Source organism: Theropithecus gelada, chromosome 7a, assembly GCF_003255815.1.
Source record: "Theropithecus gelada isolate Dixy chromosome 7a, Tgel_1.0, whole genome shotgun sequence".
NCBI lineage: Eukaryota > Metazoa > Chordata > Mammalia > Primates > Cercopithecidae > Theropithecus > Theropithecus gelada.
The window spans coordinates 56714504-56771232 of NC_037674.1; the positions used below are offsets into that span (position 1 = coordinate 56714504).

Here is a 56729-nt window from a genome sequence, read left to right on the forward strand (position 1 = left end):
TTTTTTTTTTTTTTTTTTTTTTTTTTTTTCTGTGACAGGGTCTCACTCTGTTGCACAGGCTGGAGTACAGTGGCACAATCTTGGCTCATTGCAACCTCCACCTCCCAAGTTCAAGAGATTCTTGTGCCTCAGTCTCCCAAGCAGCTAAGATTACAGGCATGTGACATCACACCTCAGCTAATTTTTGTATTTTTGGTAGAGATGGGGTTTCACCATGTTAGCCAGGCTGGTCTCGAACTCCTGGCCTCAAGTGATCTGCCCATCTCGGCCTCCCAAAGTTTTGGGATTAAAGGCATGAGCCATCACAACCAGCTGATTAATGCGTGTTTGTAGATTGATTGAAGGTGAGGAAATCAATCAAAAGACAATGCTGGATTTGCCCATTGAAGGTACTACTGCATGCATCTCCCTGGCCTGCACATATCGGTGATGTATCACAAAAAACACAGGAACAAGCGGGTCCTTAATTTCCAAATTCAACTTAATTTGTAAGTCTTAATTTCCAAATGTAACTTTGATTTTGTTGGATTTTTTTTTTTTTTTTTGAAATAGACTCTTGCTCTGTCACCCAGGTTGGAGTGCAGTAGCACGATCTCAGTTCACTGCAGCCTCTGCCGTCCGGGTTCAAGTGATTCTCCTGCCTCAGCCTCCCGAGTAGCTGGAATTACAGGTGCCTGCCACCACTTCCGGCTAAATTTTGTATTTTTAGTAGAGGTAGAGTTTCACCATGTTGGGCAGGCTGGTCTTGAACTCCGGACCTCAGGTGATCCGCCCATCTTGGCCTCCCAAAGTGCCGGGATTATAGGCATGAGCCACCATGCCCAGTGGGAAGAGTATTTTGTAATTTATAAATAAACTGCATTTACACTGTACTGAAGCCTTATTTTTAAAAAATTATTTTGAAATAATTATAGATTTATAGGAGGTTGCAAGGAAATGTACAGAGAAGTTCCATTCATCCTTCTCTCTCCTTCACCTCCTTTACAACACCTTACACAGCCAAAAAATTTACATTGGTGTAGTCAAAGAAATCAAAGAAGCCAAGAAATTGCACCTTAGCCTGGGCGACAGAGAGACACCAGAGAGACACTCTATCTAAAAAAAAAAAAAAAAAAAAAAAAAAGCACTCTTCCAACTTCCTCTTTCTTTCCTTTGTATCCTCTGGCCATGGTGATGTGAACTTACTTTCAGCCAAAAGGAAACCATAATTTTGTTCACAGACATGTATTGTGGAAGTAGCATCAACAATGTCAAATGACAAGATGACACAGCTGAAAAGTAATTTCCAGTCTGAAAGTGTCCTTTGGCTTTGGAGCTAATGTGTCACTGGGAACCCGACAAGTACAAGTCCAGTGGAAAGGCAGAGGCAGGAGCCGGGGCCCTTTATGCGAGGGCTAGTCTCCTGAAGGTTATTCCAATGAGGACCCAGACATCATGAAGCAGTTATGACCTTGACTGCTGCCCTAGATCACAAGGTGATGCCTAGGTTTTAGAAACAGGCTTCATGGGCAGAACAAGAAAGAAGTTGACCTGATGACGCAGAAACCGAGCTGAGCCTGCAGGTGGAGGTAAAGAGGTCACAGCAGTGAGCAGACAGCTGGCAGTCTGGTAGCTGGGCAGGCTCACTTGGCCACTTTTTTTTAGAGACAGCATCTCTCTGTCACCCAGGCTGGATTGCAGTGGTGCAAGCATAGCTTACTGCAGCCTCATGCTCCTGGACTCAAGCAATCCTCCCGCCTCAGCTTCCTGGGTAGCTGGGACTACAGGTGTGCACCACCAGGCCCGGTTAATTCTTTTATCTTTTTGTAAAGATGGAGCCCAACTTTGTTGCCCAGACTGGTCTCCTACTCCTGGCTTCAAGCAGTCCTTCCACCTCATCTTCCTAAAGTGCTGGGATTACAAGCATGAGCTGCTAAGGTAGGCCTTCCACTTCTTAATGTGTAAGCAGTTGTTCAGGGTGTTCAAGGATTACCGCACACATCTGAAGACTCCAGACCCGGCGCGGTGGCTCATGCCTGTAATCCCAGCACTTTGGGAAGCCGAGGCGGGCAGATCACTTGACATCAGGAGTTCGAGACCAGCCTGGCTAACATAACAAAACCCTGTCTCTACTAAAAAAAAAAAAAAAAAATTAACCAGGCTTGGTGGCACACACCTGTTATCCCAGCTACTTGGGAGACTGTGGCATGAAAATCGCTTGAACTCAGCAGGCAGAGGTTGTAGTGAGCCGAGATCGAGCCACTGCACCCCAGCCTGGGCAACAGAGCAAGACTCTATCTAAAAAAAAAAAAACAACAACACCTAAATAAATAAATAAATAAAGGCCTCTGATTTAGGTGCTCACCCAAGCTGGGCTTAGCCTTGAAGAATGAGGCTGCGGCATTGTACAACTGTCCTAAGAATAAAAAATGAGACCTGCGTGTGCTGTTCTTCCTCCACTAAGTGGTCATTATTGATCTCAGCAATGCAGCATTCATTGGTCCCATGAGGCCATTGCAAGTTTCTGACCTTCATTTAGTACTAGAGTGGATTATAAGCCACTCAGGCCTACATGTATACCCACTGACCCATTCACCCTGACCTGAGAATTTATGATAGAAAAATTACTCAATAGAGGGAAAAGCAAAATGCACAAAATTCCTCATTTCCACTTAATTATGTGATATGGTAATGCTTCAAAATTAAACTATAGATATTCCGTTCTCATTATTCCATCCTTCCCTGCCCACCCTCTATTCAGGCAGCAGGAATAGCCTCCATATACGGTGCTGCTAGGGGACAGGGGAAAGAACCTCCAGCAAGCTTGTCCAACCTGAATGCATGTGGCCCAGGACAGCTTCGAATGTGGCCCAACACAAATTTACAAACATTCTTAAAACATTATGTGGGATTTTTTCAATTCTTTTTTAGCTCATTAGCTATCGTTAGTGTTATGTGTTTTATGTATGGCCCAAAACAATTCTTCCAATGTGGCCCAGGGAAACCAAAAGATTGGACACCCCGGGCCTAAAACAAACAAGTTGATTATTAATAAAATGTTACATGAATTACTTAAAAAATGTAGAGAAACAAGAAGCTATTTTGCAAAATCCAGCCTTTATTGAAAGTTAAAAAGGATTTTCAGCCATGTGTGGTGGCTCCCACCTGTAATCCTAGCACTTTGGGAGGCCGAGGCGGGTGGATCACCTGAAATCAGGAGTTCGTGACCAGCCTGGCCAATGTGGTGAAACCCCATCTCTACTAGAAATACAAAAATTAGCTGGGCATGGTGGCGGGTACCTACCTGTAACCCCAGCTACTGGGGAAGCTGTGGCAGGAGAATCACTTGAACCTGGGAGGCGGAGGTTGCAGTGAGCCGAGATTGTGCCACTGCACTCCAGCCTGTGTGACAAAGCAAGACTCCATCTCAAAAAAAAAAAAAAAAAAAAAAAAAAAAATAATTTTGTAGGCATTCTAGGATCTGAACTTCAAAACTAAAAAGCCAAGCTAGGAGGACTGAGTGGAGGTTTTACTCCCCACTGAGTAAAAAAGACTTCCCCGTGACCTCATGGTGAGCTTCCATCCAAAAAGGCAGCGAGACTTTGACTGCAGACAGGAAGACATTCAGAATAGGCCGGGGTGGAAGATGGATGCTCATAGATGCTGCGGCCATCTCACGAAATGCTAGCCCTGGGTACAGTGGCAGATATAGTCCCAAAATATGTGTGGGTGTTGCAGGCCAGTCAGGCTGTGTCTCCTTTTCTCAAGCACAGCAAAGCAATTCAGCCCCCAGGCAGAAGGTCAACCAGGTCAGGTTGGGGCTGAGGAGGCAGCAAGAGTCCCCCAGCACCCAAGGAGATGCAGAAATGCTGACACAGCTGGAGGCTGGAAAAGGTGTGAGGTCACAGCAAGGATGACCCAGGGAACATGGGCCCTTGTGACCAAAGATGGGGACCATAGACATCAGTGCCAAGAGCAGCTCCCAGTGTCCAATTCCATGCATGTCAAGCCTCAGCACCACAGGTGCTGGTGAGGACAGGAGACAGTACAAGTGAGAGGAGATAACCCCTAGGGCCCCTGGAAATTAGAGCTCCTTGGGAAAGATGGAAAGCGGAAGCTCAATGAGGAGAGTCTCACATGTGGCTCTTGACCCAAAAGATGCTATCATAACTTTTAAAGGAGAATTGAGTGAAAGAATAAGAGTTTTCTACCCTCCGTGGAACTAAGTGGAGTTCAGTCTCAGAATAGTCACACACCAAAGAGGTGCAGCTATAAATTGTTTTTGTTCTTTTTTTTTTTAAAGACAGAGTCTCGCTCCGTTGCTAGGCTGGAGTGCAGTGGAACAATCTCAGCTCGCAGCAACCTCCACCTCCTGGGTTCAAGCGATTCTTTTGCCTCAGCCTCTTGAGTAGCTGGGACTACAGGTGCACGCCACCAAGCCCAGCTAATTTTTGTATTTTTAGTAGAGACGGGTTTTCACCATGTTGGCCAGGATGGTCTCGATCTCTTGACCTCATGATCTGCCCACCTTGGCCTCCCAAAGTGCTGGAATTACAGGTGTGAGAGGCTGTAAATTCTTAACGGGCTGCAATGAGAAACCAGGAGCTGTTTGGCAGCTGTTAAAAGGTATCAATATGACAAAGATGGAGCAATGTGCCTCAATGCGTGAGGATAGGCGAGGTGAGCCGAGGAGTGACACCTGGTTTCTGGGATTTTCTTAGAAGAGTTATCCTAGGCTCAGGGAATGTCTCTAGGTAAAAGGGTGAGGACGTTTTAAACCGACTGTTGTCATTCATTCTTGCCAAGCTGCCCACAGTGAACTGACTACTGGATACTCCCTCAGAATCTGTTGTCCAGCCTTTGGGAAAATCTCATGGTCACGTATTTGACCGCCAAGCCAAAGCAAAGGATGCAGGCCCTTGGAGCCCAGGGAGCCGTGCCCAGTTAGAGGTGCCTTTTCCAGGATGTCAGGAAGGTGAGCCAGGACTTACATGCCTGCTTCTCCTCCTATCTCTCCGCATCGCCAGGACCACATTCAGATTCATAGTGTGGGCAGTGGGTGGAGGGCTGCCAGGAAACATGGTGCAAGTGCACGCTTCACAACACCTCATGCCAGAGGCTGACAGAAAAGGGCATCCCTCCTGAGGGGGGTGAGTGAGGGGTGGGGGTGAGAGACAACGAGAGAGAGAGAAACAGAGAGGGAGAGTGTGTGAGAGACAGAGTGTGTGTGTGTCTGAGAGACAGAAAGAGTGTGAGAGAATGTGTGTGTGCATTCGTTGGGGGAGAGAGTGTGTGAATGTATCTGTGTGTGTGTGTGAATGTGTGTGTGAGGAACTGTGTGTGTACGTGGGGGGGAGAGAGAGTGTGTGAATGGTTATGGGAGTATGAGTGTGTGAATGTGTATCAGTGTGTCTGTGTGTGTGTGAGAGCATGTGTGAGTGTGTGGGGGGAGTGTGTGCGTGAGTGTGTGTGAATATGTGAAGGGAGAGTGCGAGTGTGTATGTGTGAGTGTGTGGGAGTGTGTGTAAATGTGTGAGGGAGAGTGTGCGTGAGTGTGTATGTGGGAGTGTGTGTGAATGTGTGAGGAACAGTGTGTGAGTGCGTGTGTGAGCATGCGTGAGTATGTGAGTGTGTGTGGGAGTGTCTGTGTGAGTATGTGGGAATGTGTGAGGGAGTGTGTGTGTGTGTGTGTGTATAAGTGTGTGAGCGTGTGTGAGTGTGTGAGGGAGAGATAGTGTGTGAGAGGGTGTGCATGTGCACGGCAGCGGGCTCTGGGTTTGGGAAGCAGAGGTTCTTCTCCTCTGGCTTCTGCACTGGCCCCCTCTCCTCCAAACACAGCCCCGGCAAATGAGCGGCTCCGCATCTACCCGAGCCTGCTTGCCTGGTGGGAAGGAAAGAACAGGAGCATCCTTTTGCTGTATTTCACGCACATTGTGCTTGCAGCTCGGCCCTGTGGGTCCTGGATGTACCACAGGGACAGCAGCACCTCGCCATGGGTCCCCAGTGCTCTCACCCAAGCCCTCGCCCTTCCTCTTCACTAGCCAAGCCTTCCAGGGACTTTGGATTGTCTCCAGAGTTCCAACATTCAAATATTTTCACTCATTGTTCAGTTTGGCCTCAGCCTGTGTTTCCAGCCTCATAACTCCTTCTCCAATGTCATGTTTCCAATCAAATCTGACTGCTTATTGCTATCTTAGTCTGTTCAGGCTGTCACAACAAAATGCCACAGGCTGGGTGGCTTAAACAACAGACACTTATTTCCTCACAGTTCTGGAGGCTGGAAGTCCTGGATCAAGGTGCCCGCCTGGCTGGTTAGTGTGGAGCCTCTTGTCCGGGCTTGGGGCCAGCCTATGTTGTACTGTGTCCTCACACGGCCTTTCTTCTGTGCACGCACAGGGAGAGATCCATCTCTGCTGTCTCTTCCTTTTTTTACGAGGACACTTATCCTACCAGATCAGAGCCCCGCCCTTACCACCTCATTTCCCTCCATTATCTCCCTAAAGGCTTTCTCTCCAGTGTAGTCACATGGGTATTAGGGCTTCAGCCTGTGAATATGAGACTCACAATTCAGTCCATGGCACTGTTTCAACACATTTTTCTTTCCCTGCCTCTGCTCACCCCAGGCCTCCATCTGGGCCACTCCCTCTCCCCCGATCCCCACCCTCTAGCAGCAGAAATCCACCCGATTCGCATCAGTTCCCTGACACTCCTGCCCGAGGGGCTGTCTCCCTTTATTTACCGTCCATCGCACTTGGAACCTCTACGGATGTGTGTTTTCTGCCTTGAGTACTGGGACTGGTGGATTTACATTTTCTCCCTTCTGAGACCGGGAGCTACCTGGAGGAAAAATGCATGCTTTGCTACATTTTTAGCCATCCCAGCGTCTGACATTCGTTGCTCAATAAATAGTTGCTGACTTTAATTTTAAAAATATGGAGCCACGCTATCACTGAGAACATTTATTCAAAAGAATGAATATATCATCCATTCCATTAGCCATTCCTTAAATAAGTCTTTCCAAGATGCTGTGTTGGAATATGTCTCTGACCCACTGTCTTAGTTTCCTGTGTCTATTGTAAGAAATTGCCACAAACAGAATGGCTTAAAACAGCACACACTTATTATCTGACAGTTCTAGAGGTCAGAAGTTTAAAACCAGTCTCACTGGGCTAACATCAAGATATCGGCAAGGCTAGTTCCTTCTGGAGACTCTGAAGGGAGAATCTGTTGCTTTCCTTTCTCAGCTTCTACAGGGCTACATTCCTTGGCTTGTGACCTCACCTTGAATAATTGCAACCTCTCACTTCCACTGTCTCATCTTCTACTCACTACAATCCTCCTGCCTTCCCCTTATAAGGATTTTTGTGGTTCCTCTGGGTTCACCCAGATAATCCAGGATAATATCTCATCTCAAGATCTTTAACTAAATCACATCTACCAAGTCTCTTTTGCTGTGTAAGGTAACATATCCACAGATTCCTGGGATTAGGATGTGGACATCTTTGGGGGGCATTGTTGAGTTTACTACACCTAACAGGAAACCATGCCTTTTTCAGTTGAAAGTGCTGTGATTATCAGAAAATCAGTTACATTATAGTAGGGTTTGTCCTCAGGTTTGCCATACAATAGGCTGAGTAGGAGTGAATAAAAGTCCCAGACAGAGGTAGGAACCTTGAACTTGAGCCCCCAGTGTGTTGTCTACTCTACATTTTTGAACTCTAGTGTTTCCAAGTATAAAATACGGCAACAAACTACTGCTGTAAAGACGTAGGGAGTCAATGCTTGTGGAAGACACTGCATATACCTGAGAATCTGCTTCCTGTCATTCGGAAACCCTCTCCTTTCCTTCAACCTTGGTGTTTAAAACATATCCTCCTCTCTTTTACCTACAACACCTACAAGTGTTGAATTTGATCGAGATTAAGTAGGCTTCCTAATGGAAGCAATTTTTCCTCCCCTGGCAGACTTAAATGAGGGCCCCTTGAATTCAAAATGCAAATGGCTCACATTTGAACTTTGCATGCAGCACAACTCAAGCATGCCTGGCTTCCCTTTCATTGTCATGATTGGTAGAAACTCCTGTTACACATACATACACACACGCACACACACGCCTTTACTACTAGCTCCATTCCAGGGCATTTGAAGCCTGCCTATAGAACTTCCTACTAATCAGCAAACATTAAGTGACCCCCAGTGAGGACAAGATCCCAGACAGACCACAAAGGCTGCTGAGGGAGAAGAGAAGTGGCACTCGCCAACCTGGTACCCCACCATTCTCTCGGCAGCCTCTAAGCGCCAATCCTGTCCCTTCTAGCTCATCCTCCACATTGTGGCACACAAAGTATCTACTTAAAAATGGAAGTCGGATTGACCCGTATCTCATAAAACCCTTTGTGACTCCTTTGTACAAGAGTCTATGCTCTTCTGAATGACATTCCTTTAAGGCCCTACCCATCTCTCCAGCTTCATTGCCAGTTACTCCCTTTTTCACTCCCCAGACTTCACTCAGCTATTCCTGCAGGCACCACAGTGTCTCTGGCCTTCATGCGTCTGAACATGCAGCAACTCTGCTTCTGATGCCCAGAAAACTCAGTCGAGACATGACCCCTCCAGGAAGCCTTCAACAACACCCAAACTGGGTGAGACATTTCTCCTCCATACATGGTGTCATTGCCACTTTGCACTGAAACAGCCGTTGAATATTTGTCACTGGAGAATCCCCTTAAGGGCAGTGTGGTGTCCAATTCATCTCTGTATCTCCACAGTCTCATTCAGTGCTTAGCACTCTGTAGGAGAACTGGATTTAAATGAATTCAAGCAATTTGCATTCCTGCCAAAGTTAAGCTGATGTTAACATCAGCTTGTCTGGACAGCAGCTGATAGATCCTATGGTTGATAAAAATCTCCCTGGCCAGCAGCTAAACTGTTAAGCCAGCAAGCTCAGAACTTCAGAAACTACCAGAAAGGGGAAATGTGATGGAAGCTGGTATTCGTCACTCACCACCGACATTTGTTGTCCAGCCAAACGCGTTTCTTAATTAATGGTGTTGTAAAATATTCAAGGGGGAAAAAAAAAACAAATTAATGTGATGTTCTCTGATTCCCAAATCCCTGCCAACCATCATCTGTAACATATTGCCATCTTGGCATCTGAAGAGAATCCCTCCTCTTCCCCCAACCCTCTTGAATTGTGGGGGCAAATTCAACAACCCGGTTTGAGGCAATCATGCTGATGAGGCACACATTGATGTCACTCGTCTTGGGAGGGTACACACACAGGACAGTTACCATCTGCCTGAAGGCTGGTACATAATCCAAGAGAGCTGTTTTATTTATTTTTTCATTTCCTCTATTCCCTGCCTTGAAATAGTTTTGCAACTCAGGAAGAAAAACAAAGAGCAGAAAAATTTTCCTACCAAATTTTGGACTCAACTGATGTACATAGCAATTAGCAACCAATAATGTATTCTAATAAATGTACAACAACAACAGCTATCACTTGTTGACACTAGCTATAATTTGGCCTTCATAGTGTCTCAGTGAGGTAAGAACTATGGTCCACATTTTACAGATATAGGAGCTGAAGTTCATCTTAACCAACTTTACCAAATGGCTAGTAAGTGACAGAGCCATGATATGAACTCACTTCAGCTTTGACTTCAACATTTATGCTCTTAGCTACTGTATTCAGTGTTTGCATCTCCTTACTCTGCCCCTTGATCCATTAGTTCTCTGATTCATATAATTCTAGCATCCAGAAGTCCTTGATATAACCGCATTTCTAACTGCTCACAGCATTTCTGTTAAAGCAGAGAGTTCATTGCCTCCCAAAGCAGCTTGTTCCAGATCTGCTCAGCAAAAATTCTGAGCCAGGTCTTTCCCAGGCTAAATTTAAATCCATTATTGCTCTACCTACTTACTGGTACTAGTTCTGACCCCTGGAACTGCACAAAATCATTCTTCCACAAGATGGCTCTTGATGTGTATAAAGAAAGTATCCCTAGGCTTGGGCTGTACCAGGATTCAGGACTGAGCCTAGGGGTTAGAAAAAAAGCCAGTGCAGAAGCTGAATTTTGAGGAAAGACTAATTGTGAGTATATTGATGGTACCCAGCATTGCTGCTTTTCCACATAAAATCTTGCTTGAACCAACATCTAAATTCTCCATCAGTCAAATTTTTCTTAAATGAAGCAGAACTTGAGCTTTTTTCTCCTCTTGGGACTAGGATAGGAGTGGCTACTCTCATTATGGTGGCCCAAAGACACACTGAGTGATCAGGCAGGGCTCTAACACGGTGAGAAGCTACAACAGAGGTTCAATGGAGACAGTCACTGGGTGCGCCCATCCCCTCCCTGCATCCAGAGTGTGCCTCCTGGAAACACAGTGGCCAGGCCTAACCATGGATTCCAAACCCTGCTCCTAACCTGCAACGCTAGGTTCCCCATATTGAAAGTGATGCTTGTGTTTTGGCTTTTCCATCCCCTGCTCCTTTCTCCTCTTCTCTTGCTACTGCATTTTGTGGAAAAGAGTTTAAGACAGAGGACAGCAAACCTCATGCAAAGAACCAGAGAGTAAATATTTTACACTTTGTGGGCCACACAATCTCTGATGCAACTACTCAACTGGAAAGCAGCCATAGCTGTAGATGTAGGTGAATAGATGCGGAGGTGTTCCAGTGAAACTTTGTTTATGGACACAAGTTTGAATTTTATATGATTTTAATTTGTCACAAATTGATTACTTTTTGATTTTTTAAAACCATGTAAAAAATTTAGGAGCATGCTTACCTTGACAGCCATACAATAACAGACAAAAAGCCACAGTTTTTAGACCCTTGGTCTAGAATGTTTACTGAATCTGAGTGACAGACCCTGGACTATAGGATCTCCCAAAGGCATTGACTCCTGGACTGTAAATCTGGGCCTTATGAGACTTACATCTTTGATGATTTTTCTGGAAATAATGTGTATCCTGGCCCTGCGTGGTTTCTTCCCCAGCAGCTCCACTCCACTACTCATGGCTGTGCCAAGCTTAGCGGCAATCACTTCATCACATCCATTTGTGTCTTCACTTTGTGGTGTCATTCCTTGGAAGGCTTGGCCTGTACGTGAGGAATATTTGACAACTGCCTTGAGTTTTGACTCACTACTGCAGAAGGATAAATGCTTGAAAATTGATTTCCTGGGGAAAGAAACATGACTAAGAGGAAACCTGAAGGTTTAGGAACAATAGCACCTTAACGGGAAATGAGGCACTTGGAGAGGCCGGCATGAACCAAGAGTTAGTATGAACCATTGAGTTGGACCAGTTGAGGGGAAAGTAGTTTTTCCATGAGCTAAAACTAGTATTTTCCAACCATAAAAACATTTCTTAAACTCAGCTTCTAAGAACCTTACTATTATTATTATTATTTTGGTGCTACATGAGAGGGAGAGGGTTTTTTGTTTGTTTGTTTGTTTTTTGGAAAAATGAGAACTACTTTTAAATATTTTAAGTTATTTGCAGCAAGTTGTTTTCTTAATCTGGAAATGGGAGTTTTGCATTCTGCTAAATATTGTTCTTTCTTTAAATCCTTTGTTTTTCTTAGGAAAGTCCCAGGGCTCTTGTTCCCGTTTGTATGTTGGCTTGCTCCCCAAATCTTCTCAGTTGAACTCTGTTTTTCTCCATTTTATGGGCTGCCTGGGAAAAGGAAGACTACATGGTTGGAGTGTAAATAATGGAGATCTGAGTCAGAAGATAGAAGCTGTCACTAACCAGCATGTCAATAGACTCTTTGCCACTGTTACATGCCCAAGAATAGGTATATATTTCCCCAATGTCCATTGTATTGGAGGCACTGTGGCATGAAGGTGGGGTGAGAGGTATAAAGCAAATACAAGTGGCAAGTCTTACTGTTAACAAAAAATTGTCCAAGGTATTATGCCAGTTATGTTCTGACCCATGTGTCTGCAGAAGGAATGAGACAATCTCCCAAGTTGTCAGCAAAATGACCACATAAACCAGAAGTTAGCTCCATCATAAACATATATTAATTCACAGATTATGGGAAATGTTGAAAAGCTCACAGAACATATATCCATTTACAATGCAGAATGCATTCAAATAATTAAATTTTAAAAGTAATACTTTCATGATTATATAATAAATATTAAAATACAGAAGCACAAAAAGACAATAATGAATTTAAAATTATTCATTGCTCAAAAAATTAAACACAGAATTACTGTAAAATCCAGAAATTCTACTTTGGGGTATATACCCCTTAGAATTAAAAGCAGGGACTCAAAGAGATATTTATAGACCTATGTTCATAGCAGCATTATTCACAATAACCAAAAAGTAGAAACAAACCAAGTGTTGACAGATGAATGGATAAACATGTTGTGTGTAATATTATTCAGGCTTAAAAAGGAATGAAATTTTGACATATGCTGCAACATGGGTAAACCTTGAAGACATTATTCTAAGTGAATAAGCCAGATACGAAAGGACAAATATTGTACAATTTTACATGTATGTGGTACCTAGAGTAATCAAACTCACAGAGACAGAAAGTACATTGGTAGTTGCCAGGGACTGGGGAAAGAGGGAATGGTGAGTTATTGTTTAATGGGTATGTCATTTCACTTTGGAAAAATGAAGATATTCTGGGCATGTATGGTGGTGACAGTTGCATAGCCATGTGAATGCACTTAATACCACTGAACTGTGCAGTTAAAATGGTTAAAATGGCAAATTTTATGTTATCCATATTTTACCACAATTAAAAATTCTTCACTAACAAAAGAAGCACAAAACCTACAATCCAAAAACTTACAATCCAAAAACTACAAAATGCTGTTAAAAGAAATATAAAACCTAAATAAGTGGAAACACATCCCATGTTCATGGATCAGAAAACTTAAGATGGCAATACTCTCCACATTGTTAAGCTGCCAATACTCCACAAATTGATCTACAGATTAAGTGCAATTCCACTTTTAAGAATATATCCAAGAGAAATGCAAACATGTATCTTCACAAATACTTGTACAAGAACTTATAACAGCCAAAACTGGAAACAACCCAAGTGTCCACCAACCAAAGAACTGATAAATTAAATGTGAATGTTTATACAATGTAATATTCAATCATAAAAGGAATGATGTACTGATGCAAGCTACAACATGGATAAAACTTGAAAACATTATAAGAGAAAGAAGCCAGTCGCAAAAAGCCACATATTATATGATTCTATTTACATAAAATATATAGTATAGACAAACCTATAGAGACAGAAAGATTAGCTCTTGCCTTGGGCTGGGGATGGGGGGTGAGAAATGGGGAGTGACTGCTAATGGGTACAGGGTTTCTTTTGGGGTGATAAAAATGCTCTAAAGTTGACTATGGCGATGGTTGCACAGCTTTGTAAATATACTAAAATCATTGAATTGCATACTTTGGATGAATTGTATGGTATGTGAATTATCTTAAAAGACAATTACAAAAGAAATATCTGTATCATTGTTAGCATTTTGGTATATGTGTTCATATCCTTTTTTTTCTTCAAATGTTTATAGATTATTAAATAGAATTAAGATTGTAATGTTTTATAGTCTATATTTTTATTTAGCTATATAGTTCCATGCCATTAGTATTGTGTGGAATTATTTTATTTTATTTTATTTCATTTTATGGATGGACTGTCAATTATTTAAACAATATCCTATAGTGGGACTTTTGTTTTCAACTACTTGCACTTTTAAATAACATCATGATTAACATCCTTGCAGGTGAATTTCTTAGTCATCCATAATTATTCCTTGGAATAAATTCTGGAATCAGATATTATGGTCAAATTACATGCATATTTAATGGCTTTTGAAATGTATTACCAAACTGCTCTCCAAAAATCACGTACCTGGCATATGAAAAGATGCTCAGTATTATTAGTCGTTAGAAAAATGCAAATCAAAATCATAATGAGATCCCACTTCACACCCACTAAGATGGCTATAGTAAGAAAGACAGACAATATGTAAGGTGGAGGTTGCAGTGAACTGAGATCACACCACTGCACTCCAGCCTGGGTGACAGAGTGAGACCCTATCTCAAAAAAAAAGACAATAATACATGTTGGGAAAAATGAGGAAAAATTCGAACTATTGTACGTTTTGACAGTTTCTTTAAAGTTTAAACATAGTTACAAAATGACCCAGTAATTCCATTCCTAGGTATATCCCCAAGGGAATTGAAAACATATACACAAAAACTAATAGATGAAAGTTCATATAAACATTATTTATCATAGCCAGAAAGTGGAAACAACTCAGATGTCCACCAACTAATGAACGAAATGTGGTCTATTCATACAATGAAATATTGTTCAGCCATAAGCAGTAATGAAGTGCTGATGCATGCTACAGCATGGATGAACCTTGAAAACATTATGCTGAGTGAAAGAATCCAGACACAAAAGGCCACATTGTACAGGTTTCACTTACATACAATGTTCAGGACATGTAGATCTATAGAGATGGAAAGTATAGTCTGGGTGCGGTGGCTCTCGACTGTAATCCCAGCACTTTGGGAGGCCAAGGCGGGAGGATCGCTTGAGCCCAGGAGTTCGAGACCAGCCTGGGCAAGAGGGAGAGACCTTGTCTCTACAAAAATTTAAAAATTAGCCAAGGGTGGTGGTGTGCACCTATAGTCCCAGCTGCTTGGGAGGCTAAAGTGAGAAGATGGCTTAAGTTCAGGAATTTAAGGTGGCAATGAGTTATGATAAGGCCACTGTACTCCGGCTTGCATGACAAAGCTAGACCGTGTCTCTATTTTTTAAAAAACTAAAAGTATATTACTAGCTGCATCAGGGACTAGAGGAAGGAAGAAATGGGAGTGACTGCTAAGAAGTACCGGAGTTTTTTCAGGGGTAATGAAAATGTCTGGAATTAGATTGTGGTGATGATCTGTAACTGGAATTAGATGAAAATGATCTGGAATTAAATTGTGGTGATGAGCACAATTTTATGAATACTAAAGCCACTGAGCTGTATACTTTAAAAGGGTAAATTTGTGGTATGTAAATTACACTTTGCTTAAGAAAAAAAAAAACTATAGCTCTATTTACTCCCCAAAAAAGCGAAGTTTGAGTGTGACTACTTCCTTCTAGCTGGCGTATTTTTTATTTTTCCTAATTTGATAAGCAAAAAAATGTCTTTTCTTAGATGTTTTAACTTGCATTTCTTTGATAATCAATGAAATTGCACTGCTTTTTATGTTTATCAGCTATTTGCATTTTATCTTCATGAATTGCTTGTTCATAGCTTCTGCCCATTTGTTTTGGGGTTTTCATTCTTTCTTTTATTATTTCACAAGATTTTTTTTTTTTTTTGAGACGGAGTCTGGCTCTGTCACCCAGGCTGGAGTGCAGTGGCCGGATCTCAGCTCACTGCAAGCTCCGCCTCCCGGGTTTACGCCATTCTCCTGCCTCAGCCTCCCGAGTAGCTGGGACTACAGGCGCATGCCACCTCGCCCGGCTAGTTTTTTGTATTTTTTAGTAGAGACGGGGTTTCACCGGGTTAGCCAGGGTGGTCTCCATCTCCTGACCTCGTGATCCACCCATCTCGGCCTCCCAAAGTGCTGGGATTACAGGCTTGAGCCACCGCGCCTGGCCTTCACAAGACTTTTTATATTAAAGTTTTTAATTTGTAATCTTTTACCATATAGTCACCTAATTTACCTTTTCATTTATTCCTTCAACCAGTATTTATGGATACTTAAGTGTCACTAAGTGAGCCTTTTGACTTAGTGTTGATAAGAATATTTATGTTGTCCTTACAACCCTTTTTCTGCGTTCTGCCTGTTCATATACTTAGAAAAGACATCAGTACATTTTTTCAACCTAATTTTCTCTTAGGATTTTTTTGGTTTTCCTGTTTACATGCAGCTTCTGAATTTGTATGGAATGCTTTTGCTGAAGGATGTGAGAAGTGCAGCGTCCATCACAAGGGGCCCTGCAAGGCTGGGGTCTCTGCCCCTCCAACCCAGATCCCTAGATGCTCGGGACACCATTCCTGCTGACTTCCTGACACTACTATGCCTGGCTAATTCCCAGTCTTGGATACTTTTTCATCCTCCTTCCATGTCCTTTCTCTGCTCTCAAAAGCCTTCAGAAATGCTAGAGATCGGGTAGGGGTGCCAGCCTCAGTCCATTTTGCTTCCCAACTCACTGTCTTACAATAGAGAACATTTATTACCTGTCAATCCCTGGGCTAAGTTCTTTTTGATGCACCAGGTCTACTTAAACCTCAGTCAGTCCTACATGTCTGTTTTACACATGGGGAAACTGAGGATTAGGAGATTTAAGTAGTTGTCCAACAATGCACAGAAATCTCTCTCCAGCCCCTGCCCTTCCAGATATTGCTGTGAATGTGGAAAGAAAAGGAACCTAGAGAGAAGCCTCTCCCCAACTCTGAGATGCAGTGGCATGTATCATCCACTCAGTGGGCAAGTCCATACTGAAATCCTGCCCTGTGCAGGCCCTGGGTATGGGTGCTGTGGGCAGAGAGGAGTAATAATCCAAGACCCCTATCTTCAGAGATGTGACATCTGGTTAGCTCCCTAGAGAATACACCTCACACCATTTTGCCTGCCTGCTTTCTTCTCTCTCTCTTTTTCTTTCTTTCTTTCTTCCTTTCTTTCTTTCTTTCTTCCTTTCTTTCTTTCTTTCTTCCTTTCTTTCTTTCTTTCTTTCTTTCTTTCTTTCTTTCTTTCTTTCTTTCTTTCTTTCTCTTTCTTTCTTTCTTTCTTTCTTTCTTTCTTTCTTTCTTTCTTTCTTTCTTTCTTTCTCTCCTCTTTATTTCTTCTTTTTCTTCTCTTTCTTTTTCTTTTTCCCTTCCTTCCTTCCTTCCTTTCTCTCCTCTTTATTTCTTCTTTTTCTTCTCTTCCTTTTTTTTTCCTTCCTTCCTTCCTTCCTTCCTTCCTTCCTTCCTTTTCTTTCTTTCTTTCTTTCTTTCTTTCTTTCTTTCTTTCTTTCTTTCTTTCTTTCTTTCTTTCTTTCTTTCTTTCTTTCTTTCTTTCTTTCTCTCTCTCTCTCTCTCTCTCTCTCTCTCTTTCCCCTGCCTGCCTGCCTGACTACTTGCCTGCCTTCCTTCCTTTCTTCCTTTGTTTTCTGAGATAGCGTCTCACTCTATTGCCTAGGCAGGAGTGAAGTGGCATGATCACTGCTCACTGCAGCCTTGACCTGCTGAACTCAAGCAATCCTCCCACCTCAGCCTCCCAAGTAGCTAAGACTACAGGTATGCACCACTATGCCTGGCTAATTTTTTCTTTTTTCTATAGCAACCGTAATGTGGTTTGGCTCTGTGTCCTCACCCAAATCTCATCTTGAATTGTAATCTCCATGTGTCGAGGGAGGGACCTGGTGGGAGGTGACTGGATCATGGGGGTGGTTTCCCCCATGCTGTTCTTGTGATAGTGAGGGAGTTCTCATGAGATCTGATGGTTTAAAAGTGGCAGTTTCCCATGCATGTGCTCTCTCTCTCCTGCCACCATGTAAGACATGTCTTGCTTCCCTTTCACCTTCCACCACGATTGTAAGCTTCCTGAGGCCTCCCCAGCCAAGAGGAACTGTGAGGCAATTAAAACCTTTTCTTGTATAAATTACCCAATCTCAGGTAGTATCTTTAGAGCAGTGTGAAAACAGACTAATACAAACGGGGTCTCACTGTGTTGCCCAGGCTGCTCTTGAACTCCTGGGCTCAAGTAATTCTCCCGCCTCAGCCTCCCAAAGTGCTAGGATTTATAGGTGTGAGCAACCATGCCTAGTTGATTTTGCCTATTTCTAACCTGATGAACTCTCCTATTCCTCTTCTTACCCAATGTGGTAGAAATTATGACAATCCTCTCTTTTGTCTCTTAATAGACCAGAGATGAAATATTTTTGTTATGGTTAATTTTATGTGTCAACTTGATTGGATCACAGGATGCCCAGATACCTGATTAAGCATGATTTCTGGGTGTGTCTGTGAGGATGTTTCCAGAGGAAATTAACATTTGGACTGATGGACTGAGTAAAGGAGACAACCCTTTCCAATATGGATGGGCCTCATCTAGTCTGTTGAGGGCCTGAATGAAACAAAAAGGTAGGGGAAAGTTGGATTTGCTCTCTGCTTGACTGCATCAGCTGGGACATCGCCCTTCTGCCCACAGAATTCCTTGTTCTCAGGACTTCAGATCCAGACTGGAATCTATGCCATCAGCTCTCTGACTCTCAGGTCATTGAACTATACAACTGGTTCTCCTGGGTCTCCAGCTTGCAGAGAGCAGATTGTGGGACTTCTCAGCCTCCATAATCACATAAGCCAATGTCTTACAATAAATAAATACCTAAGCAAATAAATTGGGCCAGGCACTGACTCACACCTATAATTGCAGCACTTTGGGAGACTGAGGCAGGAGGATTGCTTGAGCCAGCCCAGAGTTTAAGACCAGCCAGGGCAACATAGTGGGACCCACATCTCTACAGATTTTTTTTTGTTTAAATTAGCTGAGTGTGGGCCAGGCACAGTGGCTCACTCCTGTGATCCCAGCACTTTGGGGGCCTGAGGCAGGTGGATCACAAGGTCAGGCAATGGAGACCATCCTGGCTAACACGGTGAAACCCTGTCTCTACTAAAAACACAAAAATTAGCCAGGCGTGGTGGCGGGTGCCTGTAGTCCCAGCTACTCGGGAGGCTGAGGCAGGAGAATGGCGTGAACCCGGAAGGCGGAGCTTGCAGTGAGCCGAGATCGTGCCACTGCACTCCAGGGTGGGCAACAGAGTGAGACTCTATCGTAAAAAAAAAAGAAAAAAAAGAAAAAAGAAAAAAGAAAAAATTAGCTGGGTGTGGTGGTGCATGCCTGTAGTCCTAGCTACTTGGAAGGTTGAAGTGGGAGGATTGCTTGAGCCCAGGAGGTTGAGGCTTCGGTGAGATAGTGTATTAGTCCATTCTCTTATTGCTATTCAGAACTATCTGAGACTGCATAATTTGTAAAGAAGAGAGGTTTAATTGGTTCACTATTCTGCAGGCTGTGCAGGAAGCAAGGCTGGAGAGGCCTCAGGAAACGTACAACCATGGTGGAAGGCAAAGGGGAATCAGGCATGTCCTACATGGCTGGAGCAGGAGGAGGAGAATGAAGGGGGAGGTGCCATATGCTTTTAAACAACCAGATCGCATGAGAACTCACTCACTATCATGAGAACAGCAAGGGTAAAATCTACCCCCATGATCCAATCACCTCCCACCAGGCCCCTCCTCCAACACTGGGAATCACAATTCGACATGAGATTTGGGCAGGGACACAGAGCCAAACCATATCAGCTAGGATCACACCACTGCACTCCTGAGCAATAGAGTGAGACCCTGTTTCAAAAAAAAGTAAATGTGTGTATGTGTGTGTGTGTAAAAGATCGATCGAGCTATCTATCTTTTTATGTATATATCTTCTTGGTTCTGTTTCTCTGGAAAACTCTAACATAGCCTCTGACTCCTTAGCCTTTTTGGATATGAGGGTTAACGAAGCTGTCTCCCTTTGTCTAGCCTCAGTCTTCATTTCTCCAGATCCCAGCTTACCAAAAACTGGCCAGTCTCCATGGTGACTGAGGTCAGGAAGTTGTGACTGCCTTGAGCGAACTGGTAATGGCTTTCAGAGTGATAGCTTTGCTGCCTTCTCCCTTGCCCACTCCCCTCACCTTTAGCCCTGGAAGTGCGGGTGGGGGGCTGAGGAATCACCGACTGCTGGAGCGGGTGCAGAGCCTCCCACAGCATCCTCAAGATGAGAGCACTGCCCCTGGGCACCTGCCATTCATCATGCCTGCCACCCTCTGGAAAGGTATTACTACCAGTGACAAGGGTGAGGGCAGACTGACTTCAACCATGCCTGGCCCAGCCTGCAAAAGGAAGCTAACAAGGACGTGAGGCTGGCATATTTTTCATCTCAAAGTTAGAGTCCCTGGACTGGCAGCCTTAGCATCACCTGGGAACTTGTTAGAAGGGCAAGTTATTGGGCCCCACCCTAAGATCTACCAAATCAGGAATTGGGGGTGGGTTGGGGACAGCGATCTGTATTTTACCAAGCCTTCCAGGCTATCCTGATGCAAGTTTAAATCCAAAAACCATTGTTCTCCAGCAGTGGATCCCAAATTTGTCTGCACTTTGGAATTACCAGCGAGCTTCACAAAAGTACTGATGCCTGTCCCAGTAGTGAACTGGAGTTGGTTTGTACCAGCTCACCAGAGCTGATGTTTTAAATTTCAGAAATTTTGTGAGTCAGGTATTTAACACAGTCACTATTTAAAATTAAATTATATACATATAAACTTACAATGAAATAAATTATATTAAAAATAAAAGTAATAAATATTCAAAACCCATCACCTCTAAATTGTTTTAATACATTTAACTATTATCTATGCTCTTGACATTATTTATATTTTGTTTGTTTTTGTTTGAGACAAGGTCTGAAGTGCAGTGAGCATGACTCACTGTAGCTTTGACCTCCTGGGCTGAAGCGATCCTCCCACCTCAGTCTCCCCAGTAACTAGGACCCCAGACGTACACCACCACACCCAGCTAATTTTTCTTTTTATAGAGACAAGGCCTTACTATGTTGCCAAGCTGGTCTCGAACTCCTGGCCTCAAGCAATCCTCCCACCTTGGCCTGCCAAAGAAATGGGATTACAAGCATGAGCCACTGTACCCAACCTTATGTATGTATTCTCTCTGCATGATGAAAACACTATGTCATGGTTTGCTGCTGAGCATCTCTTTTCAGCTCTGCATTCAGTGAAGGCACATTTGTAGCTGGAAATCAACCATGATGGGAATATTTACACCTCAGTAATCAGCAAATGTTACAGGTCAGGGCTTTTCCTCCAAAAGAGCCTGTTGTTAAGCATTTGCCACATACTGCTACTCATGTTCCACCCCAGAAATTGTGATTTAATGGATCTGGGATGTGGCTGGGCTTTGGAATTAAAAGAAAAAAAAGCCCCAGGTAATTCTAATGTGCATCAACTCTGGGAACCAGAGTTCTAAAGAAAGTCAGCTCACTGCAGATCCCCGTGGGAATGCTTAGTGGGGTAGTTCACCCACAGGTCTGTGTGCTCAACAGACAGGGCTGTGTTGTGTGAAGACATGGGAAGGAGTCCTCTCACTTCTCACAAACTCAGTTTGAGGGGGCAGGTAGGTAAAGTAGATAAGTGAAGAGAGTGAAGGAGGTGACACAGTGGCCAATCTGAGGGTTCATACCCCATTTGCACCTCATCGATGAGCTCTCAGCCCCAGCCAGGAGTTGCCACATGTGGAATGCTGGCTCGGGGCTACCAGAGCTTCTGATTGTTTTCAGATAAACTACAATTCTGGATATTTCAGTGAAATCTTCCCATCTTTAGGAAATCACACAGGCCACACAAAACACACCTGCTAACCAGCTTCAGCTAGCAAGCTACTGATTTGAAACCCCTATCTAGCCAGTGTGAACTTCACACGGGATACATGAGAGTATGGCCACATTGCAAGCAAGTGAAAGTGACTCTTGATAGCCCTGCTAGGGCCCCTCATCAGAAGGGTGGACCCCACATGGCCACGGGATTCCTCCTCAAAGCCCAGGTGGTAAGTTGGTTCCACGGGTCCTGGAAAAGCAGGGGGGTAGCATTTCAGATTTCACCTCATATAGAGTATAGTAGTCTCAAATATAGGAAGAGGGTAAAAAGAATAGCAAATATGGATCACAAACCCCCTACCCCTGATATTTAATCATTGAAAATGATGTGGGGAAATGAGTATGGCCATCCACATTCCCACAGTTATTTCTGGAGGTCAGCAAAACAGACCTCTAGGCACATCGCCTTCAGGTGAGACCCTGGACACCTCACTGCCAATCCCTGTCTTAAGTTTTGGATGAAAATTTCTCAGATCCTGGACACTTTAGGTATTGGTAAGTCTAATCACAGTCAGGTCGCGGCCATGGAGAAATTAGAAGCTTCCTACAGTGCTGGTGGAAATATAAAATGGCATGACAACTTTGGAAAGCAGCCTGGCAATTCCTCAGAAGCTTAAGATAGAGTTACTGTGTGACCCAGCAATTCTAATCCTAGATATATATTCAAAAGAATTGAAAGCATATTCACACAAAAACTTGCTCGTGAATGCTTATAGCAGCATTATGCACACTAGTCAAAAAGTGAAAAGAACCCAAATATCTATTAACTAATGAATGGACAAACAAAATGTGGTCTTGCCATATAATGACATATTATTCAGCCATTAGAAGGAATGAAGTACAGATACATGCCCCAACATGGATGTAAGTTCAAAACATTATGCTAAGTTGAGCAGGGCATGGTGGCTCACACCTGTAATCCCAGCACTTTGGGAGGCTGAGGCAGGCAGATCACCTGTGGAGTTCGAGAGCAGCCTGGCCAACATGGCAAAACCCTGTTTCTACTAAAACTACAATAATTAGGCGGGCATGGTGGTGCATGCCTATAATCCCAGCTACTCAGGAGGTTGAGGCAGGAGAATCGCTTGAACCTGGGAAGCAGAGGTTGCAGTGAGCCAAGTTTGCGCCACAGCACTTCAGCCTGGGCAACAGAATGAGACTCCATCTAAAAGAAAAAAAAAAAAGCCAAGAAACCATTATGCTGAGTGAAAGAAGTCAGTCACAAAAGGCCACATATTGTATGATTTCTAAGAAATGTCCATCCAAGATAGGCAAATAGATAAAAACAGAAAATAAATTTAATGGTTGCCAGGGGCTGAGAGCAGGAGAAATAAGGAGTGGCTGCAAATGGGGCTGGGTTTCTTTTTGGGGTAATGAAAATAATCGGCATTGGATAATAGTTATAGTTGTATAACCTTGCGAATATACTAAAAACTACTGAATTGTATACTTCAAAGTGTGCAATTTTAAAAATTGTGGCTACATATCTAAGCAGACAGCTTGTACTTTGGCAAAAAATATGTAAACATCCCATCCATCTCATTGTGGAGTGAATCAGGACGGGGAGAAACACAGTGACAGTCTCTCTGATAACAACTGATATTACAGAGGCCACAACACAGACTGTAACCAACATTTATCCCCCCATGGCCAAGGAGGAGATGGACCTGAAGACACCTTCTTTGTAATTCTAACACATTGCGAGTGCAGAATGCGAAAATGCTGAGGAAAAGCGCACAGAACAGGCCCCTCATGTTTAGAATCCTGCCCAGCCATGCTCCAAGGTGGGAAACTCAGCTGCCCAGAGGCCCTTTTCAGGGACTCTGCCTGCTTTGCTGTATGACAGTCATTAATCTCATGCAGCTAAGTTCTCATTGAGGCTGTAGTGACATGACTTGAAATTCACAAGATTAATGTTTGCAAACCATGAAGGGATTCATTTATTCTTAGTTTATGGGGATGACCCTGCAGAGGGGCAGTTGATTGTGCTATGAAAGCCCAACAGGGTTAAGCCCAGCCACAGTCAACCGGTCCATAATTCTCACAAGAAAGGGAGGGATATGAAAGGACACATCCCCCACCAAGAGGAATCTTCTTCAGTCACAGAATTATTTTCATATGAAAACATATGTGGGAACAATGTCTAGGTAAGGACTCAGGGCTGTTATGGATCTACAGGAGGATGGCATGTTGATCAATGTCCAGTCAGGGAAACAAAAGTCACATCATGTGTTCCAAATACAGAGAATTGAAGACAGAGAGTTGGTTACAAACACACTGGGAAGGCCAGAGGAGCACAAGGAGAGAGATCAGGTTAGCTATAAACTAGAACTACAGGAAACTGGATCACCCTTAGGCAAGAGAGCTAACAGGGATACAGTGTTGCCTAGAGTTGAGAACCTAGATATTGGGAGGTTGTGGCTGTGGACTCTTGCAGCTGACATCTTGATGCTCCAGGAAGTCAGAGCCTACACTCCTGCTGCTGCTGTTGGAGCCACGTAGCCAGATCACACCTGCCAGCCTGATCTCACCTGAGTCTTGGCCCACCAACCACCATGCTGTTGAGGTTGTTGATGTACCCACTGCTATTGTCACTGCACCTGAGCAGGAGCCTAGGAGTCCACACTCTGCAATGCTGCGGCAGACAGAAAGGCTAGGAAGGGCTTCACTCTTTCTCCCCATCTTCTAGTCTCCTGCCACTGCTCTGCCATGAACAGAATCTAATCTAACCAGTATGCAGAATCTAGATGCAGTGCGCATGGCCCCAGCCCCCTACCACACAGAGCAGAGCACAGAGGAGTGGGAATGGAGCTGAGGGGCAAAATGGCCAGCATAAAAAGAGTGGGAGTGCCTTTCACAGCCTGAGATAGCTAAACAGGGGCAGAAAGTACCTAATTTCCACCCCAGGCAGAGCTTCAGCTTGGAGAAAATTGGCCTTACCAAATACAGACAGATTTATTGGTCTATTATTTTATTCACTCATGCATTCACACATGAGTTCATTGGGTTAAACACGAATGCAGCAAATAGTGAGTGCCAATAATAGTATCTGCTCTCCTTCCCTTTTTCACACCCTACAGATCTCGAAGGTCTTTGTGGGCTTCTAGAATTCCCTACAGTAATTTTTCCTTCTCAGAGATTAGAGCCAACATCAGCAGAAAAGGTACAATGGGAATGAGGAGGTTCTGGTCCAAGCATACAAAAGGATACTCCCTGGAGACTCTGTGAAGGCAGCAGGAGGCTGGCGCTGGAATCCCTCCAGTTTTGTCATTACTCCTTGCTCGGCATGCCTGGGGTTCACATCCTTATTTTTATTAAAAAGTGCACCTTTTCTTTGAGAGGACAGGACTTTCTCTGGAACATAATTCTTTTTTTTATTTTAAGTTTTATTTTAGGTTCAGGGGTACATGTGCAGGTGTGTTATATAGGTAAACTTGTGTCATGGGGGTTTGGTGTACAGATTATTTCATCACCCAGGTACTAAGCATAGCACCTGATAGGCATTTTTTTCTGATCCTCTCCCTCCTCCCATCCTACTCCCTCAAGTAGACCCCCAGTGAATTCTAAAGGGATTTTGTCACATGGGGCTTTCTATGATATGCTGTGATATTGTGAGACACTGCACAGTGTCCTTGCTCACAGCGTCCTTGCTCACATTTTCCCAGCGAGCCCAGAGCAGAATCTACATGACTGCTTCTAGTGGAGCCAACAGAGAAAAGCCAAGGAGCTAGCCAGAGTCATGACTGCTGGCTGCAATGCCCCTGCAAGTACTTGGGAGTTTGGAGGAAGCACGCGTGTCCTAGAGGAACAAGTCTCAGTGTCCTCAGACCTCAGCCCTTGCCACTTTGAAGAGCCTTGGGCTAGCTGTTGAGATGGGTGGTGGATGGGTGGACCAGCGAGAGTTGTGGCTCTACTCAGTTGCTTCCTGAGATTGCTTTGCTCTTGCTGAGGGAAGGAAAGACTGATGATCATAAGAAAAAGGCCCTTTTCCTTGCCTAAGCAAATGATCCTCCTCCAAAATCACCTTTTTAGCTCCTCTGGCAAGGGCCTTAAACAGAGTCAGAGAAAACCTCTGTGGGTAGAGAAAATCTGAAAGAAGAGAGTGAAGGCCCTCGAAGAAGAAGTTGTTCTGCAGGTTCGAGTGACCCCAGTGAATGAGGCACTGCAGGCCTTGGAGGAGGGAGTTCCAGAGAAAAGGTTCTGATGTAGCCAAACATGTCCTGATGAGCTAGACCCAGGTTGGGTAGGCGTGGAAGCAAGGAAATATCCAAGGTTGGGTCTCAAGGAGAAAGCAAAAGACAGAAGTGGAATCTGAACGGAAGGGTCAAAAATGGTGAGTAGTTAATACAGATGAAGAGGGTTCAGAAGGCAGGCCGTGAAAAGATCCCAGAGTCAAATGGGGAAAGAGGATGTACAAGTGCAGAGAAGGAGATATGAGATCATGGAGTTCATTTCTACACTACTCTACACTACCCTTTTTTTTCCTGGTGTCCCCGTGGATATGGTGTGGCAGTGGTGGAAACACCCTGCGGAAGTGCTTCACATCCCAGAGGCAGGTTCCCACCAGCACTCAGCAGGGCAGGTGGACTCTCTCAGCAGGCTAGGTGCTGAGCCAGCCATGGTACTCTGAGGAGTGCCTGACTTGCATCTCCCATTTCTGCATCTCCAGTGCAAGCTGCTGGCACACAGTAGTGGGACAAAACAAGAAGCAGGGAGAGATGGGATTCGTGCACGCATGACTTACGACAACTGGCTCATTTCTGCATGAGCAAGTACAGCATACATCTCTCCCACTTAAATGAGCCAAGGCTGGGCAGCACACTGCTGCTGCTCTTGGTTGCAGAGTGGCCTGTGCTCTGTGGCCAGAGTGATCATGATGCACACTCAGCAGGATGGAGGGGAGGCCATAATTGAGGGATGGCTTATTGATCCTTCTGGTGGGAGGAGTTCAATAAAGTATATGAGAATTCTTTGAAGGTCAAGTTGATAATCTCATGGTGTTGAATAGATATGGCAATGAACATATTTCACATCCTAGTTGGTAGATGTCATTTTGCCATCTGGAGTTACCACCAACTGGGTAGACCTTGGTGGAGTCTTCTTTCAAATCCAGGAGTCCAACAAGCTGTCTGAGAGCACAGGTGTGGATGGTCAGTTCATGGAAGGAAGAGTATCTCAGTGATCATGAAGTAGACCATAGATGGAGGAGCTAATCAGCACCAGGAACTAACCATTCTGGTGAGAGGAACTACCAGAGGGTCCTGAGCACAGTGAGATAGATGAGATGGATGGGAGATCAAATCTAGGTGAGACCGATTCCCGAAAGTATCATGCCCCAAGGATCTCACCTTTCTTTACGTGCTGCTTAGTGGAGCCAGGGCTAGGAACCTGCAAACTACATTTCTTAGATCCCTAGACAATGGCCTCTTTTAGGTTTGCCAAAAGGAGGCGTTAGAGAGAAACTGAAAGGAGAGCGGAGGGAGGAGGAACGCCCCTCCCGTTTTTCCTGTTCCTGCTTGTATCGCTTCAGCAGGAGCAGTTGGCTTCAGCTTCCAGCTTCTCTTGGCACTCCCAGAACCAGCCTTGCCTGCTGAATGCCAGGTCTGAAAAGGATATCAAGATACTGTCTAAGAAGGTCTAGAATGGCATCCAAAATGTATTCATCGGGTTCTGAAAGAAGATCAGGGCACCACGTGGCCAAATGTTATCATAAGGAGTAAGGCATGTCCAGAAAGCTGCCTTCCTCTATACTATCTCTCTGGATACAGAGGACAAAGGACACAAAGAGGCACTTCAGAGAATAAACTACAAATTGCTAAAAATTAAAAAATTCATCTAAACAAAACAAAAAACCAACCAGAGGTGGTGGCTCACACCTATCATCTCAGTACTTTTGAGAGGCCAAGGTGGCAGATCACTTGAGCCCAGGAGTTCAGGACTAGCCTGGGTGACAGAGCAAGATGCTGTCTCAAAAAAAGAAAAAAAAAAAAAAGTATAACCATGCACATACACAAAACTTCAACTTCACTAGTAATTTTTTAAAAAAAAAAATAAAAATCAATATTGAAATGCCATTTTCTACTCACACTGACAAAATTATGTGAGGATGATAAACACTGATTCTCAGGAAATAATTATTGATGAGCACAAAATAGATTACATAATGGATTGTTTGTTGTGGTGTTGTTTATGATGGTGAGAATGTTAAATTACATACCAAACAATAGAATGATATTAATAAATATAAATCCCTAATATAGAATATTATTTAGAAGTTTAAATAATCCTGTAAATAAATATATATTACCATATGAAATGTGTGTAGAATATCACTTAATAAAGTAAAAAAATTTAAATAGATAATATATATATCTAGTATGATCCCATTTATATTAAATGTATGAATTATATGTATATATGTGCATGTACACATATACATATATACAATCATGCATCTATTAATGATAAGGGTAAGTTTGGAGAAAGATGTTGTTAGATTATCTCATCATTGTGTCAACATCAGAGCACACTTACACAAACCTAGATGGTACAGCCTACTACACACCCAGGCTGTATGGTATAGCCTGTTGCTCCTAGGCTACAAACCTGTACAACATGTTACACTACTGAGTACTGTAGGCAATTTTAATACAATGCTAAGTATTTGCGTATCTAAGCATATCAAAACATAGAAAAGGTACAGTAAAAAATACGGTATTATAGTCTTTCTGTTGTTGACTGAAACATTGTCAGGTGGTTCACACCGCATATGAAAGAGGTATTTTTAAAAGGAAAGATTTTTAAAGTCCCGATGCCGAGGCCATACCCAAGCCAATGAAATCATAATTATTTGTCGAGTGGGACCCAGCCCTCAGTTTTTAAAGCACTTCAGGTGATTACAATGTATAGCCACGGCTGCAAATTACTGATCTAAGCATACCCTACCTTATTCTATACACTCTCCTTTTCACCTCCAAAATTAAACTTCTATTTTTATATATGTTTCCAAATCTATTTCTTTTGGTAACATTTGGCCCTCAGGAAAATAGAGAATCCCAATGTTGGTTTGCTACAAAGAAGCCTGGAGCAGGCTGGGCACAGTGGCTCACGCCTATGATCCCAGCACTTTGGGAGGCCAAGGCAGAAGGATCCCTTGAGCCCTGGAGTTCGAGATCAGCCTGGGCAACATGGTGAAACCCAGTCTCTACAAAAATTAGCTAGATGTGGTGGCATGTGCCTATAGGTCTAGCTACTCAGGAGGCTGAAGTGGAAGGATTCCTTGAACCCAGGAGGTCAAGGCTGCTGTGAGCTGTGATCACACCACTGCACTCCAGCCTGGGCAGCACAGCGAGATCCTGTCTCAGAAAAAAGAAACCTCAAGCATTTTCCTGGTCAGGGTGCCTGGAATGTCTTGGGAGCCAGTCTGACTGCATGAGTGAATCATCCACAGATATCACAGGTATCAGGTAGAATCTTCTGAAAGTAGTTCTGAGCAGAAGCCTGAGAAGGAAACACACAAGCACATACACAGCAGAAGCCAGGGCTGACTCCCCAGCTGGCCAGGAAGAGTTGCCGAATATTTGATGTTTATAACATTAACTCTCTTTCATTAGTGACCTTTCATTGAGTTGAATCATTTCCTTTGGAAATAAAAGAAAATGCCTCAATTGTTTTTGACAAGTTCTCTTCATCTTTGAAAATATTTTGCAAAATGACTTCTTGAATTTGCAACCTCAGACTTCCTCTAGATTTTCTCTATTGACCTGAGCAGACAATTACTAATGTTGTTGGGCAAACTCTTAATCTAGTAGGGAAAATTTTCACATTGGAGTTGAGGGATCTCTTAGACTTCACCGTCTGCAACCCCCTCTGCCATTTTATAGCTTGGGAGCTGAGACCTAAACGCCTTGGTTGGGGTTAGCCAGAACATGAATAGCTGAGCTGGGAATGGGACCAACTGCTTGCCACCTCCCTTAGCATGAGTTTTGCCAGATCACACGGTGTGGGCCATAAGTCTTTCATTGCAACTTTCTCTAGTGCCACCAGATTGCTGCCTGGTTCAGCAGTAAAGTGCATGGCCTCTTAGTGTCAACATGCCCAGGTTCAAATCCTGGTTCAACTAGGTATTAGCTGTGACAATTTTGTCAAGCTACTTAACCTTTCTGTGTCTCAGTTTTTTCATCTATAAACTGGGGATTAACAGGATTCTTATAAGGCCTAAATGGGTTAATTCATGAAAGGAACTTAGAACAGGTGGCCATAGTAACAGCCATTTTTAACTCCATGAGGCACTTTATCCTGTTGTCAGGCACCAACCTCACTCTTGCTTCACTTTGGCCTTATATGCCCCTCATGGTGTTCATTTCCCATGCTGAGCCCTGAAAGTCTGTGTCCTGTACCAGATAGGAGGGGGCCCTCACAAGCAAACAGCGGGAAAGGCTGCTCAGCTTGTGGTGAAGCGGGAGGAAGGAAGGCTTGGGACCTGGGAACAGACAAAGGGCTCTCAGGATCAGAGGTTTCGGAGCACTTTTGTTCAAAGCACTTTTGCTCAAAGCATTGTTCATTCAGCCCTTCATCAACACCTCCTGACTAAGCCACTTGGTATAATTACCCTGCTGCAATTAGAATCATTAGCATTTTCACAGCTAAAAATGCTAAGAAATTTCATATATATCATCAGCCACTTGCACTGAAGGGTGGAGACTGTGTTGAAGCCCCGCTCGGCCTTTGAGGTCTGGCATAGACTTGGGCTAGATCTCTCCCTTCCCTGTCCCTGCCTCCACCTTCGCCCAGTGGACACAAGATGGCTTCCGCCAGTCATCAAATGCTATGGCCTTTTCTTACTAGGTCCTCATAATACCTGGTAGTGAGAGCAGGTGTTTTGCCCCGTTTTATGAATGAGGAAGCCGAGTCTCAGAAAGACTTGGCGAGGCTATGGGTAAATGCATGGAAGAGGTCCTTGGATCCCCAACTTCTGTTTGCTACATTCATCTGGACTCCACCCACGTTCTTGCACCTGCCACCATGGCCTGCCTCTCACTACCCTCATCCTTTTCTTCAACCGTCTATGTCCATTCACTCTGGGCTTCTCTCCCCAGCCACTCATATTCCATCAAAATCTATCTCCTTTCCTTCTCCACCTCTTCCAGGGCCTGGTTTGAGGCTAGATCCTTAGTCAAAGTGATTCTGCCTGAGACAATGATGGTCCAAAATGGGTTCATGAGTTATTACTTTCAGGAAACCAAACTCACATTTAGCATGCCTTCCTCAAGTCAAAATGCCACCCCCAAAGGCAATGACTCATGGATGATTGAAATTTCCAGTACCTTGGCAGGCCAGAGGGACAGTTGCTGCCGTTGGTGAAGCTAGCCTGTGGAGAAGCAGACGGAGACCTGAGTAAGCCCAGTGGCTGAGTCACCTGGGGCACATCAGTCTCCTCACTGACCTCAGTTCCTCTGACCCTCCAGTGAAGGGGTGAACCAGATGCTGGCTGACATAAACTCCAACTCCATCTTCTTGAAAGCCCCAGCATACACAGTTGTGGGTCTGTGGATCTTCCTCAAAGTATACTGGTATTTTGCCTTCATCTCTCCTACCTTCCTTATGAGGAGTTTCAAATTACCTAGAAAAGTCCTACTTGATCTTCTCCCTTCCAATAGCTTGAATATCAGGTTGTTTTTTTTTAACTTTACCTTGGCTTCCATTTTCCTGTTTGCTTCTTGCAGACAGAGAAGCCAGAAAGAGGGAATCAAGAAAGTGTTGAATTCAACGAATACTTCTTTAGTAACAATTATCTGTCTGGTACATGGAGCAAATAAGAAGGATCATGGGTCATGATTTTTGCCCTCAGGGCCCCAAACTGTAGTCCAATCAGAGGTGGGGCCAGATGAGGACCACAGGAGAGGGATGAAGCCAGAGCTGAGGGGGATTGGGAGATTTGCTGAGCTTGGAGTTGCCCAGCAAGGTAAGAGGAACAACCCCACTAAAGACAGAAAAGTGAGTCAGTGTAGGGTGTTGTCTTTCTTTTGCATTTATTACACAAACAAACAGCAGCAACAATGGAAAGCATGGGGAAAGAAATCATCACCATCTTCCCTGCTAACACATCAGATGTTTTTATTTTTCCAAGTGCTTTTCCAGGCCCTGGTGACGTTTATGCAAAAATGTTATGTTGTGGTAAACACAGCACGGGCCTAGTTCCACATCCAGCTGTTCTCACTTAGCTGAGCATGTCTCTGTGTTGCTACACAAACTTCATCGGTTTAACAGCTGCACAATATTTCACTGGGTGCTTCCACTGATACCACCAACAATGAATGGATGTACTGGCTTCCTGAAACGTGTGTACTGATTAGTGCTGCTATTGTTATTTATTTTAAATGTTTATTCATTTGTTAAACATAGAATTGTTATATTTTCTATATTTCCTTGATAAGTAGAAGGGTTGAACATGTATCAGTTGTTTTGTTTGCTAATTATAGCTCCTCTTGTTGGAATGATCTGTTTGGGTTCTTTAGTTTCCCTGGACCTGCTATGGTGTACATAAGGTGAGCAGCATCCCTGGTTTGCTCAGGACTGAGGTGGGTTCTCTGGGCATAGGGCTTTCGGGAATCCCTCCTGAAAACCCAGGATAAGTTGGTCACCCTATTTTTATATAATAGGCACAGCAATTGTGCAGTTAGTTCTTGGTGAATTCCATTCCATGCTCCCAAATAAGCCTTCCTTTCTTTCTTATCTGTAATAGTCATAACAGAGTCATTATAAGAAATGAATGAAATAACATAGTTCAGGCGCTTAGAACAGTGCTTGGAACACAGTACTTAGTAAATTTAGGGGAAGACGGTATAGCATATTGATTAAGACTTTGTCATGTAGAATCACACTGTCTACATTCAGATCCTGCCTGCTTGGTTTCCTCCTCTGCAAAACTGAGATAATAATTACCTGTGTCATACTTGTTATGAAGATTAAATGAGCTAATCTGAGCAAAATACGTGGAATAGGGTCAGGCAAATTGTAAGCCCCCGGATGTTAGCTTCTCTTTATGGTAGTAGAAATGGCAGTCATATGTACCAATAACTGCCATTATTGATCATCTACTACATTAGGCACTGCTGGGGTGACCAGCTATCCCAGTTTGTCTGGATTTGTATGGGTTTAGCACTGATGGCCTCGTGTCCCAGAAATATTTCCATTCCAGGCAAATTGGGATAGATGGGCATCCAGGTACTGTGAGAATTTTATTTTATTTTATTTTATTAATTTTTATTTTTTGAGATGGAGTTTCACTCTTGTTGCCTAGCTGGAATGCAATGGCACGATCTGGGCTCACTGCAACCTCTGTCTCCCGGGTTCAAGTAATTCTCCTGCCTCAGCCTCCCAAGTAGCTGGGACTACAGGCATGTGCCACCATGGTTGGCTAATTTTTGTATTTTTAGTCGTGATGGGGTTTCACCATGTTGACCAGGCTGGCCTTGAACCCCTGGCCTCAGGTGATCTGCCCGCCTCAGTCTCCCAAACTGCTGGAATTCCCAGGCATAAGCCACCATGCATGGCCAGGTACTGTAAGAATTTTAAATGATCTCATCTTGTCGCCCAACATCCCTTCGCTTTTACACATACAGAAACAGGGACTCCAAGTGGTTAAGAAGTTTGCCCGGATGACACAGGTGGTGAGGACCAGAGCCAGCTGGCCCCAGAAGCAGAAGTTGCCTCACTTCATGAGCAGCATCTTCACTGGGAAGGGGCTGGATACTGCCTGGAGGCTGTCTCATGGTCACCTGAGATCATCTTTTTCTTTTTCATTGTGATAAAATACACATAACGTTAAATTGACCACTTTATTTTTAAGTGTCTATTTCAGTGCCATGAAGTACATTCACAATGTTGTGCAACCATCACCACTATTTCCTGACAATATCTTTTTAAAATTTTTTACTTTGGTCATGTGCTGACTCTTTCGACATTTATACCACCCTCACTGTGTGCACAGGAAACAGAGGGTTTTCCCTCCTAGGATGGCTCTGTGAGCCACCAGTTACGCTGATGTAACTGAACATCATCTGCTTGCAGTTACACAAGTGCCAGTAATATTGAGTCTGTGGCTATGGCCACATACGTCTCACCTCTCCCATCTCCTCTTCCTCCTCTCAGTGTGTCCACTGAGGCACCACAAAGGACTCAGCAAGCTGAGATCAGGAATGAAGGGATCAGCATTGTTTCATGGAAAGTATTTGAAAGAGAGAAGAGTCTGCACTGCATCTGGGCAGATGCTTTTGTTCAGGGAGGTGATGACTCTGGCCTCTTTGTCCAGGAGACCATAAGACCCAGCACTGAGAAATCCTCCATCACACTGTGACTAAAGCCAAACCTGAAACATGTGAGTTTGGCCCAGTTCAGATGCTCCTGAGAACACGGCCCATCAGTCCCTGCATATTAAGGCTGCTCAGGGACTGGCAGGCAGCCTCCGGCTTCCCATGAGGGTGCAAGGCTCCAAGAGAGCTACACCAGCAGTGGAATTGGGCCAGGAGTGAGGGCTGTCTTCCTTCCCCCGAGTTTCTACCACCCACCCTTTCTTTGACCTCTCTTCAGATCTTTATCCCATTCATCTTTTGCCTTCTATAGACCATGGACTCCTAGAGGGCAGGGACACCATCTCATTGCTGCCTGTGCTTGAGCATGCAGGTGCTCAATCCCCTGCACTGCCTCAGAGAAGAGCAGGTGTCTTAGGGGTTTGGTCCTGTGCTAACTATGGCAAAGGACTAATATGAAAATAATAATACTAAGCACTTTCTCTCTTTTCTTTTCTTTTCTTTTCTTTTTTATTTATTTTTTAAGACAGGGTCTCATAAAAGACAGGTCTTTGGGCTGGAGTGCAGTAACACAATCACGGCTCACTGCAGGCTTCAAGTCCTGGGCTCAAGCAATCCTCCCACCTCAGCCTCCCAAGTGTGTCACCAAACCTGGCTAATTTTTTATTTTTTTATAGAGAGGGTGGTCTCACTACGTTGCCAAGACTGGTCTTGAACTCCTGAGCACAAGCGATCCTTCTGCCTCAGCCTCCCAAAGTGCTGGGATTACAAGCGTGAGCAACCACTCCCTGCCTAAATACTTTCTGTGTGCCAAACTCTGTGCCAATGCTTTCCATCAGCTGTCCTCACCACGACCCTATGAGGAGGTTCATTCCCTTTTTTAACCATAGAAAAACTGGAGTGAGTTCAGAGGAGTGTGACAAGGGATGTGAGTGGCCTTTGGGCTGAGCTTACTGGGTGATAAGAGAGGCCTCCCGAGGGCAGGATGCCCACCCAGGCAGGCTCTGAAAGGGAGAAGTTGCAAGAACTGCAGGGGCCTGCGGAGGAGAGTGTGCAATAAACAGAGGCCTAAAGAAAATAATTATTCTTGCAAGGGCTGTGGGGGAGGAGGGGCAGAACTCAAGGTGCTCAAATTCGATTCAGAACAGAGGCTGGGAAGCCAGGCACGGTGGCTCGTGCCTATAATCCCAGCACTTTGACAGGCCAAGGTGGGTGGTTCATTTAAGGCCAGGAGTTTGAGACCAGCCTGACCAACATGATGAAACCCCGTCTCTATGAAAAATACTAAAATTAGCTGGGCCTGGTGGCACATGCCTGTAATCCCAGCTACTCAGGAGGCTGAGGCAGGAGAATCACTTGAACCTGGGAGGCGGAGGTTGCAGTGAGCCGAGATTGCACCACTGCCCTCTAGCCTGGGCGACAGAGTGGAAAAAAAAAACCCAAAAGAACACATGCTGGCAAGGTGGCAGCCTCTGGGGGACGGCATTGGTTGGGAGGTGAGCTGCACCCCGAAGATGTTGTTCTGCTCTAGAATTCTGGGCTGGGCTGAGGATGTGGTCAGAAAGCTCCTTTACCCAGAGGGAGCTCAGAGGATGAGCAAAGAAAGAGCAGCTTCCTGAAGAATATTTCCTTTGTTTACTCACTATAGCTTAAGCAGAAGGTGTCTGGTATGGTGACTTTGCCTGGAATAATTTGTAATTGACACAGTTTTCACGACCTTCTCCTGGTTTCCCCTCATTTTTTTTTTTGGTTAACAGAATAGTGATGAGTAATTTTATCTGACTTCACTGTGACATCAACCGGCACATCTCCTAAAGTAACCTTTTGTCTACTGACTGCCCTTCAGGGGGATATATTTATATTTATGTCTCATTTATTCTCCTCCTCTGTGGATTGTGGTTTTCCGGGAGAGAAGTAAACTCCACTTTAGCAGAACATGGAAAATCCAGTTGTTTAATAGGCAATAAATTGCATTTCCTCTCTCTTTTTTCAAAAGATGAGCTGTTAAGAATCACATGTTAGGAATGGTTGTCATGCTGGAAATACATGGCTCCCAGGGTTTACACCTTGTGAGTTTCTGGGGTATGTTTGGCTGCCATTTTTACCCGTTTCTTATTTTATTTCTGTTAATACTCTGTGCCATTTGGTCCACTACACCTGAACATGTATTTATGTCCATCTGCATTCATTGATCACTCAGCTCTTTACAAACAGGCCCCTGTTCATGCAGTCACTTTCCATTCTCAGGCATTCTGCTTCAGAGGTACTGGATCACTTACCACTTACCACTATCCAGGTACTCTGGGCTTCCTCCCCTACTATGTCTTTGCCATGCCATAACCATTGCAAAGAAGAAGAAGAAGAAGAAAGCCTTCCTACTTATTATTTGCCTTGATCATGCCTATAAATCTATTTGGCACCAGTTTAGCCCTGCCCCTTTCTCCTGGAGACCTTCACAAGCCTCTCATAGCACCCTCCATTTCCCTCAGTCACATGCTATCATGATCGTGCTTGTGTGGGATCTCCTTGAAGGCAAAGACCTGACTTTGTGTCTTATTCATTCTTATATCCCAGGGCCATTGCATTGCATAGTACGTGGCATGACATAATTGCTCAATAAATCCATATTAAGTAAAAACAAAACAAATATCTCTATAGAGAAGAATTCAATTCACTATGCCACCTTCTCCATGAAGACTTCTTTGATCCTTTCAACCTGGAAGACATTTCTACCTGTTGGCTTCTGTTCACTCCACCTGTGCCTCCCTTTGAACCTGATACCCTTCTGATTTTTCATTCTACCAGCAAACTGCCTGGCACTCAGAAAGCGCTAAGTGGTCACCAAATGAAAGTTAGTTGAAAACGGAACTGAATTTGTTCACAGTCATACCAAAATAATCATTCTGGAATATACTTGCATCCAGGCAGCTTTTCCCTCACATTGTGAAAATAACATTCCTAGGAATCCAGAGAAAAACTTCAATCCTGAAACAGAATATTCTGTGTGGGTAGTATCTCCATCTTTCCCTGATTGTAGAGGTACATGGAATTTATTGTTGTCATTGTTGTCTTGAGGTTCTCAGAATTTTAAAGGCCCACGGTTGGGCTTTAAGGAACTTGAAAAGTCACCTAGCCCTTTAAAGCCACTTTATCTTAAGGGTTTAGAAATCATTGTCTAGAAAGACAGATCATTCATCAAGGTAAGTCAATGGCCAATAGAGTGGGTCCCATCTATACTAACTCTCTCTGTATAGACTTAGTGAGGGCTGATCAAGCTATGATACAGAGTAGGGCTTGATTGCTGAGCCTGATATGCAGGGAACAAGTAACTTAATAAACTCTCCTGGCTGAGTCTAGAAGGCAAGCACTATTCTCCCTCTTATTAATGAGCTGCAAAGCTCATAACCCTTAGAGAGTCTAAACCAGCCCAGGATATTGGGTCAGTGCTCTGAAGAGAGGAACTAGAAGCCCTGAAAAATACTTGGCCTGACTGTGGCGTTGGTCTCTTCCTGATATTCTCCTTCATCATGTCTAGGTCTGACTTAGGGAAGAATCCTCAAGTGCTGAGGGGATAGTGAGTATTTAGGAAGGACCATTCAGAACATATGTACTGAGTTCAGCAAGTCACTATCATAGTCACCAGGTCAGGGGTGCATGAGAGTAGTGAACTGGTACTACTTGCCCACAGTACAAGGCCTGGCACCTGGCAAAGACTTCCCAATCCACATTTGTTGGGTTGATATCGAGTCAAGTAAGCACACTTCACCAATGTGCTTGTCAAAACTGGAGTGATGCAGAGAAGATGGTAAGGTCCCTGTGCTAGGATGACATGCAAATCCATAAAGGGATACAAACATACACAGGAATGCCGGGCACAGTGGCTCACGCTTGTAATCCCAGCACTTTGGGAAGCCAAGGCAGGCAGATCATTTGAGGTCAGGAGTTCAGGACCAGCCTGGCCAACATGGTGAAACCCCCCCATCTCTACTAAAAATACGAAAATTAGCTGGGCATGTTTGTGCACACCTGTAATTCCAGCTACTCAGAAGGCTGAGGCAGGAGAATCACTTGAACCCAGGAGGCGGAGGTGGCAGTGAACCGAGATAACGCCACTGCACTCCAGCCTAGGCAACAGAATGAGACTCTAACTCAAAAACAAACAAACAAACAACAACAACAACAAAAATACACAGGAAAATAGTATCAAAACCCCAAAAGGAAGAATGTTCATCAATCTCAGAGGAGTGATTGCCACAGGGACCAGCACTGGGTGGGGTTCAAAGGAAACTTGATGTGTGTCTATTATGTACTGTGTTTTATTTCTTCTCTTTCCTCTCTCTCTTTTTTTTTTTTTTTTTGACATAGGGTATCACTCTCTCACCCAGGCTGGAGGGCAGTGGGGCCATCATGGCTTACTGCAGCCTTGACTTCCTGGGCTCAAGCAATTCACCCACCTCAGCCTCCTGTGTAGCTGCTGGGATTACTAGCATGCGCAACCACTCCCCACTAATTTTTTTAATTTTTTTGTAGAGTTGAGGTTTCATTATGTTGCCTAGGCTGGTCTCAAACTCCTAGGCTCAAGTGATCCTCCCACCTCTGCCTCCCAATGTTTTATTTCTTAACCAAAAACAGAAAATAAAGGAGGAACTGAAACAAATATGATAAAAAGTATTTATTAATTGTAGGCAATGGATACGTTGGTATTATATTAACCTCTGTAATTCTCTGAAGATTTGAGGTTTTTAAAAATAATATTGCAGCAGTGTGCTACAAAAGTCATTATTTTTGTTTCCGTTTTGGCTCCAGCATGGAGGATTCCCAAGACTACTCTCAAGTTTAATGATTTGGTAGAAACTCGTAGAACTCAGAAAAGTTGTGATACTTACAGCCTCAGTTTATTAAAGTGAAAAAATACAGATGAAAATGGCAAAGGAAGCCAGGCTTGGTGGCTCACGCCTGTAATGCCAGCACTTTGGGAGGCCGAGGCGGTAGAGCATGAGGTCAGGAGTTCAAGACCAGCCTGGCCAACATGGTGAAACCCCATCTCTACTAAAAGACAAAAAAAATTAGCCAGGCGTGGTGGCGGGCACCTGTGATCCCAGCTACACAGGAGGCTGAGGCAGGAGAATCGCTTGAAAACCCAAGAGGCAGAGGTTGTAGTGAGCTGAGATCATGCCTTTGCACTCTAGCCTGGGCGACAGGGTGAGACTCTGTCTGAAAGAAAGAAAGAAAGAAAGAAAGAAAGAAAGAAAGAAAGAAAGAAAGAAAGAAAGAAAAAGAAAGAAAGAGGCAAAGGAAAACGGTGCCTTAGGCAGAGTCCAGGACAGCCCATGTATGAGCTTCGCACTATCCTCTCCTAGAGGAGTTGTACAGAGAGTACTTAATTCTCCCAGGAACAACGTGTGGTGGTACACACAAAGTACGGCCAACCACAGAAGCTCATCAGAGAGTTTTCGTGTCCAGGATTTTGTTATTCAGTCTCTGGCCTCCCCCAAGGTCAAACACAGTGCGGCCTAAGGCCCGCATCATAAATCACATTACTAACATTAAGTCATCTGACGTCGTCCAAGACCTCAGGTATACAAAGGCCGACCCTTTCTTTGGAATGTGCAGGGGTTAAACACCATAAGCCTGTGAGTTAATCCTTTATTACACAGTCCCCAGACAAGCCAAAGTGAGATGCAAGACCTCTGCCTGGATTTGCAAAAGATTTTGTGACCCTCAGCCAACTACCTACCTCAAGCCTATGGAACATTTGGAGAGATGGCGGTGGTTGGAGAGCCTTCAGTTTTCTTAAGCTCCTCACTTCAAGCTTAAGAAAATGGGCTCCAGGGGCCGGGCGCGGTGGCTCAAGCCTGTAATCCCAGCACTTTGGGAGGCCGAGACGGGCGGATCACGAGGTCAGGAGATCAAGACCATCCTGGCTAACACGGTGAAACCCCGTCTCTACTAAAAAATACAAAAAACTAGCCGGGCGAAGTGGCGGGCGCCTGTGGTCCCAGCTACTCGGGAGGCTGAGGCAGGAGAATGGCGTGAACCCGGGAGGCGGAGCTTGCAGTGAGCTGAGATCCGGCCACTGCACTCCAGCCCGGGCGACAGAGCCAGACTCCCTCTCAAAAAAAAAAAAAAAAAAAGAAAGAAAATGGGCTCCAATCAGACCACTAGAAATCACAATATGTGTCTCCTGAACCTTCAGAAACCAACAGACTGGTGACTGATTTGCACCTGAGATAGCTAGTTTAGGAAAGACTGGCTTGTGGGAACTTGGCTCTGGGAACAGGCTTTGGGATTTGACTGCCCTCCCAGATTTTGATGAGACAAAGAATAGGTGCATATTTCTAGTGGAGAGAGGAAGAGCAAACCAGTTCAGGACCTTCTTGGAAGCTGTGGGACTGGACCACAGCATTCTTAGGGGCTAAGGAAGGCGCTGTAAGCAGCCAGCCAGAGAAAAAGGTATCGGCTCAAAAACAGGAAGTGGAGGGGTTTTTGAAGAATCTTTTAAAGTCCCATGGAAGAGAAAGAGTTAACTTTGAACTCTGCCAAGTCTGGGGAAGACATAAGCCAACTCACTATAGTAGTCAACTTTAAAAGTTCCTGGCCTCATACAGTGGTGCACACTGTAGTCCCAGCTACTTGGGAGGCTGAAGAGGGAGGATGTCTTGACGTAAGGAGACTGAGACTGTAGTGAGTTACAATTGTACCACTGCACTCCAGCCTGGGCACAGAGCAAGAAGGTGCCTAAAAAAGAAAGAAAGAAATTTCTGTCCATTTTCTCCTCTACATTCTGCCCTGATCTAACTTCAGAGAGTCAGAAACTGGTTAGTAGGGTGCATGAGAAGAACTAGGTGAAGAAAGAGAATTTTCTTTTGACTACAGGCCTATATAGATCAAAGCTGAGGAAGTAAAAACATTCAACTTTGAATGAAGTGCAAAATTCTAATTATTAATGAGACTGGAGATTTTAATTAATAACCTGGTACTATTTGGGAAACAGAGTGACAAGAGAAACTTTTTCACTATTTTCCCTCCTCTGTGCTTCCGTTCTAGTAATTTCCTTGACTTGTCTCCAAGTATACTAATCTTATTTCCTGCTATGTGCAGTCTACTGATAAGTTATTCTAATAAATTTCTAATTTCAGATATTGTTTTCTATTTCTAAAGTGTCTACCTGGTTTATTAAGAATATAGTTTAGTTTTCTATTGAAATGTTTATTCTTTTACCCATTTCATACTTTTTTCCTCTGTTTTCTAAAAAATATTAATCAAAAGAAGTTATTGTGTGCTAACTCCAATACCAGGGTCATCTCTGAGTCTGCTTCTATTGACTGTTTCATTTCTTAGTAATTGGTCTCTTTTTTCCTACCTCTTTGTGTGTCTGATAATTTTATTGTGTGCCAAATGTTGTAGATGGTACATTGCAGAGGCTCTGGATTATGTAATATTCCTTAAGAGACTGTTAAATTTTTTTTTTTTTTTTTTTTTGAGACGGAGTCTCGCTCTGTCACCCAGGCTAGAGTACAGTGGCGCGATCTCCGCTCACTGCAAGCTCCGCCTCCTGGGTTCACGCCATTCTCCTGCCTCAGCCTCCCGAGTAGCTGGGACTACAGGCGCCGCCACCTCGCCCGGCCAATTTTTTTGTATTTTAAGTAGAGACGGGGTTTCACCGTGTTAGCCAGGAGAGACTGTTAAATTTTGTTCTTGCACAAAGTGAAATCACCAAATGATCACTTTGATCATGTTGAGACTTGAGGATTGGTTTTAGGCTTAGTTAGGGCAAGTCTTTTATAATTTTGCCCTAGTTTCTAAAGTGTACCCCTTACCTCTAAAAAATGGTTCTTATTCCTATGGTATGATCTTTCTAGAGTCTCAACTGAGAGCTCACATGTTAACAAAGTACATCTACTCTGGGTACTCCCGAACTTCAAAATCTTCCCAGCACTGTCCAGTACTGAGATCTTTACTCTCTAGCCTTCTGGTCACCTGGAATCTCAGCCTACCCATGCATCTTTTATGATTCAGTCAAACATATGATGGAATTTGTGTGTGTGTGCAGGTTTTTTTCACTCCTTTTCTGAGACTTTCTTCTTACAAATACACTGACCCCAGCAGCCTACACAGTCGTGAACTCTAATCTCTATTTCTTTCACCCAGCAGGATTCCTGCTCTTTGCTTGGGTTCTGTTTCCCTGCACCATGGCTTGGAGATAATTTCAAGAGTTTCAGTCCAATCATCAAATGTTCCCTCTGTCTAACTCCATATAAAGGCTGCAGAAAGGACAGAAATTGGGGAGGAGAATTGCATAGTTATCCCAGAAAGGCAGTAACCCAGATAGAAAGAGGAAGAGCACTGGGAATTAAATATAATGAGAGCAGTTTTCTTTTTTTTTTTTTTTTTTGAGACAGAGTCTCGCTGTGTTGCCCAGGCTGGAGTGCAGTGGCGTGATCTCGGCTCACTGCAAGCTCCGCCTCCCGGGTTCACGCCATTCTCCCGCCTCAGCCTCTGAGTAGCTGGGACTACAGGCGCCCGCCACCACGCCCGGCTAGTTTTTTGTATTTTTAGTAGAGACGGGGTTTCACCATGTTAGCCAGGATGGTCTCGATCTCCTGACCTCGTGATCCACCCGCCTCGGCCTCCCAAAGTGCTGGGATTACAGGCTTGAGCCACCGCGCCCGGCCAAGAGAGCAGTTTTCATGTGTTATGGTATATCCAGATACCAAAAGATTTTGGCTCTAGTGTAGAGAACATAATACCAAGGTAAGAAAAGAACAAAGAAAAACCTGGAAAGATATTCCAGTTATATTTGTGTTAGACTTCTCAAATTGACTTAGGAATTGTGCATTTGAATGTAGTTTCAGGTTTAAATCTGAAAGGGTAAAGTTTCTAGCAACCAATAAGGACAGAGAAGGTATAAGTATCCACCTAACTCCTCCATCCTCTGAAACAGAAGATAACAAAGAGTTTGAAAAGATAGGAAGACATTTTGGCTTAGTCCAAGATTTGGCAACCAGCTCAGGAATGTAAGGACCAAAATGACCAAAAAATCAAGTCATGGGAAACAGCTGAAAGAAGAGACTGCAGTTGTTTATTAAAGCCATTACAGTAATTTTTGATGTTTAAGATTATGCAAATGAATTTTGATCTTTTCCAATAGGAATATGAACAGAAGGAATAAATAAGATATTTAATTTTAAAAAATACAAATGGCAAAAATCATAAGAAGAAAAGTTTAAATAAAAGCAGAATAAAACAACTAGTTACCATTTTTTAAACCTATAAGCATAGCATAGAAATTAAGTATGGAATAATTTAAATAATGAGCAATTCAAACAAGACAAATGTCCCCAGATCGGTAGATTGCTTAAATAAGTTATGATGAATTAAAGAGCTGTATGGATATGATCTTATCTTGGCAGAAATAGAATTATTTGAACATATATGCATATATATATACATGTGTGATCTAAATAATATATGTTAATGTGTTAGTGACAGTTAACATTACAGAGTGGGATTATGAGTTTTCTTTTTGTTCTTTTGCTTGTCTGTATTTACATATTACAATGAATATATAATGTTTTTGTAACAAGAATTCCTCTCCCATCAACACCAAAAAATCTGGTATTTTTTATGCATGAAAAGTTTTTTCTTACTTAAAATTATCAATTTATTTTACACTAATTATACCTGCTTTGCTTGTTTGGCTTTGTTTCCACTTTGTGGACAGGGGTAAAGAAATGTCACTGTTTTAACATCTGTAAGATGGGGATAATACATATCTCAGCGGGTTACTGCCTGTGTCTAGCAATAAACTCTTTGCTGTTTAAATCAAACTCCACTGTTGAATTTAGATTGTTTTGGCTGATGAAGGCCAGGAGAGGAGATCAAGATACCTTCTTTGACCCCATTGTCCCATCCAAGCCACTCCAGTTTTCTCTCCTCCTTCCTTCACAACACCCAGCTCCTTCCAACTCATTCCTTCCAACTGTCTGACCTGGCACCTACTCCCTGCAGTCACCAGCTGATTTCCTGGTCACTCCTGTATTTATAAAGGAATTGAACTGGCCTCCTGGCTTACTGTCTTCCTCTCTAACCTCAGGTGGGCTTTAATTCTTGGTGATTTCAGTCTTAACTCTTCATTCCCTTAGCCCTTCAATTCCTTAACCTCCTTCCCTCACCCCAGCACAACCCCTTCTTCCCATTGCCATACTTTAGACCAAGTACTCCTGGTAAATTCACCTTTTCTGAAACTTTCCTTTCAAACATCTTTCTCTCTTCCAAGCTTACTTTCTCTAATACCCCACTTCAACAATTATTTGACTAAATCCATTGATTTCCCCTCCTTCTTTTCCACATTAAATTTTCAGTATCCCATTACCTCCCTCAAGTCTTCATTTCTCATGATTACAATCAGTTCCTTAAAATGCCTTCATCTCCTCTGTGCCTTTTCCCCTTTATCATATTTACCTGGCAGAACTCCAACCCTGGGTGAATGCAACTCTTAGATTTCTTTGTACTAGTATCCAATTATCTGTCACCAGAGAAAAGGCGCAGAACCTGGGTGACCAGTTCAGCTTAGACTTCATAACCACAAACAAAACAGGTAACCAACACCACGTGGCAAGCTCATTCCATTTCCTTAGTATATTTTCTTTTTTTTCCCTTTATATCACGTTGATGACCAGGTGCACCTTCAGAAGTTCTGTCCACTGAGAGGCTATCTGTTCCCTTAAGGCTGTTTTCAGGGCCACTCTTGAGTGGGACAATAGTGGCAGCAGTCCATCTTTGGCTTGAACCAACATACTGAGCTGACTGATTCATGATCCAGGTTTGGATTTTTCCCTCCTCTATCAGTGGTTGTGGAGAACCTTCCCCAGGAGGTCATGGTGCGAGCAATTGCCTTGGTACAACAGAAGTAAATAACTAGTTAAAGCCATTATAGTAATTTTTGATTTTTAAGATTATGCGAATGAATTTTGATCATTTCCAATAGAAATATGAACAGAAGGAATAAACAGGATATTTAACTTAAAAATACAAATGGCCAAAATCATAAGAAAAAAGTTTAAATAAAGGCAGAATAAAACAACTAGTTACCATTTTTTAAACCTATAAGCATAGAATAGAAATTAAGCATGGAATAATTTAAATAAGCAGCAACTGAAACAAGACAAATGTCCCCAAATGGGTAGATTGCTGAAATAAATTATGATGAATTAAAGAGCTGTATGGATATATATACACACACACACACATATATACAGTTTCACACACATATAGACACACATATATACAGAGGTGTGTGTGTATATATGTATGTATGGAGATATATATACACACACACACACACACACACACACACACACCCCTATATACAGGTTCTCGCTCTGTCACTCAGGCTGGAGTACAGTGGCATGATCACAGCTCACTGCAGCTTTGAACTCCTGGGCTCAAGTGATCCTTTCACCTCAGTTTCCCAAGTAGCTGGGACTACAGGTGCACACCACCACACCAGGCTAATTTTTTTATTTTTATTTTTTGGAGAGATGGAATCTCACTATGTTGCCCAGGCTGGTTGTGAACTCCTGGCCTCAAGCAATCCTCCTGCCTCAGCCTCCTAAAGTGCTAGGATTACAAGTGTGAGCCACCATGCTTGGCCTAGTAGATGTTCTATTTGTAGAACTTACTTGTGCACTGCAGACCTGTCCAGGCCTGATCTCAAATGTACTATTTTCATTGAGCACTGCTGTTGTGCCCAACCTACCTAATGACTTGTTGGGTGTGCCAGTGTCCAAAACCTGATGCATGGTCTCAAATGGGACCCTGTAACACACAGGATCCGCTTCTCAAATGGTGACAAATTCTCTGCTGCAAATGGCATGGCCTTGCTCCAGAACCCTGGGGTGCTGTGCTGGACCTCCCTACCTCACACAATGTCCTTACCTACTATGAAATCCTTTGGTGCCATGGATTAATTACAGCAGTGACATGGTTTGGCTGTGTCCCCACCCAAATCTCATCTTGAATTGCAGCTCCCACAATTCCCATGTGTTGTAGGAGGAACCCAGTGGAAGATCATTGAATCATGGAGGCAGTTTCCCTCATACTGCTCTCATGGTAGTGAATAAGTCTCATGAGATCTGATGGTTTTATATAGGGAAACCCCTTTCACTTGGCTCTCATCCTCTTTTCTTGTCTGCCACCATGTGAGATGTGCCTTTCACCTTCCACCATGATTGTGAGGCCTCCCCAGCCATGCGGAACTGTGAGTCCATTAAACTTCTTTTGTAAAATTGCCCCAGTCTTGGGTGTGTCTTTATCAGCAACATGAAAATGCACTAATACAAGCAGTCACATGCTGCAAGTGGCAAGGCTGGTTGTATCACATCCCGAATCTAGATCAGAATTCTCCACTGCTCTGGGCTCTGGTCAGGAAGTCCCAGCCATTGGAATTGATTCTCGTCTCTCTTATGGGACCGTGATAAGACCCAGGAGGCACATGGGCAAGAAAATGAGAGGTGGAGACGTTAGTTCCTGATTGCTCTTTTTTGCCATTTCCCCCCCAAAAACTAGTATTTTTTTTTTTCCATACAATATCTGTTTCAGTAATGACCCATCTCTTTTCTCCTTTGTAAATAGAGCGTACCTTTCCTTTGAGCTGTACCTCCAGGTATGTACTATTCTGTGTATCCCACCTTGATACTAAGTATGTTCCAGTTTAATGACTGACAGCACATTGAAATAGCTCATTCATCTAGGATATTCTTTTCAACATTTATTTGTATTGGATTTAGGAGGAACTAAGAATTCCTGTGTTAGCAGTTGGGAATGTAAAGTTAATTTTTTTGTCATCTGCCATTTCTTTAAAAAGTCTAGGCCAGCGCTGTTGGATAGAAACACAATGTGAGCCACATATATAAGTTTACATTTGCTAATAGCTACATTACAACAACCAAAAAAAAAAAAAAAAGAAAAGAAAAAAGAAAGAAAGAAAGAAAGAAAAAAAAAGGAAACAAAGAAACAGGTGGAAGCCAGGGAGCCAGGTGTTGGGGCATGTGTCTATAGTGCCAGCTACTCAGAAGGCTAGTGTAGGAGTATCGCTTAAGCCCAGGAAATTAAGGCTGCAGTGAGCCAATATCACACTACTGCCCTCCAGCCTGGGTGACAGAGCAAGGCCCTGTCTCTTAAACAAACAAACAAACAAAAACTTACAGAAGGAGCAGGATTGAAAAAACTAAGTAAATAAATAGGGAGAGGGAGAGAGGTGAAGTCAATTTTAATTTTTTTTTTTTTTTTTTTGAGAAGGAGTCTCACTCTGTCACCCAGGTTGGAGTGCAGTGGTGCAATCTTAGCTCACTGCAAACTCCACCTCCCAAGCTCAAGCGATTCCCCAGCCTCGGCCTCCGTAGTAGCTGGGACTACAGGTGCGTGCCACCGCCTCTTACTAATTTTTGTATTTTTAGTAACGACAGGGTTTTACATTTTTGGCCAGACTGGTCTTGAACTCCTGACCTCAGGTGATCTACTCGCCTTGGCCTTCCCAAAGTGCTGGGATTACAGGCGTGAGCCACTGTGCCTGGCCAATTTTAATATATGTAATCCAAGATATCTAAAATGTTTTCTTTGTTCCCCTTTATTTTTAAATTTTTTTAGAGACAGGAGTCTTGCTCTGCTTCCCAGGCTGGCGTGCTCTGGGGCAGTCATCGCTCACTGTAGCCTTGAACTCCTGGGCTCAAGAGAACATCCCATCTTAGCCTCCTGAGTAGCTGGGACTACAGACGTGAGCCACCACACCTGACTTAAATATTTTCAACATTTAATCCTAGCCACCTTTCAAGAGCTTAATAGTTGAATGTGGCTAGCGGCTATCATATTGGAGAGTTCTGATCCAGACTCATTCCCAGTAATTCTTCATACCCAAGCAGAACTTTAGAGGCTACAAAAATCTCCCTACACCTTCTCTAGTTTGTTTCTTGAAAATGTGATCAATGGATTTATGACCTCCCCGTTGGAGATCAGAAACTGAAGATCAGAGATATGAACTGATTTTCCCGAGATAACCCAGCGAGCCTGAAAGTAGCAGAGGTGGAGCCATTCAGTCTAATTCTGGCTATTCAGTCTAATTCTGCAATGAACAGAGCAGTAATTCCTAAACTTGTCTGTATATTCAAATCACTCGGAGATCTTTAAAAATTTCCTAAGTCCAGCCACACCCTAGATGAATTAAATCTCAAGATCTGGGGTGGGACACAGACATCATTAGTTTCTGAAGCTCCCTGATGGTTTCACTGGGCAGCCACTTTTGGGAATCACTAGTATACATTCTTGTTCCTCAAAGTGTGGCCCGTGGACTCACAGCATCAGTGTCACTGGAGAGCTCGCCTGGTCAGAAAGCCATCTTCTCAAACCCACCCCAGACCTCCTGAATCAGAACCTGCCTTTAACAGGGTCTTCCAGTTGATTCCAGTGCATGATAAAGTTTGAGAACTCTAAAGCATAGCATACTTCTTTTTTTTTTTTTTTTTTTTTTTTTTGAGACGGAGTCTCGCTCTGCCGCCCAGGCTGGAGTGCAGTGGCCGGATCTCTGCTCACTGCAAGCTCCGCCTCCCGGGTTCACGCCATTCTCCTGCCTCAGCCTTCCGAGTAGCTGGGACTACAGGCGCCCGCCACCGCGCCCGGCTAGTTTTTTGTATTTTTTAGTAGAGACGGGGTTTCACCATGTTAGCCAGGATGGTCTCGATCTCCTGACCTCGTGATCCGCCCGTCTCGGCCTCCCAAAGTGCTGGGATTACAGGCTTGAGCCACCGCGCCCGGCAGCATACTTCTTTTAGATGAAATAAAATATAGTCCAGTACATTTTCATTATGGGGTTTATTGAGAAAGGCAGTAACCATGGCTTCATATTGGTAGCCATTATGTTTTCATTAAATTAATATTATATAATTAGGGTGCTGCTTTCTTGGTTTTATTATGACTGTATTTCTGAATGATTATTATACATTCCCTTTCTATTACACAGAATTGATGTAGGAAGACTAGAGAAACTGCCCTGAATCTCTTTCCATGCATTTCTCTCAACCTTTAAATGCATCTTTATTTAACAACAAAAGTTCAACTTTTTCCCCCTCATTCAATCAGCAGACTTTTACCAAGAACTTATACTGTATATGATGTTGAGAGGTGAGATGAGAAATAAAAAAACTGCTTCAAGTATTTTTGTATGTTTTCAAGAGGCTTACAGTTTGTAGCAAAAAGCTAGCACATGCACCCAAATGGCTCTAAAATAAGAGAATATGAGGCACATCATGAGGGTGTGTAGACAAGGTGCCCTGTGATTCAGGAATAGGAGAGGCCACTTCCTGCTACTAGGATTAGGAAAATTGCCATGAAGGAGGTGGCCTTTGTGTTAAAGGATTTGGACATTCAGTGGGGAGGGAAGCTGTCTTTACAAGAGAGAACAACCTCCCAGATGGCTTCAATCATTAGGTGAATACTGATGTGTATTAGTCAGAATGCCTGGTAGTAAGGGACTGATATCCTACTCAACCTGGTTAAAGCTGGAAGGAAGATTTTGGGCTCAGAGAATCTACAGATGGAACAATCAAACTGTGGAGAGGACTCTGGAACATTGGGAACTACAGACTCAAAAGCTTCCAGGACTCTTTCTTCCTATTTTTTTCTTTATGTCAGTTTCATCTTTTCTTCCTTTAGTCTGGCTTGCTCAACATGAAAGAAGCATGGCTGCAAACCATTCCTATCTATGTATTTACATCCTACACCTTCCAATACCAGAGAGTGAAATCCCAGATATTTGGTAGCTGCTTCAAAATAGTATGACAAGGGAGGAAAAAGATGGACGTATGGGTGAACCAAGATTGGCCAATGAATCATTGTTGAAGCTGGGTATTACACAGATGGGAGTTTGTTATGCTATTCTGTTTGTTTGTTTTTCTAAGACCCAGGACAACACACTGACTGTTGTTATGCTATTCTATAGACTTTTGTACATGTTGGATGTTTAAATTTTAAAAACATTACCATGAAGGAATCATACTTAGCTTCTCTTGAGTCAGACACCTGCCTCTGGATCAGGCAGCAGTGGCCAGGGGATGTGGTGATGTGGTGATGGAGGAACGCAGCAGCTCCAAAGACAGCCTCATGGTGGGGACTGTGGGGGAGCTGTTCCCGGAATAAAGGAGGCTCTATTTTCAGAAGAAAGGAGGGGAGGCCTCCAGGGCAGAGATGATTGATTTATGGTGACTCCAACTTGTTATTACCAGCCTCCATTTCTCTCTCCTGGGCTCTAGGCCCATGTTTCTGAGAATCATCAGATTGTCCCAACTGGATGTCCCTGGGCACCTCTCAATTGACACATTTAAAATCAGACTCTTCATCATCTGGTGTTCCTGCAGTGTTTTCATCTTCCACTCAGTACTCTAACCAGAAATTTCTGAGTCATGTTCAACTGATCCTGCTTCCTCACGATCCCCATATTTCAGTTTTGTCATATCTACTTCTGAAATAATGATTGACTCCATCCCTTCCTCCTTATTTCCAGCTTCACTACACCAGGTCAGAAGTCTCCTAACCTCAAGTGCTCCAAAGTCCACACCACCTCATACAACACATCACAACTTTCTACAACACCTATTTAATCTTTTCATCCCTGGGCTTCAAGTCTTCAAGAATTCCTTGTGGTCTCATAACAAACATAAGGTGTCATGACCTTAAGCTCTTATAAGGTTGTTAAAAATCAGGTCTTAGATTACTTTTAAAGCTTTAAAGCTTCTCATCTCACAGTATTGTATACAGTATAAGTGCTCAGTAAAAGTTTGCTGATTGAATCAGGGGAAATGAAAGTTTAACTTTTGTTGGAAAGCAAAGGTGCAGTGCCATTTAAAGCCATTTATACACAATGGGCTACACACAACATGCACATCTAATTCTCCTGTACTTTTGCTTATGGTTCTTCCTTCTATTAATTTATTAGTCATAATTAACAAATAATTGTGTATTTTTGTGAAGTACAATGTAATGTTTTGATCTCTAATGTATGCATTGTAGAGATTAATCTAGCTCATTAACATATCTATCACTTTACCAACTTACCACTTTTTTGTGGTGAGAATATTAAACATCTATACTTTTAGCAGTTTGGAAATATACATTATTATTTCTTTTTTTATATGGTTTTTATTTTATTTGACTTTTTTTTTTCTTTCTTGACATGAGGTCTCACTCTGACACCCAGACTGGAGTGCAGTGGTACAATCTCAGCTCACTGCAGCCTTGGTCTTCCACACTCAAGTGATCCTCTCACCTCAGCCTCCCAAGTAGCTGGGACCAAAGGCACGTGCCACCATGCCAAGCTAATTTTTAGTATATTTGGTAGAGACAGAGTTTCACCACGTTGTCTGGGTTGGTCTTGAACTCCTGAGCTCAAGAGATCCACCCACATTGGCCTCTCAAAGTGCTGGGATTACAGGCATGTGCCACCGCGCCTGGCCCTGAAATATATGTTGTTATTAACTGTAGTCACCATGCAGTTCAGTAGATCACTACGTTATTTCTTATCTCCAGTTTAAATGAAAGTTTGTACCCTTTGATTAACATCTCCCCTTTCTCTATCCCTCCATCTCTGCGAAGCCTCTGGTACCCACCCTTCTTTCTACTCTCCATTTGCATGTGATTGAACTTTTTTAGAATCCACATATAAGTGAGATGATACATTATTTGTTTTTCTGAGCCAGGCTCATTTCACTTAACATGATGTCCTCTGATTCCATTTGTGTTGTCTCAAATGACAGACATTCCTTGTTTTTTAAAGGTTGTATATAGTATTCCATCGCGTGTGTATATATCACATTTTCTTTATTCATTCGTCCACTGCTAAACACTTAGGTTGCTTCCTATCTTGGCTGTTATGGATAATGCGGAAATAAACAGAGGTGTGCAGATCTCTTAGATGTTCCAGTTCCAATTCCTTTGGATATATACCCAAAAACAGAATTGCTGAGTCGTATGGTAATTCTATTTTTGGTTTTTTGAGGAACCTCCGCATTATTTTCCAAAATGACTGTACTTGCTCCTTTTTGATTATGAACACATGGGCTCAATTCTACAAGATTGGGCTTAAAACTCACCTCCTTCAGGAAAAGTCTGACTTCTTCAGTAGTCACTTCCTCTTTTGTGCTCTTAGACGCCCTTTTAGTATGGCACTTCTAATGCCATGCAGTAATTATCTTTTTTTTTTTTTTTTTTTTTTTGCCTTCATATCCTCCTCCCTGGCAAAAGCCCAGTTTTAATCATCATGATGTATCTCTTGTACATAATGCAATGAGAAAACATTTTAAAAATAAATTTGAAAGCTACAACACAGAATAATAGGCCCTCTTGGTTACAAGGGATCCCAGCATTCTAGTTCAGCCATCTGTGACAGATTAGACTTTGACATAATCAGCTCCAGTGAAGGGAACTCTCTCCTGAGGAAGCCCATTCTATTTCTGGAGAACTCTTATAAGGTTCCTCCTTGTTCTGAGCCTTGAATCCTTCTCTCTGCAGTTCTTGCCAATTAGTCCAAGTTCTATTTCTTGGAACCTCCTGAATGACTGTTGGACTTCAGAAATCAGCTCTCCTGTTCTTCAAACTAAGCATTGAACATTCTTTCAAGGACTGCTCACAAGGCACAGGTTGAATTTCTAAGCTCCTGCACATGCTTCAGCTTGTCTCAGTCTCTCTGGATATGTGGCTCCAGAATTGTGTATTATACAGGTGTGGTCTGACTGGAATAGGACATCAACAAGGAAGACTCATGAGTAAGAAGACTCATGAGCAATATTGAAGGCACGGCTGATGTTGTGCAACGAGATACCAATTTCCATAGCCAAGCAGAGCAGCCCACGATGAAGAACAAAGGAGACAGGTGTTTGTGTTTTTATTTATTTTGAGAGTGGATGTTGCTCTGTCACCCAGACTGAAGCACAGTGGTGTAATCACGGCTCACTGCAGCGTCAACCTCGTAGGCTCAGGTGATCTTCCTCCCATCTCAGCCTTCCAAGTAGCTGGGACCACAGGTGTACACCACCACACCCAGCTATTTTTTTTCATTAATATTTTTTGTAGAGACATGGGTTTTGCATGTTGTTCACACTGGTCTCGAACTCCTGGGCTCAAGCAATCCTCCCACTTTCTCCTTCCTAAGTGCTGGGAGGGATTACAGGTGTGAGCCACTGCACCTGGCCTGTTTGTGTTTATTCAGGGCTATGGATTGGCAAGGTAAGAATAGTGAAGGATCACAGAAAAGGAACCTCTCTGGAATTCCATTTCAACCATTTATATCATCTTCTTCACACGATCATCTTCAGAACAGTCCCCACATTCTTCAAAGACTTTGGCATCTAAAGTGAATTCGTTCAGACTTTCCTCTGTATGTTTTCAGAAGTTACTGATTTTTTAAAAATTTATCCCTTCTCCTTATTTGATGTGGCAAAGAGAAAGACACTTTTCACATTATTTTTCTAACAATATGTTGCTTAAAATTTGATAAACTAGTAATTCCTTTGAAATTACATGACAAAATAAAATAAACCTTATCTCATTAGATTTAAAAACATAAAATAGTGCCTGCTTCAGCAGCACATATGCAAAAATTGGAATGATACAGAGAATATTAGCATGACCCCTGCATGAGTATGACACACAAATTTGTGAAAAATAAGAATGAAAACATGAAATGGAGTGTCCAACTCACCCATGATTGGTGTTGTTCTGTAAACATGGGAGAATCAGACTCCAGGGCCGGGTGCCATGAAAGAAGGAATGGGCTTCATGGATCTCTACTCTTCACTCCAAGATTATGGGGGGTGGGAGGTGGGGATCGGGGAGATGTGTGGAACTCTCTCTTCTTAGAGTGCCCATTTCAAAATTACAGCAGGAGCAATTTATTAGACACAAAGAAGAAATTTCTGACTATCAGAGTCTCCAAATATTGCAACACTTCAACAACGTGAAACATTAACATCCTGTGAAATAGCAAACTGACACATGACTCCGGAAGGAATGTCCCTCAAGAGGGCTGAGATTAATATTCGTGTCCTGGAGATAGGGCGACCAGATCAGAAAGGCTTTAGATTGAAATTAGAAGAGGAGACAAACACCTAGATAGACTTGTGAAACCAGTTTTTATGGAAGACAGGTGTGACTTCTACAGGAAGAGCCTTATTTTGTAAATGAGTGAAATGTATTATTTCACTGGTAATAACGTGGACGTGAGATATAATATAGTATAGTACAAACAATCTTAGGAGGATAAGGTTACTTGGTCTGATAGGAATTCAAGAGTGGAATATGGGAATTAAAATACATCTTTAGGTCAGGCAAGGTGGCTCATGCCTATAATCCCAGCACTTTGGGAGGCTGAGGCAGGCATGGTGGTGGGCACCTGTAGTCCCACCTACTCAGGAGGCTGAGGTGGGAGGATCACTTGAGCCCGGGAAGTTGAGGCTGCAGTGAGCCAAGATTGCACCACTGCACTCCAGTCTGGGTGACAGAGTGAGAACCTGTGGCAAAAAAAAAAAAAAAAGCTTACAAATACATCTTTAGGCCAGGAGAGGTGGCTTATGCCTATAATCTCAGTGCTTTGGGACGCCATGGTGGGAGGATATCATCAGGAGGCCAGGAGTTCAAGACTAGCCTGGGCAATGTAGCAAAACCCCATCTACACACACACACACACACACACACACACACACACACACACACACAATATAGCAGGGCATAGTGGCGAGCTCCTGTAGTCCCAGCTACTTGAGAGGCTGAGGCAGGGCAGTTGCTTGAGCCCAGGAGTCTGAGGCTGCAGTGAGCTATGATCACACCACTGCACTTTAGCCTGGGCACCAAAGCAAGATGCTGTTTTATTTTATTTTATTTTTATAAAATAAAAGTATATTTTTTTATAATGACCAGTTAGAAGGGAAATTGCAATGCACCAAAGACCCACAGACCATGGCTATATATCAAGGGCCAGATGAGGCATTGGGCCCTAGGAATGTGATGATAATCGAGGCAACTATTCTTCCTGTCCTTGTGGAGTCTAATGGGGGTAAGAGAAGAGAGTATGGTCTCTTTAAGGGATTGAGAGAAGGTCCTGATGAGGTGGGAAATGGCTAAAGTTAGAGAGACAAGAAAGGGCTCAGAGGCCATATAATGGACTTTAGACCTTAGACCTTATCTTAATGTCAAGGGGATGTCATTAAAGGATTTGAAGCAGGAACAGGACATGAACAAATTTTATGGGGGACAAGAATTGAGGCAGAGCCTAGAAGTTAAGACAGCAATCTATGCAAGAAAGAGTTGTGGCTTGAGGCCAGGCAGGTGGCTCTCGCCTGTAATCGCAGCACTCTGAGAGGGTGAGGCAGGCAGATTGCTTGAGTCCAGGAGTTCAAGACCAGCCTGGACAACATGGTGAAGCCCCATCTCTACTAAAAATACAAAAAATTAGCCAGCCATGGTGGTGCTTGCTTATAGTCCCAGCTACTCAGGAGACTGGGGTGGGAGGATCACCTGAGCCCAGGATGTTCAAGCTTCAGTGAGCCAAGATCACGCCACTGCTCTCCAGCCTGGGTAACAGAATGAAACCCTATCTCAAAAAATAAAAATACAAATAAAAAAGAATTGTAGCTTGGATTAAGGTAGGGATGGATTCAATTATAGTCAGGATTAAAATTAGCAAGACCCAGACCAACTGGAAATACAGGGTGAAAAAGAAGAAGGAATCAAAGATAACACCAACATACCTAGCTCTGGCTTTCTGGGGAGTGCCATTCGCTGAGCTGGGAGCATGGAAGGAGGGCTCAAGTAGATGGGGAGGGGTTTGAGCTGAGCTCCATTTCAGCCATAATGAGTAGAAGGGGCCTGCAGCTCATTGGAGTGGAGATGCCTAGGAGGCAGGTGGAATTGCAGACTGAAGACATAGGAGAAGAGGTGGGTAGGTGTTCAAGATTTAGAAGTTGAGATTATCCAGGGAGAGGCCCAAGAATGAAATCATTCATCTAGACATAAATCTGTGAAAGGCCGGGTGTGGTGGCTCACACCTGTAATCCCAGCACTTTGGGAGGGCGAGGCAGGCCAATTGCATGAACCCAAGAGTTTGAGACCAGCCTGGGCAACATAGCAAGGCCCTGTCTCTACAAAAAAATACAAAAAATTAGCTGGGTGTGATGTGTGTGCCTGTAGTCCCAGCTACTCAGGAGGGGGGACTACTTCATTTATATCATCTTCTTCACACTATCATCTTCAGAACAGTCCCCTCATTCTTCTGGGCGGGGGGATCACTTGAGTCTGAGAGGCTGAGACTGCAGCAAGCCAAGATTGTGCCACTGTGCTTCAGCCTGGGTGATAGAGTGAGACCCTGTCTCAAAAAGCAGACAAAACAAATAAAAAACCACACCAAATCTGTGAAAAGGTACAGAAGGAAACTGCAGAGTACACACATATTTTTACATCAATCCCTTCTGTACTCATTCCACAGCAACATTTTAAAAATAAATTTATAATCTGGAAGTTTTAAATAAATAAATCTGTAGTCTGGAGGTTTAATCTGTCAAATTAAAAACATAATAGTCTTATTATGGGGGATTATTTAGGAATGTGGCTAACATCAAGATATGAATGAAGAATGGAGATATCTACAGTTTTTTTGTTTTTAATTTTGATTATTTATTTAAAGGCAGGATACCACTATGTCGCCCAGGCTGGTCCCAAAATCCTGGGCTCAAGCAATCCTCTCACCTCTGCCTTACAAAGTGTTGAGATTACAGGCATGAGCCACCGCACCCGGCCTCTGTTAACATTTCAAGAAAAGGTAATGTCCCGGTAATCCTAGCACTTTGGGTGGCCGAGGCGGGTGGATCGCCAGAGGTTGGGAGTTCAAGACCAGCCTGACCAACATGGTGAAACTCCATCTCTGCTAAATATACC

General features: G+C 43.4%; 2 non-coding genes across 2 annotated transcripts; both read left to right on the forward strand.

Moving 5' to 3' along the window:
- The first annotated feature begins 37510 nt into the window (after positions 1–37510).
- LOC112628089 lies at positions 37511–37614 on the forward strand. Its single transcript, XR_003120270.1, has one exon. It is a non-coding gene; the product is annotated as a U6 spliceosomal RNA (small nuclear RNA).
- Positions 37615–53371: 15757 nt separating this feature from the next.
- On the forward strand, positions 53372–53478 carry LOC112628237. Its single transcript, XR_003120398.1, has one exon. It is a non-coding gene; the product is annotated as a U6 spliceosomal RNA (small nuclear RNA).
- Positions 53479–56729: the final 3251 nt, after the last annotated feature.